At 46.5% G+C, this 72,089-nt stretch overlaps 2 protein-coding genes across 2 annotated transcripts; both read right to left on the reverse strand.

Moving 5' to 3' along the window:
• Nucleotides 1-22,721: 22,721 nt before the first annotated feature.
• LOC120393773 (GTPase IMAP family member 7-like) lies at nt 22,722-23,714 on the reverse strand. The gene has a single exon (XM_039518268.1). It carries the CDS (start codon nt 23,712-23,714, stop codon nt 22,722-22,724), a length of 993 nt encoding a protein of 330 aa, XP_039374202.1.
• A 4,384-nt stretch (nt 23,715-28,098) lies between these two features.
• Nucleotides 28,099-55,570, reverse strand: LOC120393774 (stonustoxin subunit alpha-like). The gene is made up of 2 exons (XM_039518269.1): nt 55,471-55,570; nt 28,099-30,080 (listed from the first exon to the last, which is right to left on the reverse strand). The coding sequence occupies exons 1-2, from the start codon at nt 55,568-55,570 to the stop codon at nt 28,099-28,101; spliced, it is 2,082 nt and encodes a 693-aa protein (XP_039374203.1).
• Between the last annotated feature and the right edge of the window lie 16,519 nt (nt 55,571-72,089).

Raw genomic sequence — 72,089 nt, forward strand, 5'->3', positions numbered from 1 at the left:
TGATTATCTGAAAGACAAAAACAGAGGTCCACCCCTTCTGGGCAGTCAATTACTTAAAATATACAAATACTCTTGTTGATTTTAGGCAAAACAGGGGAATTACCCCATATTTTCTTGTATGTGTTTTATAGGCAGCCCAGGTTACAGCGGCTTCTACCTTATCAGTTAGATAATTTGCATTAACACAGATGCTTTCTGGCTTGCTTTTTACTATTAACTTTTAAACACTGAAAGAAAACATCACCACTTACAGTGCCCTTAGAGCCTAATACAATATTAATTACATAGCACTGTATACGTTCTTTAACTGATTTAACAGAATTGTTCATAGCCAAATGATTGCAATCTAATAATTCCTTTGCCTGAATTTATTTACAAACAATTTAAAGACACCAAAAACTTTTCTCTTTAGCATTTTTACAAAGTTCAACTGCTGTTCCTTCCAGCAACTACAGAGTTAACTTCTCACTTCCTTAAATCACTTGCTTGTCTCCCAACAGTCACTTTTATCAACTCAAATCACCATTTCAAGTATCCTCCTGAGTATTTGAAATCCTCATGCTTATATTCACTTACTCCTTCCTTCCACTACACCCTCAAAAGTTTCCAACCTGTTCTCCAATCTCTCTGTCTGTTGCCTGCCCGCCTGGGCCCAATCCTGCTTTTCTCGCTGAATCGTCCCTATCATGGACACCAACTTGCTCCACTACCAGTTCAGCTAGGAGGGTGGGCTTCTTAACTAGCCCCCACCCTTCTGGTCTTTTCCCTAAAACATTTTTACTTACAAGACTACCCAAGTCCTCCCTAGTGAGGCTTGCCACCTGGGCAGAAATACATGGCCATTGGGTAAAGGCCATTTACTTAACACATAATCCAAACCCCTTTAGGGGGTCTACCCAGAGACCCACCCATTTGTCTGCTGACACTTAAACAGAAAAGAAAATTACACAGAGAGCAGAGAGAATTACAGTCTAAGCCAGATTTTTCTACTTCTATTACATTGTCCGTTACAGGGGGCGGGACAGAAGGATCTCAATACAACCTCAGAGCTTCATCGCACACATGGCTTCCACCCTGAGGAATTACGAACAAGAAGTTCAGTTCCGCCCACACACCTAACGCCCAAATGAACAGAGCAGAAAAACAACAGTAACCGGTTAAACAGAACAGAACCAGATAGTGCACCAAAACCAGATAGTGTTTCCTTATTCTATTAGGGCTCACCTTTAATCACGCAATTCTTAACATATAACACCAACAATACCAAACAAAGCAAACATAAAATAACAAGGGTAAAACAGATAGATGGTGTAAATTCTGCAGGGCTCCCCCATTCTCTATTGCTCACCAAACTGTGACAAATTTCTGTTACCAATTTATCCCTCATGTCAGGTGATCAAACTGACACTGCAGGACGGTGGGGGAGGATAGCGAAAACACACCATATAATCAAATTTTAAAACTTCATTAAAATAATAAAACAATGGAGAGTGTTGGGAACGCTCCCACATCACTCAGAAAAAATATGAATGCCCCAAGCCTTAAGCCACTTTAATACTCACACATGTCCAGACTGGCCACGTCTGTGTATAACGGTAAGAGAAGGGGGAATAGGTGGACGGGAGATTATCCTGTATACAGCTTGTTCAGAATTTCCAACATACTTCTGCTCTTGGGATGGCTGTTCTTTTACACCCTGGAATCTCCTGCGGTGCCTCTTTCAGAGATTCCAGTCCAGGTCAGCTGCCCTGTGGCTTTTCCAGTGTCACCAAGCCATACCAGCTACAGGGTCACAGAAGCACACTGCTGGAGCTCACTGGAAAGTTAAGCTTTGCAAATATAATTTCAATTCTGTAACTTGTATTGCCTCTGGTTTGCCTCTATCTATATTTTCCACAGCCAGCTGGGGCTGAAAGCAGTTTTTCTTTGTACTTTGTACTTAGCATAGTCTGCGTTGATTCTTGACCTTGAACACAAAGCAACTTTCCCTTTATCTCTGGGACAAGCTGAATTTCAAATTAACCCGTTCCTAGACAAATTGCTCACACTGTGTCAGAGGCTTTTCTTTGGTAATTAAAAGCTCCTCTGAGATATATGATCTTATCTAGATTGAAGGTACCTTCTAATGGAAATTGTTTAGATGGATTTTCACAAGTGTGAAGATTCCAATTCTCTAAATACCTGCAGGTTTTAGGACCATAATGTACGTACATGTAATATGCTGGGGTACCCTTAGGGGGTGAGGTGGAATGTTTAGACTGTCCCTTACCCATTTTCCACTTACACACACAGAGAGGGTGCCCTGTCCATGCTAGCGGCTCATAAACTAAGGATCTCTCCCTACAGGGCACTCACACAGGAGAGACTAACGAGGATGACCATGACTCTCCTACACCTCCCTTCAGCAAAGAGCGTCGGCTAGTCTCTGGGAGATGGCGCCGCTTACTCTGATTGCATCCAGTGAGATGATCAGACTGTCAGTAGCCCACACGGAAAGAAAGGGGGGGGAGGGAAGATGGGTTCACACACTCCTAGACCCAGGAAGCTTCCTCGCCGGACGATGCCAGGCCGAGTCAGCCCACCGTGGGTCGGATCTCCTAAAGATCCACTAGTTACCGGGCTTGCGTTAGAGTAGTCCTGATCACTAGCTTTCGCTTCACAGGGTACTCTGGGCATCTTCCGATAACAGTCACTCACACTGGTGTACACACACACACACACACACACCAAGGCCTCTTTTTTTCCTTTTTATCTCTCTTTTTTTTTTTTTTTAACCACGATGCATCTTTACCTGGTCCGGACCAATACCATGAGGCGGTATGACAACCCCTCTTGAGGCGGTAAAAACCCCTCAGCACCGGTGCATTCTAATGCATTTACCTATGCATTACCTTATGCATTTACCTATGCATTTACCTTGTTGGCCAACTCAGCAGTTCCCAATACTGCTATAAACTAACCTTGTTGGGGCCTTTCCCCAATACCACTCTGCATCTGATCTTGCTGCACAGTCAATAAGTTCAGATGGCATGAGCCCAACAGAGACAGACATCCTCACGGACAGTCCTCCTCCGATACCCCAACAGAGATTTCAAAAGGTCTCATACCTCTCATGTGGCGCCATGGGGTTCGAAGGGGAATGATCCGTAGTAGCCGTCTGTGGGTCCGTGGGCGTTGCCATCCCGGACGAGCCCCCAAATTCTCGGAGAAAAACTCAGTTCTCGCTTTTTCATTTGGGTGCAGCAAAATCAAATACTTTATTATTTCTCCAGTAATTACAATGGAGGGAGAGAGTGCCATAGGACACAGGGTCACCCAGTCCCGGACAGGTCTCTCAACTGGTAAACAATTACAGCAAGCCTTTATACTTTTGTTACAGACAATAACTAGCAATAATACAGACAATAGAAAGCAACAACTACATTTTGTTTATACATAAGCCATTCTGCTATCTTATTTGTCTCACTACTAGAAAAAGCAAGCCTGCATATTTGGTTATCAGTGCAAGGTCGTAATAACTTTGTACATAGTTCTTTCCCTCTGTCTCACACTATCCTTGCTTCTAGAAGTCTCACATCATTAGGGTTACAGCTGGGCTAACTCTTGCTAACTAACTGACATGCATTAAGATCCCCTTCAAATCCTTATTAATTCTTTCCCTGCTTCCACAACATTTTCTTTCACATATAATGCCACTCCTCTCCCTGCACGACCTGTTCTGTCCTTCTGATATATTTTGTACCCCGGAATGATTGTGTCCCATTGATTGCTCTGTCCACCAGGTTTCTGTGATGCCTATTATATCAATATCCTCCTTTATCACCAGGCACTCTTGTTCACCCAGCTTATTATTTAGACTTCTAGCATTTGTGTACAAGCACTTTAAAAACTTGTCCCTGTTTATTTGTCTTTTCTGATGTGTCAGATTCTTTTTTATGTGACTGTTTATCATCTGACCCGGCCCTTACATTATCCTCTTCCATCCTCTGCTCCTGACTATAACCTGGAGATTCTCTATCATTAGACTCTCCCCTAAGAGAAGTCTGTGTCTGATCCACATGCTCCTCTGCAGCAGTTGGCTTTCCCCCATCTCCTAGTTTAAAAACTGCTCTACGACCTTCTTAATGTTTAGTGCCAGCAGTCTGGTTCCAGTTTGGTTTAGGTGGAGCCCATCTCTCCTGTATAGGCTCCCGCCATGCGAAAAGTTTTCCCAGTTCCTACTGAATCTAAACCCCTCCTCTCTACACTGTCGTCTCATCCACGCATTGAGACTCTGAAGCTCTGCCTGCCTACCTGGCCCTGCCCGTGGAACTGGGAGCATTTCTGAGAATGCCACCATCGAGGTCCTGGATTTCAGTCTCTTCCCTAGCAGCCTAAATTTGGCCTCCAGGACATCTCTCCTACCCTTCCCTATGTCATTGATCCACGGGTTTTCCATGCCTTTAGGAGGTTTGTGTGGTAAGTCTGGACTTCTGTCTACCCAGCAAGTGCACATCTATGTCATTGTACCACGACCGTCCCAGCACTACACATAAGTCTGTCTAGATGCTTGTACTTTATCCACCAGGGGGCATAGGGTCCCTCAGGCCATGGTGTACCCCTGGTATGTTACCTCTCACTGCCCAAGATGGCATTTGCCTGGGTTGGTTCTGAGTCCAGTTCCCCTCGGGTTTGCCAGATAGCTGTGAAGTATTGAAGATGATCCTCCCATATGAAGCTGTACAGAACTATATCATGTATGTAGGCTGCTGAATATAAGTGGTGGGGTGGCAGCAGCCTGTCCACAAGTCATTGTAATGTGGCTGCGCCCCATGCAGACCAAAAGGCATAGTGAAGAAGTGGTATTCCCCAAATGGGGTAGGGAAGGCCATCTTCTCATGGGCTGCATGCATCTGGGGTATTTGCCAATACGCTTTGTTTGGTCTGACATCAAGATGAAAGCTGTGTTTCCCAGCTGTTCTAGTAGTTCATCTGCTCAGGGCATGAGTATGGGGCTGAGGCACATTTCTTATAAGGAGAGACGGAGGAAATTGGGCATATATAGTCTGCAGAAGAGAAGAATGAGGGGGGATTTGATAGCTGCTTTCAACTACCTGAAGTGGGGTGTCAATGAGGATGGAGCTCAGCTATTCTCAGTGGTGGCAGATGACAGAACAAGGAGTAATGGTCTCAAGTTGCAGAGGGGAGGTCTAGGTTGGATATTAGGAAAAACTTTTTCCCTAGGAGGGTGGTGAAGCACTGGTATAGGTTACCTAGGGAGGTGGTGGACTCTCCTTTCTTAGAGGTTTTTAAGACCCATCTTGAGAAAGTCCTGGCTGGGATGATTGAGTTTGGGGTTGGTCCTCTCTGAGCAGGGGATTGGACTAGATGACCTCCTGAGGTCTCTTCCAACCCTAATCTTCTATTATTCTATGATTCCATGAAGTAGGCATAAAACCATGATATTGGCCATTGACCTTCTGGAAGTCTATGCAGAATCAGGTTTTGGGACCAGTATGATGGGGATCTGCCACTTGCTCCATTATTCCTCTATGACTCCAATGTCCGGCATCATCTGGAGTGCTTTAAAGGTAAAATAAAGGTAGCAATTGGAGATATACCAATCTCCTAGAACTGGAAGGGACCTTGAAAGGTCATCGAGTCCAGCCCCCTGCCTTCACTAGTAGGACCAATTTTTGCCCCAGATCCCTAAGTGGCCCCCTCACAGATTGAACTCACAACCCTGAGTTTAGTAGGCCAATTCTCAAACCACTGAGCTATCCCTCCTTTCTGGACCAAACCCCCCATCTTCCTCAGCAGCATCCGATGGTTATCGTCGACCTTCTGGTCTGGAAGGGTGGTGATGTGGTGGCTCACCAGTTTAGTCTGCTACGGGTGGGTCTACAGCTCAGTGGAAAAGGCTGGGACTAGTTGTCATAGCTCCTCCTGTTGCTCCAGGTCTAGTTCTACTCCAATTGTTATGGGGGTTGGGTCAATGAGTTCCCCAGACAGCAGGCCCAGTTCAAGTTCTGACTGATACAGGGTGATCAGTAAGCCTTGCTGGGTTTTCCATGCCTTTAGGAGGTTTATGTGGTAAGTCTGGACTTCTGTCTACCCAGCAAGTGCACATCTTAATTACTTTTCTCACTACTTCAAACAGCTCTTGCCATATGGTGAGCAGTTTGGACTCAATGGAGGGTAGCAGTAATAGGACACTATCTCTGGGTTCCAAAGTGTGTAGCTTCATAAGAACATATGAACCGCCATAATGAGTCAGATGAAAGGTCCATCTAGCCCAGTATCCTGTCTTTCAACAGTGGCCAATGCCCGGTGCACCAGAGAGAATGAACAGAACAGGTAATCATCAGCTGTTGCCCATTACCAGATTCTGTAAAACAGAGGCTAGAGAAACCATCCCTGCCCATCCTCGCTAATAGCCATTGATCGACTTATCCTCCATAAATTTATCTAGTTCTTTTTTGAACCCTGTTAAAGTTTTGGCCTTCACAACAACTCTGGCAAAGAGTTCCACAGGTTAACTGTGTATTGTGTGTCTCACCCCTTGACTGTATTGGCATGCCTGGATCGGCTGTGCCCATAGGAAGCTCTCTTGAAAATGCCCTGAGCTTCTGGAGTTGGTCCTGGAGCTGCAGTATGTAGGGGACTGAACGCATAGCCCATAACTCCTGCTTCTTTCAGGTTTTCTTCAGGAGATTGAGCATTCCCTGGGGTTGTAGACCACACAGCTGTTCAAAGGGTGAGAAGCCTGTAAGGGCCTGGGAAACTTCCTGCACAGCAAATAACAGGGCTGGCAGTAGTTTGTCCAAGTGGTGTGGGTCGTCTTCTACAAAATTCAAAAGCATGGACCTCAGTGCCCTGTTAAATCTTTCCATGAAGCAGTCAGTCTGCGGGTGATATACGGAAGTCTTTAGTGCCCAGCAATCGACATAGTGCTTGCATCAGTTTAGATGAGATATTAATTACTTAGTATGTCCCTGGGTAGTCCCACCCAGGAGATTTTCAGGAGTTTGGCTGCTATGGTAGGAGCTGTAGCGTTTTGTAGCGGGACCACCTCAGAGTACCAGATTGCGTAATCTACCACCACCAGTATGTATTGACAGCCAGATTCCCTCTTTTCCAAGGGTCCAGGCTCCAGGGAGCACAACCACTAGTGCCTTTAGTATCCACATCAGGCCAGCCCTTTGGCATTCTGGATATGCAGCACAGAAGTCCCACACTTCATGGTGGATGCCAGGCCAGAAGAAACTTCGGGTCACTCATTGCAGGGTTTTCTCCCTCCCCAAGTGCCCTGCCCAGAGTACGGAGTGAACCAGTGATAACACACTGGTCTGGTACCTCTGTAGGACTAATAGCTGCCATAATTCTTCCTGGGTCTGGGGTTCCTGGACCACAAGGTATAGGTGGCCTTTACAGACCTCATATGGGATCCCTACAGAGTTTGTTGCTTGGTGCCCCCCATCAAGGTAGTGTTTTGTCACCTGGTCCCAGGCTTTAGTCAGCATTTGTTCCTCCAATTGTTCCCTCATGAAGTCCCCTCCAGGCACCAGCCAATCATGCTCAGCTGCCCCTGTCAACCAGACTTTGTAGGGGGATCTTCAGGGGGTACTGGGTTTAGGAGAAGAAGGGCCTTCTTCCACACCCTTCAGTCCTTCCTGTGCAATGGGTCTTCTCTTTAATGGACAGACCTTTTCTACCTACAGTGCTCAACAGCTGCACAATTTTGCAGTCCTGCACAATCTTGTAACACCTCTCCCACCGGCAGGGGTGGCTCTAGGCATTTTGCTGCCCCAAACACGGCAGGCAGACTGCCTTCAGTGGCTTGCTTGTGGGAGGTCCCCAGTCCCGCAAATTCGGCGGCAGCCTGAGGGAGGTCCGCCAAAGCCGCGGGACCAGCGGACCCTCTGCAGGCATGCGACTGAAGGCAGCCTCCCTGCTGCCCTCGCAGCAATCGGGAGAACACCTCCCGCGGCTTGCTGCCCCAAGCACGCGCTTGGCGTGCTGGTGCCTGGAGTTGCCCCTGCCCGCCAGCCAAGTCCCATCCTAAGATCATGGTGTAGGCCAGCGTCGGGGCCAGTCTGACCTGGCACACTTCCTCCTGGTATTCAGCTGCCAGCCATACCCATGCAGCTGGACAAGACTGTACATCCCTACAGATGCATTGTGGGCGTATGGGGGCCCTGCTGGGTCAGGGGATGCCACCAAATTGGCCTGGACTACTGTCTTGCTACAGCCCAAGTCAATCAGTCATAGAATCATAGAATATCAGGGTTGGAAGGGACCTCAGGAGGTATCTAGTCCAGCCCCTTGTTCAAAGCAGGACCAACCCCAACTAAATCATCCCAGCCAGGGCTTTGTCAAGCCTGACCTTAAAAACCTCTAAGGAAGGAGATTCCACCACCTCCCTAGGGAACCCATTCCAGTGCTTCACCATCCTACTAGTGAAAAAGTTTTTCCTAATATCCAACCTAAACCTCCCCCACTGCAACTTGAGACCTTCACTCCTTGTTCTGTTACCTGCCACCACTGAGAACAGTCTAGACTCCTCCTCTCTGGAACCTCCTTTCAGGTAGCTGAAAGCAGCTATCAAATCCCCTCTCATTCTTCTCTTCTGCAGGCTAAACAATCCCAATTCCCTCAGCCTCTCCTCATAAGTGATGTGCTCCAGACCCTAATCATTGTTGTTGCCTCCGCTGGACTCTTTCAATTTTTCCACATCCTTCTTGTAGTGTGGGGCCCAAAACTGGACACAGTACTCCAGATGAGGCCTCACCAATGTCGAATAGAGGGGAATGATCACGTCCCTCGATCTGCTGGCAATGCTTCTACTTAAACATCCCAAAATGCCGTTAGCCTTCTTGGCAACAAGGGCGCACTGTGGACTCATATCCAGCTTCTCGTCCACTGTAACCCCTAGGTCCTTTTCTGCAGAACTGCTTCCTAGCCATTCAATCCATAGTCTGTAACAGTGAATGGGATTCTAAGTGCAGGACTCTGCATTTGTCCTTGTTGAACTTCATCAGGTTTCTTTTGGCCCAGTCCTCTAATTTGTCTAGGTCCCTCTGTATCCTATCCCTACCCTCCAGCATATCTCCCACTCCTCCCAGTTTAGTGTTATCTGCAGACTTGATGAGAGTGGAGTCCACACCATTCTCCAGATCATTAATGAAGATATTGAACAAAACTGGCCCCAGGACCGACACTTGGGGCACTCCACTTGAAACCGGCTGCCAACTAAACATGGAGCCGTTGATCACTACCTGCTGAGCCCGACGATCTAGCCAGCTTTCTCTCCACTTTATAGTCCAATCATCCAGCCCATACTTCTTTAACTTAATGGCAAGAATACTGTGGGAGACCGTATCAAAAGCTTTGCTAAAGTCAAGGAATAACACATCCACTGCTTTCCCCTCATCCACAGACCCAGTTATCTCCTCACAGAAGGCAATTAGGTTAGTCAGGCATGACTTGTCCTTGGTGAATCCGTGCTGACTGTTCCTGATCACTTTCCTCTCCTGTAAGTGCTTCAGATTTGATTCCTTGAGGACCTTCTTTATGATTTTTCCAGGGACTGAGGTGAGGCTGACTGGCCTGTAGTTCCACGGATCTTCCTTCTTCCCTTTTTTAAAGATGGGCACTACAGTAGCCTTTTCCAGTCATCTGGGACCTCCCCCATTCACCATGAGTTTTCAAAGATAATGGCCAATGGCTCTGCAATCACATCTGCCAACTCCTTAAGCACCCTTGGATGCAGCACATCCGGCCCCATGGACTTGTGCTCGTCCAACTTTTCTAAATAGTCCTGAACCACTTCTTTCTCCTCAGACAGCTGATCACCTGCTCCCCATACTGTGCTGCCCAGTGCAGCAGTCTGGGAGCTGACCTCGTTTGTGAAGACAGAGGCAAAAAAAGCATTGAGTACATTAGCTTTTTCCACATCCTCTGTCACTAGGTTGCCTCCCTCATTCAGTAAGAGGCCCACACTTTCCTTGACTTTTTTCTTGTTGCTAACATACCTGAAGAAACCCTTCTTGTTACTCTTAACATCTCTCGCTAGCTGCAACTCCAGGTGTGATTTGGCCTTCCTGATTTCAATCCTGCATGCCTGAGCAATATTTTTATACTCCTCCCTGGTCATTTGTCCAATCTTCCACTTCTTGTAAGTTTCTTTTTTGCATTTAAGATCAGCAAGGATTTCACTGTTAAGCCAAGCTGGTCGCGTGCCATATTTACTATTCTTCCTACACATCGGGATGGTTCTTTCCTGCCACCTCAATAAAGATTCAATGCAGTCATAGGGTTAACCGGAGTTTGGCAGGACTTGTCCAGCATGCCTGGGAGCCTGCGCTAATGCTTGACCATAACTGCAATCCATGAAAGGTCAGTGGTGATGGAAATGCCTTTCATGGCCACACTCATAGCACTTCCCCTGTCCCACCCTTCCATGGCTGGGCCAGCTGGTCTCCTCTGTGGACCCATTTTCCCCTTGACTAGGAGGCAGGTCACTCTGCAGTCTTCTGGATGGCACCTCCCCAGTTCTCAGTTTGAGATGGGGGCTTAAACCCCTTGGCTCATGCGGGCGGGTGACTTGCTTCAATGGTAGGCCTAGATGCCCGGCGCTCCAACCACCTTCCCACAAAAACTCCTGAGTTACTTCCTCCATGCTTCTCCACATCTTGTGGTCTTATGGTCCCTCCTCCCTCTGTGGTGCCCACAACCTGGGGGTTGTGGGCTGCTGCCATTTGTCTCGACGCAGCATAGTGAAGTTCTGGTGGTCCTTCAACAGGAGCCTGCAGCACACTTCTTTCCTCTCCGGTGGTCAGACCCAAATGAACTGGGTTACTCCCTTTTATAGCCGGCCTCCAGCCGGAGTATGCCCAGCAGAGAGGAATTAACCCCTGCAGTCCCAGTGTGGACATGCACACCCCATCACAGGACCCAAGTCTGGGATCACAGCACTGTATAAACACAGAGCAGAAAGGAGCCCTGCTCAGAAGACCTCACACTCAAAGATGAAAAAACAGGTGGATGTAGACAGACAGGGGACCGCAAAGTATTACTAATGGTTATGAGCCGAATAATAAGCAGCAGTCCCAGCCCACCTGCTGCTCAATCAGGCAACCCAACAAGTATTTGGAAATGACTAAACCATTCTAGAGAAGAGTTTGCTCCTGCATGATTTTTCCATTCAGTGCTTTCTGCTCCATACAAAGGTCGTTGCTGCTCTCTAAATTGCTTCCTTTCCCCATCCCCCCTCGGCCATCACACTACTCCACACAGTACAAACCCCGTTCTCATCAACAGCCTCTTCAGTCTCTGTTGAGCCCTTAAAATCAGTACTAGTCAGTGACTGGAATAAGGGAAGTGGTCTCCTAATAATGGAGGAACAAAGTGTTACAGAGCACATTTGGGGATATTTTGGGGGCTGTGAATAAGATTCTGAATCACCAGGGTTCCAAAATGTCAGTTTTGCCTTTTCATGAATGTCATAGGTCTCACCCCCACTTTGAACTTTAGCGTTCACAAGATGGGGACCTGCATGGACTCCCCTAAACTAAAATCCTAGTTTAGAGCTGGTTCTCGCTGCCACCACTCAATAATGTACGTGTATTGGGACACAGTCCTGCCCCAAAATCCTTGGGGATCCCAAGAGCCCCAAATCCATGGAGTTCTTACACCCAGGAGAAATAAACCATTCCCCCCTGCTTCCTCCCCCCTCCCTTTTCCTAGGAGAGATACCTGATTCCAACTCCTTGAATCAAACACAAAGGGAAACAAACCATTTCCCCCCTCCCCTCTCCTAGTGCTTAAGAGAGATACACACTGATTCAACTTTGTGAATTAACCTTAGGAGGAACTCACTTTTCCCCCCTCCCCTTCCCCTGAATTTCCACAAGAGAAGGAATTAACCAAGTCCAAAAAAAAGAAAAGAATTTATTAAAGAATAAAAAGCAAAGTAACTTGTCTCTGTAATACCAAGGTGGAACAATACACAGAGTCTAACCTATAAACCTGGAGAGAATTCCCCCTCCCCCTTTCTTTCTCAGTAAAAGCAAAGTAACAGCAAACAGGAACAAAGCATTTCCTTCAGCAAACACACAATTGCAAATGTAGAAATCAAAGTATAAGACTAATCCGCCTTTCTAATTAATACTTACTATTAAATAGTAGGAACTACTCTGGGAGAACTTGGAGCCATGACTGGCCTCTTTTAGATCCAAAAAAAAGAGCTCTAACAAAGAACACAGACAAAGGCTTCCCTCCACAGAGATTTGAAAATCTCTTGTCCCTGATTGGTCCTCTGGTCAGGTGTTCACAGGTACTGCTTGTTAACCCTTTACAGGTAGAAAAAAACCTTAACCCTTAACTAACTGTTTATGACAATGAAAGATTCCTTTGGGGATCTTGCTAACTCTGTGTTCCTGCCCTGTCTCTTACAATCTCAGACAAGTATATAGCCAATAAGGCTGGCTTGCCTTTACTATACTCTCTGCCTTACCTTCATTATATTTAGCTGCTTTAATTGCATTCAGCTATATCCTGTAAAACATAGGCTGAAGCATAAGCTAACATAAGTGTAATTAGGTAGGCTGTAACCCTTGGCATAGATCAACAGTTACCTTTAGATTAGGGATGTAGAAGGTTAACCATGTGACCAGTTAACTGGTAAGCACTAGCCTTACCACTATGCTTGCCGGTTAACCGGTTAACTTCACCTTACCAGTTAACCCAGCCGGTCGGCCAGCTGCGCCAGACCAGATCAGGCCTGGCTATGGCAGGCTGGTCAGCAGGATTCCAGCTGCAGCAGGCCAGCCAGTGGGGCCCTGACTGCAGTGGCCCGTGGAGGCTGGATCAGCCCCAGCCCCAGCGGGCGGGCAGGACCCCAGCCACAGCCACACTGGAGTGGTCACAGCCCAGTCAGTGGCAGGCAGGCTGCTTGGAGCAGCCTCCACCCTGTCTGGCTGATGGGAACCCAGGCCCATAGCCCCAGCAGGAGCCCAGGCCCTGCTGCCCTGCACTGACCCCTTGGAGAGACCTCGGGTAAAACGGTTAACTGGTTAAATGAAACCAAAAAAACCCTGCTGCAAAATGCTTCAGAGTTAGGGACAACAGCCCAGTGAAGCACTGGAATGGGTTACCTAGGGAGGTGGTGGAATCTTAAAGCCCTGGCTGGGATGATTTAGTTGGGGTTGGGCCTTCTTTGAGCAGGAGGTTGGACTAGATGACCTCCTGATGTCTCTTCCAACAACAGCCTGCTTTCTGCTCCTGGACTCAGCTTCTCCCTACTCACACAGGGCATACAGCATTTATAAAGCAGCTGCCCTGACTGGAGGAACAGTCTATAATCTATACAATGGTTAATCAGTTAGCTGACTGGATAGCTTATGGGAATGCTCTATTTCTTCTCACTGTGTTTCTGTGGAGACTGAACTGTTCAGATCTTCAGCCCTGAGGGTCCCTTCCAACCCTGATATTCTATTATTTCAATTCATTCAAATTGGTCAGAAGATCTGACATGTTCTTTACTTATCCCTGTCTGCATCCCTTCCACTTATCTATGGTAACTTCACTAGTTGTCCAGTCACATGTTATTTTTTGTGAGAAGTCTGAAGCAAAGTAGGCAGCGAGCGGCTCTGCTTTTCTATCATCTTCTGTTACCAGCTCACCTTCTCCAGTGTGCAGCAGAACCACTCTGTGCTTGATCTCTCTTTTTTGTCTGACATGTATGTAGAACCTTCTTGTTGTCTCTAACACTCCTTGCCAACTGTAACTCATTCTTTGCCTTGGCTTTCCTGATTTTGTCCCTACACGCTCACGCTGTTCCCATATATACACTTCTTTGGTGCTGTGCCCCTCCTTCCATTTCCTGTATATATCCCTTTTGGATCTGAGATAGCTAAAAAGCTGTTTGTGAAGCCACATTGGCTTCCTGTCACTCTTCTTATCTTTCCTCTGTGTTGGAATAGTTTGATGTTGAGCCTCCAGAAATCAGAATTACATCATTTTAGGAACTGCCTACCCTCTTTGACTCCTTTTCTTCCTAATTGGCCTTTCCATGGGACCTTGCCTTCTATTTCTCTGAGTTGGTGGAAATCTGCTTTTCTGAAGTCTGGTGTCTTTCTTTCGCTCATGTCCTCCTTTCCATCAGATCTTGAATTCTATCAGATCATGAACACTGCCTCCCAATTTCCCGACCACCTTCATGTCCACAACTAATTAATCCCTGTTGGTCAAAACCAGATCCAAAATAGATGACCCGTATTTTTTCCTCAACTCTTTTAATCAGAAGGTTGTTGCCTATGCATGCTAAACTGTTGATCACCAGGCTTTTGATAACAGAAATTAACAATTTGAAAATTGATATCTGGGTCTCTTTGGGGAGAACCTGATAACAGTTTTCAAATACATTAGGAAGCTGTTATGTAAAGCAAGATGATGAATTGTTCTCCAAGTCCACTGTAGGCAGCACAACAAGTAATCAGTTTACTCTCTGGCAAGGAAGATTTAGATTAGATACTAGGAATAACTTTTTAACTATAAGTATAGTTAATAACTGGAATAGGCTTCCGAGGGAGGTTGTAGATCTCCATCTGTAATTGGGTATATAGACCCTTTACTGGCCGGAAGGGGTTTAAGGAACACTTATGGACTAAGTAGGCTCCACTCCTTAGCCCTTGCAGAGCATGCTTGGACAGGAGGTGGGGTTTAAAAGCCAGCCAGGCAGCTCAGTCTGGGGCTGACCAGCCAGAGAGGACATAACCTGGTAACTGCCGGGGAGGACTGGATCTGAACCTGCCTCGGGCTGGTTAGCTAGAGAGATTCAGCACCTGGCAGCAAGAATGAAGACTGGAAGTCCTGAAGGTGATGATCCCAAGGGTCAGGGGGCAACTAGATGGGATGCAGATAGAAGTAGGAGGTGGCCCAGGGAAGCTGATGGGAGGCTGGACACCATAAGGAGCCAGATGAGCAGCTGAGTCAACTTCATAGACTCCTGGGTCAGAATGTGGTGGAATAGGGTGGGCCTGGGTTCCCCTATCCTTGCTTGAGCAGTGACTACTAAGTGGGATTGCCACCACAGAGACGATAGCCATTAGGTGGGATTGCTGCCACATTGAACTGTTGCCGCCAACCAAATTGAGGCACTAGGCAGAACTGTCACAAATTGAACTATGACCAGTTGGCAGGAGCCCCTGCACCAACCCCAGTCACACCTGGTGAAGAATGTGAGCAATGTGACCCAGGTCTGCTGGAAGACCTAGGAAAAGCAAAAACAGAAGAGGGAGAGAAGAAAGAGGGAAAAGCCCACAAAGGTAAAAGTACTTGAGGGCGGGGAAGCAATATGGAGATGGACAAGCTGCTGAAATGGACAAGCTGCATGAAAAACGACACAACAGCAGCTACAACATCAGCTGTTGTTCCAGCAGATGGCCATCCACCACCAACCGCAGGCTGCCCAACAACAGCAGCTCATAGGGGAGTTGGCTGTGCAACAAGACGAACAACAGATGGCCACCCACTCTAACCAAAGGGGGCCAACGTCAGCCCAGGGACAGAAAAACCCTATACCATGGCTACAAGTAATCCCCTGGTGAAGTTGATAAAGATGGGCCCTAGAGATGCCATGGAGGCATTTTTGTTCATCTTTGAGAGAGTAATGAGAGTAGCAGGATGGCCACCAGATCATTGGGCCATCTTTCTGGCCCTATACCTGACAGACCTAACCCAGATCACTTCTCAGGGCATTGACCCCAAAGAGGTGCAGGACTACTCCAGGTTAAAGTTACTATCCTGGATGCATTTGACATCATACCTGAAACCCACCACTAACATTTTCGCCAAGAAAGAAAGATTCCCCATGGGTGCTTGACCCTGGGCCATGGCCCAGTGCCTCAAAGAACATTGTTGGTGGTGGTTGCAACCAGAGAGGCAGATTGGGGAGCAGGTAGCAGAACAGGTGTCTCCGGAATAATACACCCAGATATTCCCCACAGGAAGTAGGGACTGTGTGATCTGACACTGGCTCAGAACGTTAGCATAGGCTGTCAAGCTGACTGATGACTTCTTAGCCACCAAAGGTACCCTGGATGTGGCCACCCACACCAGGAATCTGAAGATCACAGGCATTGAGTTCCAGGGGACAAGACTGCTACGGATGATGTGCACTTTGGGGACTGGTCATAGGACCCAAATCATGACCCAACAGCAGCCTGGATCTGGTCATGGGCATAGGGGTCTGGACATATGAAAATTCCTGGCTGCTGTCCAGTATGAGAATGGAGTCCCCTGAACAAACCCAGATGGCAAGAAGGGAGAGGGGGAGCCCCCTGAAAGGTCTGTTTCTCCAGTGGGCAGTTGGCCATTTCTGCCAAGACCTTCCATTTATGGATTGTTCCTAGGAGCAGGCATGGATGGCAGGCACCAGTGACAGGAAAAAAGGGGGCTGCCAAATTGACTATTCAGCGTGGATAAATGGAGTGTGGGCACCCAGAAACCCCCAAAAGCCCCACTGGTCCCACCCCCAATAATCGGGTTGGGACTGCTGAAAAGAGAACAACTGGCTACAAATATTCTCTCAAAATATCAGTGGTGAGGAACACTCCATTCCATATCTCAACAGGAAGATGTTTCCACAGGATACTTCCTATTCAGCCATCAAGAAGGAAGCCCCAGCCATAAAATGGGTTGTGGATGTGCTGAAGTGTTACCTGTGAAGGAACTCCTTCAAGCTGGTGATGGCCTATGCCCCGCTGTGCTGGCTGAACACTACGAAGGGCACCAACCACAGGATCATGAGATGGTACCTCTCGTTAGAGCTGTATAGTTTTGAATCCTTCACTAGGCCAGGAAGGACAATAAGAAAGTGGATTTCTTTGGGGGAGAAGAATTGCAAAAAGGCACCCCGACCCCCAAAAGGGACCTCAGGGAGAGGGTGTGCGATGGGGTTTATAGACACCTCATTGTCCAGGAGGGGATTAAGGAACAGTTATGGGCTAAGAAGGCCACACCCCTTAGCCCTTGCCGAGCATGCTCAGACTGGAAGTGGGGTTTCAAACCAGCTAGACAGTCAGTCTGGGCCTGATCAGTCAGGAAGGTGAACATACCCTGGGAGCTCCTGGGGAGGACTGGATGTGAGCCTGCCTTCTGTTGGCAAGCCAGAGAGATTCAGCACCTGGTGGCAGGAACAAAGGCTGGGAACCCCAAAGGTGACATTCCCTAGCTGTCGGGTGGCTGTTAGATGGGATGCAGACTGGAGTAGGAAGTGGCCCATTGAAGTTGACAGGAAGCTGTGACAGGAAGCTGTGCCTTTGTTAATGTCTTTAGCCCTATCTCTGGACTAAGTCCTCATACTCTTCTGGGCTACCTTTAAGTCCATGCCTGCCCCGGTATGCAGCAATGCTCCCAGGGCCTTCTCCCTGGAGACTCTTTGCCTTATCAATTCTTATTACCCCAGTTTTCCAGCCAGGTCACTTTGTTACCTGGGGTTCTTTCAACCCAAAGCTCTTGGTAACTTTACTCTGTGCAAGCAGGTGTCAGGAATAAATCAGGAGAGACACGGCCATCCGACCGATAGATGGCTGGCACAACAGGACAACACAAGTGCTTTCACTTAAAGCTAAACTTTATTAGTCTCAAGAACTTACACACGTCCGCAACAAGTTAGTAAAGCATTTTGCAACAAGTTAGTAAAACACCCCCAACCCTTGATAATTACCAAAGCTGAGTGTGGCTCTCGAGTGACACAGCGGCAGGCTTCCGGTGGCCAAATCTTCCGTCTGCCAGTGGGGACCGCAAGATGTATCCAGAGGGAGAGTCGAAAAGAGTCCCCAAACAAGTCCATCTATCTCAAGCTTTTTCCCCTTATTTATACATTAGTCATAGAATGACATGTCCCTTAAAGAAACCTTGTTAAGTAACTTTGTTGCTTGTTAAGTAAACAGTTTCAAGCAAGAGGTTCCTTCTGACTATTGATTAACCAGCTGTGGGTTTTCCAGAGTCTGCAGGTCTGAGACCTCAATAAACATTCCTGCTCTTTTTAAAATGCATGTATCAACAACTTCAACACAATTCTTATCAGGAAGGACACAGGGTCAAGCTTTCCTTTCCATGGCACCCCAAACCTCCTTCCCTCCTGTCTTGGCCGAGCTGAGTTTGCTGAATGATCAATTTACAGCTTGCTGACTAGGTTGCTTTTTAACAATAAGCCATAGTGGTTTTAAGCACTTTACTGGTTTGCCAAAGTCTTCCCACACAACTTCTTCAAGTTCAGTCTCCTTTTGAGGTAACAAAGTCAACCTAATTGTTGGCCCACTTCAGAGTCCTCAGTCCCTGTTAAAATTCCAGCCCTGTGCTTGGGCTCCAAAACAAAACTTGTTCCCTCCTCAGGGCCAGTGGGGGGACTCAGGGCATCCACTACTCTGGATCCCAACCCAGGGATCTTACAAATAGCAGCCACATGTTGCTTTCTTTAACAGCTGCTGCTGCTGCATTCCCTGGACTGCTGCCCATTCTTCCCATCATCTTCACCCATTACCTTGGATTCTGTGTCTGTTCCCAATTTGTACAGAGTTTCTCCCAGTCCTTTGCCTGGATATTCCTTCTATCTGATCCCTTCTGATCCTAGGCAGTTCATTTTAACTGAGCTTGCTGTGTTCTCATAGGCTCCAGGGAAGCAGCTATTCTAGGTAGGTCTGGAGGACTCACGTTCACTGCTCCTTTTCTAGGACAGGGTGTGTTAGGAACCCTGAGGTCTCCAACAGGGGGCCTCAAAGGGCCTGGTACATCCATCACAGTGGGTCTAGGCTTACTTGGTCCTTTCTCAACATGGGGGAATGCACTAGATGATCTCTCCAGATCCCTTCTAGCCCAATGTTTCTAAGACCATATTCAAGAAAGGGCAGATCAATGATAATACAATGAGCATAAATAAGATACTACCACTCACCACCCAATCCACCAAATCTGCATGAGAGTCTATGCTTGCGGACTGCCTCCACCCACTGCCAGATCTCTTGTTTTGCCTTGTCCCTAGTATTCACCTCAGCCCACTGTTTCCTTCTTTGCGCCTGTGCTCAGGGTTTTATGCACTGTGACAGATTTATAGAGGTATTTTGGCATTGCACCATGCAGCATTGCAAGGCCAGAGTGACTTAGATCATAGAATCATAGAAGATGAGGGTTGGAAGGGAACTCAGGAGGTCAGCTAGTCCAATCCCCTGCTCAAAGCAGGACCAATCCCCAACTAAATCATCCCAGCCAGGGCTTTGTCAAGCCAGGCCTGAAAAACCTCTAAGGAAGGAGATTCCACCACCTCCCTAGGTAACCCATTCCAGTGCTTCACCACCCTCCTAGTGAAATAGTGTTTCCTAATATCCAACCTAAACCTCCCCCACTGCAACTTGAGGCCATTGCTCCTTGTGTTCTGTCATCTGCCACCACTGAGAACAGCCGAGTTCCATCCTCTTTGGAACCCCCTTTCAGGTAGTTGAAAGCAGCTATCAAATCCCCTCTCATTCTTCTCTTCTGCAGACTGAATATCCCCAGTTCCCTCAATCTCTCCTTGTAAGTCATGTTCCCCAGCCCCCTAATAATTTTTGTTGCCCTCTACTGGACTGTCTCCAATTTGTCCACATCCTTTCTGCAGTGGGGGGCCCAAAAGTGGATACAATACTCCAGATATGGCCTCACCAGTGCCAAATAGAGGGGAATCACTTCCCTCGATCTGCTGTCAATGCTCCTAATAATACAGCCTAGAAAGCTGTTGCCTTGTTGACAACAAGGGATCACTGCTGACTTATATCTAGCTTCTCATCCACTGTAATCCCATATCCTTTTCTAAAGAACTGCTGCTTAGCCAGTAGGTCCCTAGTCTGTAGCAGTGCATGGGATCCTTACATCCTAAGTGCAGGACTCTGCACTTATCCTTGTTGAATCTCATAAGATTTCTTTTGGCCCAATCTTCCCATTTGCCTAGGTCACTCTGTACCCTATTCCTATCATCCAGCTTATCTACCTTTCCCCGCAGCATAGTGTCATCTGCGAACTTGCTGAGGGTGCAATTCATCCCATCGTCCAGATCATTAATAAAGATGTTGAACTAAACCAGGCCTAGGACCGACCCTTGGGGCACTTCGCTTGATACCAGCTACCAACTTGACATCGATCCATTGATTACTACTTGATGAGCCTGATGATTTAACCAGCTTTCTATCCACCTTATAGTCCATTCATCCAGCCCATACTTCTTTAACTTGCTGGCACAAATACTATGGGAGACGATATCAAAAGGTTTGGTAAAGTTAAGATATATTATACCCACCTCTTTCCCCATATCCACAGAGCCAGTTTTCGCATCATAGAAGGCAATCAGGTTGGTCAGGCATGACTTGCCCTTGGTGAATCCATGTTGACTGTTCCTGATCACCTTCCTCTCCTCCAAGTGCTTCAGAAGTGGAGCACTGGAAGTCTGGAAGTGTCATTTTTCAAAAAGGAAAATCTAGCCACAACGGCCTCAGTCAAAGGTCTTGAGGTGACTATAGATGCAAACAGCTATGTAGATGGATTTTCAAAAGTATCCAGGTGCTTAATTTCTTAACACTCCAAAGCTCTTCTAAGGAGGCTACAGGGAAGCAGTGGTACACTATGGTAACTCAGTCTCACAGCCCCAGGGGGTAGGAAGGAAAGGTTTTTGCACATCCCCAATGGACATGGCTAGTCAAAAGATTCTGGGCTCATGCACATGAGAGACAGACACACACCTACTGGAGTCTATGTGGACAAACACTCAAAGAAAAATTCTCCTTGACCCCACAAAGAGGACTTTATGACCCTGTGCGCTTCCACAAAAGCATCCAGGGGCTGTAGTAGAAGGGAGAATCCCTTCACTCATTTATAAAGGAAAGCAAATACTAATTTTAACTATAAGGAGTCAATAACTGCTCCATAGTAAATGTAGCCTTTTACTTTATTTAAAGTGAATTTAGTGATGCTGTATTATACCACCAGGGATTTGGCTCTGGTTGCTACAGTTTCCACTTCAGAGTAAAATTGTCTCTGGAGCTTTTATCAAATGTGGAGGCTCTCAATTCTCAAGTCCAAGGATAATGGCCACAGACACAATCACAAGTACAAAATGTTATATGTACTACAAGTCTTATTAAAACGATAAGTAAAGTTACAATTACCCATGTGTGATGCATTCAGCCACAGAGACCACCCTTAAGACTGTCACCTGATGTGCTGAAATTACCTCTCAGCCCATTTTCCCTGCCAGTTTGGGACTCCATAACCCTGCCTCATTGAGCCAGATATACTAGCCTGCTGCAACACATCTATGCATGACATTTACCCTGTGGTCAAGAGATACATTCAAAGATGATGCAATCATGTCTTTCATAGTCTCAGACAATACATTGTGATATATTACAATCATCTATTGGCACATCTTTACAGTAATCTTGGGACCTTTGGGGCATAGGGTTATTCACTGGTCAACCACTCATGTCAAGCATTCTTAAGTGTATGGCTTAGTATGGTTAAGATGAAATCTTATGAGTTTCAGCCAGCAGGCCATGCATTTTAGTCATTCTTTATTTATATATCTAGTACACATTCATTACTTGTAAATACATAGTCGTACACTTCTGTAATTCTACCATTTAAATTGATTTAGCATACATTGAGTGTATATGAAATAGCAAATAAATTGACCATAACATTACATAGCACAATCATAAATGGATGAGAAAATTAACTAATTGGCTACATAAATGATATCTGAGTTAATGTGTCTTAAAATTCAGCATAAAACTGTGTAAGGTCCTAAAATTCTATAACCCAAATGCTGACATATGATTAAATATAAATAGAATTTATTTTCATAGCATCAGTCATAATTAATGGAAATTATCACATGACATTTCACAGCAAATCAGAAGCGAAGCTGGAAAATATAGGTGAAGTTCATTACATAATTATAGTTAGGCTATATCTATAGGTAGATGTGGTAGGACTGTGACTATTTCTAAAGCATTTAGTCACAAATAGTTTAGTGAACAGAAGTGCTGATTTGAATGTAGAAAAGTATTTGCAAACCTTGAAGGTTTCACGAATTTTCATATTATTGGTCTGAAAATCCACATCATGCATCATTCATTGTTCTCTTGTTTACAAAATTTTAATCCAGAAGCATAAACAATACCATGTGACTTGGGTGGCCAGTCGTAATTACAAATACTGAATACTGATTAGTCAGAATGAACTGCTTGTGAACAGCCAGCTGTTCATCCAAACTGATCAGTGAATAATTATGAATGGTTATTTTTATGAACAGATTCTGATTTCCATAAATGATTTCTGAACAGAAGTAACTTTGTAATATTGACAACAATATTAGTCACAATTAATATATTACATCAACCCAAGCTTATTCCAACTCATAGTTCAGAAGAGATCAAATAACTGTAGCTGGAATTTTTAATTGTAGCTGGAACCAGCACACAATGTTAATAAAGAACAAAAAATGAATAGCTTCATTTACTCATGTTGTGTATGCATCCGCTGTAGGGTATGAAAGTATAAGCCTGACTAAGAAGCGGATACAAATATAAACTTCAAGACAGAAAAAATTAGGAGGTTAAATTGTTACAAAGCACTGAAACTCCATTTATGACTATTGAGAAACTGGCAAAGTGACAAGAGAAGGGGAAATTATAGTAAGTCAAACCTTATCCAAACCAGCATTTGATTTTTGAAAATATGTGTGTGAATTCTATTAAAATGGCTTCTATTATAGAAGCATCAGCTTGTTCCCTGAGTTTACATAGCTCTTCCTGGTAGCTGTTATTTATTTCCTCTAAATCTTTTTCCAGTTTTTCTCCTAGGGCCTCCTTCTGTTGGGTCTTCTGTTTCAGAGTGGTTTCATCATGTGAGCCTTCCTCCTTTAGTTCCTTATCTATATTTTTACATTCCTCATCATGTTCTCTTTCTTTTCTTTCCATCTTTTCCTTAACGGTTTCTCTGAGTATCTCGATTTTTTCTTGAAGTTTCATGTGAGCGTATTTATACATGTTATTAGTATAATGTGAGCCTCCTTTCTTTTGCACCATCTTATCAGTCATTTCAATCAGCTCTGAAATCTGGGCTTCCTGCTCCTGTCCTTCTGCCTTGTTGTTGAAAGCACAGCATCGATTCCTGCACTTTTCCATCAATCTCTGAAGATCTTTGTCCTTTAAACTTTTAAGATAATCATGTAAAGGCTTACCATCTAAGTCATCTTTTCTGGTGAACAAGAAGATCATGTACTCCAAAGCCTTTTCCCCAAAAATTTCTTGTATTCTTTTAATTGTTTTTTTCTCTTCTTCAGTGAAACGACCCAACTGCATCACCAGAACTATAGCATGGGGTCCTGGGGAGGAGACTACCACACAACGCCCTATTTCTTTCATAGTTTCTTTTAAAGAAATTTCTGTGTCAAAAAGACCAGGAGTATCAATGACTGCAATGTCCGTGCCATTCCAATCTCTTTTCCCTATAGTACATTTCTTTGTTACTGACTGTGCTGCGATTTTAGATGCAAATATTTTCTCACCGAGGATGGTGTTTCCAGTTGCACTTTTCCCAGCTCCAGTTTTACCAACAAGAACAATCCGTAGTTCAGATTTCTCAGTGTACTCTCTGGCAGCTCTTGGGCCTGGAAGAAGTAAGTTTGACAATGTCATGGTAAAGATAATAAAGTAACAATGGGTGCATTGGGGGATTTCCTGTTCTGTAATTATAACTGTTGTATGGCCTTAGTTAACTGGCATGGAAACATTTTGCATGTTGGAGCGGAGCAGCAAAGTGAGGGATTGGCACTGACAGCCTGTCACCTTTGGAGACCTTGGCTCAGATGTGAGTGAGTTCTAAGCACCCAGCAGGCTTTGGGCTGGAGGGGGCCAGCGCAGGGATCAGGTGTTTCTGGGAGGGAAACTGGTCTGGATCCTTATGTTCTATTTTGGAATCACTGCTCACGGTGTGGTGTTGCCACCAGATTTTATTAGCTCCCTGTCCAGCCTTGGCTTTACTACATGCAGAGAGGAGCAGCAGTCACCAGGGGCCAGTCCAGGAAGGTGGGAGCAGCAGAAAGCGCCCAGGGCAGGCCAAAGAATGGGCTCTCTGTTTAGTGGAAGATGCCCAACGGGTTTAATTTGGACCTGACTTCCAGAGAAGTGAAGCACACCCAGATCCCCCTGACTTCAGCTGGAGATTTGGGTGCTCAGCACCACTACAAATAAGCCCCTGCTTTATTTTTTGGGGCGATGAGGTAAAAAGAGAAAGGAAAGAGACTAGGGAGAGAAAGAATGGAATAGAAAAAAGCTGAAAAGGGGAGTGGGACAAATAATTGGGACAGATGGATGAAAGGGAAAAGAGTGAAGCCTGGGGAGCAGGAGAAGGAAAACGGGAGTGAAGAGGGAAAGCAGTGAAGGAAAAGAGGGGAGGAGAGGAAGAAAACACTGCAGGAGAGGGACAGACAGTAGAAGTAGATGGAGAACATGCACCATGCCCACAATGGCAGCTCTTGTCACTCTCAGTTAGGGGAGCTGATGAATTCACCTGGGGGAATAAATGCCATAGACCTGCATTGCCTGGCTTTAGAGCCATCTAGATGGCTTCAGTTGGGAGCCAGGCCACCTCACTTCTTAGGTCCGGTGAGTCGGGGAGTTGGCCTGGTGGGCAGGAAACAGTCCAGGGCTCAGGCTCTCAGGAAGGGGCTGAGCAAACTGTTCAAGAACAAAACCCAGACTTCTGATCATCTAGGAGAGGGGGAGACTACCACCCGTGAGTGGGGTGGCAGGGAGGACACAGGCCCGCCCACTCCACTGCATCCCAGCCGGGGCCCTGACAGCGAAAGGCGACCTGCTGCTGTGTCAGTGGGGATCCTGGCCGCAACACACCGACATCGGCTCTGGGTGTGCCACAGCCAGACTAGAGTCGGCTGCCCCCAAGCTACTTCCGACCTCCCCCTCTAGCAGTACCTGCGTCTGGTCGGCGTCCTCCACAGGGATCTAGCACCATGGGCTCCTCATGGTACTCGGCAAGTGGTAGGCTTGGCAGCTACTCTGGGCCGCTTCCCTGAGGTAGGCTTACCAGCTTCTCTGGGGTCTGACCAGCATCAGGCCTTGACTGATATGGACAGTCCTTGGGGTGGTCACACACTGCAGGAGTCTCCCCAGCGGGAGCAAGGCCACCAGCGTCTGGCTTCTCCGGGGGACCAGCCAGCTTCTGAGCCCTGCCCTGGGGTTGGGCTTTTATACTTCCTGTCCTGTGCTTTGACCTCTGGGGGGCGGGCACAGGCTCCAGTGGCTCCGCCCACTTTGGTATCCAGAGGGGCTTGTCCCTCTCTGGGGCAGCTGGGAGCCAGGCCGCCTCACTACAAGCCAAATCCCACCTTCTCCATGGCATGTAGCCCTTAGGACCTCCATGGGGAGCTGGTCTGCACAGCAGCAGAGGAGCAATGGGATCCCAGAGAGAAGCCCTGTCTCGGCAATGGCCATAGCATCCCCTCGGCTCTTCCCCTCGCATGGAGCCTACCTGGCCCTCAGCTAGGGGGAGTTACACCAGGGGAAATGGTGCCTTCCTGACTGTTCCAGACAGTGAGGCCGTTCAGCAGCTGGGTAACAGCCCAGGACACTGAATGGGTGAGCAGCCCAGGGAAAGCCACTCTGGCTGACCGGTGCTAAGTGGAGCTGCCAGCTGGGGAGGATGGGCCTGTCACGGTGAAGAACAGCCACCGAGGGCACCTGGCCTGGGAGAAGGAGAAAATGGCTCTTGGTGATTTCATTAAAACTCCCCTTCCGGGTCCTCTCTCCCTGTGGTATTGGGCTGCATTGGGTCAGCAGTAACTGCCCTGGCCTCTGCATGGGGGAGAAAAGGGGAGTAGGATCGATGGAAGGCTCATTGGAGGAAGGGAGCTAAGATGCAGGAGATCAGCTGGCTTGCCCACATGTGAGTCCCTCACTCTTGATCAGGGAAGAGCTGCAGAGTCCCACTGAATCTGTGTCCACATCGGCCTGACAGTCCTCAGACCAGCAAGATTGGTGGAGGGATGGAGTATGTCACGACCCATCATTCCTACCATGCCAAGAAGCCGAGATTGTCTGTGGAGCTGGCAGTGCAGCCTGGGAAAAATTGTCTCTTTGCAAAATCAGAAGAAATGCAGGGACAGGATACGGGGAATTAGGAAAACACTGAGAAAACTGGAAAAGAATTATTTAAAATTCGGGGGGAGTTAAAGGCAATTGGGGGACTGACTGCAACCCTCAAAGGCATGGGATTGAGGGAGAAAATGTTTAGCCACGTACAGTGTGAACTATGATCATTTCCAGTGTAAGGACTGCTCTTCAGTGAGCTTACTTTGGTTCCTCCTTGTACACAGAAAACAATTTCCCACATCACAAAACCACTGCATGATTTGGCTTGATTGTTAGTCTTTGTTCAGGAGAGAACTGGGACTGAAACATCAGGGTCTATTGCAGGTCAGGATTGAGGTGCATTGGCAGAGATTTGAAGAGGCAGCTGAACACACACCAACAGTATCAAACCTTTATCTTTCAAACCGTATTGTATCTAAAATGTAAATATATTTCTTTAACCCAAACACCAAAATCCCTTCTGTACTGTCAGAAATAGAGCTGGTCAGAAAATGGGTTTTTTTGGACAGAAAATTTCAAATGCTCATAAAAAAACAAAAGAGTATTCAGCCTAAATCCATTGGCCAAAAGACAACTTTTTGGTTTTCTCGTGAAAAGTCCAAATTTTCCATGGACTTCTCATGAAAAGTTTTGTTTAGTAGAAAACCCATTTTTTTCACCAAGAACCCAGCTTTGATGGAAACTTTTCGACCAATCCTAGTTAGAACCCCACAGCACCCAGCCAGGTGACCTAGCAACAACTTCTCTTGTTTTTAAAGCAATTGCATCTGCCCTGGCTGCTGAGCAAAGAGGCCAACCTGGGGGAGTGGGTACTACTGAAGCCTGTGCAAACCTGCTGAATGAGAGGAAATATTTCTGGAGCATGGATCAAACTCCTAATGCTAGTGACTCTCAATTTCATTTCAGAAAAATCTGAACTGACAATTTGTGCAGAAATACGGACAGCAGAGGAGAAATGTTATTTTCTTACCGGTTTCTCCTTCAGTTTTATTTCCTGGATCACACTTTGATATATTTGGTTTGTTTTTTTTTAAATGCAATTATTGCAAAATGCTTAGAATGCAGACATAAAGAAGGCATAGAATAGCAATTGCTAATATATAGACTTTTCATCAGCCTGAGATAGAATTTTGAGTTTGACTTTTTGATACTCATATATATTATACTAATATGTGTGAACAAAGACACTTTGTATGTTGCTTTGGCCTAGCCTAGGGTTGCTAACTTGGTCAGACCAGATGGACCGGATGCCATTTCCGGCAATGGTGTCCAGTTTGTCTGGTCCGACCGAGTTAGCAACCCTAGCCTGGCCAGATGGGTTTGTTAGTATATTGGGAACAGATAAGAACAGTTAAAGCATTACTGGTCATGGTGGGGGGATAATATACAAGTGGACATTTTAAGACTTCCCCAACTCCTATCTCAAGGCAAGGTAAAGCATCCAGTTATGATGGGCAAGGAGGGCTCGGAGGGCAGGGAGGAGGAGGCATAAGAAACACGAAAAGCCAAAGAAAAGCCTGGCATTGGCCAGAGCACTCATTTCTTACCTCTCCATGGGATACAAAAGAAGTGGGATGAAGACCCCAGACTCATGGCTCTCCAGAGTGGAACATGACCATAAGTAGTTAGGGGTGTGAGTAGGGGCGTGCACTGCATGTATGTTTGGGGCTGCTACAAAGGAGGAAGTGGGAATGGAGACTGGGGAACGGGGAACAGAGACATGGACACTGTATATTTTAGATTCATTCCCATGATAAGGATTCTCTTACCTGATCCAGTAGCTCCAGGCACTAGAGGGCTTTAATTGGGGGAAAAATAGGCAGATTTATTTATGTTTACCTTTCTTTAGGGTTGAGATGCAACTCTCTCCACTTGGGTCACTCACAGTCCCATCCGCACACACAGCCGACACTCAGAATCTGTAGGATGTCTCAGGCCTCAGTTCATCAATGGTACAAGATTCAGTTCTGTCTCCTGTCCTTCGTTCCAGCCATTTGTCTTTCTGTTCATATCTTTCACCTCCAGCCTCCTCTTTATATTCTACCTTATACTCCCTTATACTGACTCCATCTTCAATGACACTTGGACTCTGCCAGCTGAGGGTGATGGAAAAGAATTCTATAGTAGCCATTGCCAGGTTCCCAGGAGGGCTGGTAGGGGGAAGAGTCTTCACAGTATGACTCATGTCACTGCTCTCGCTGAGCCCTGGTTTGCTCACTGCAGCGTATCGGAACTGGTACTCGGTGTTTGCATGTAGCCCTGTTACTGTGAATGTCTCTTGTGTGTTATTTACAGTCACAGCCATCCAGTTCTCCTGCCCTACAATTCTGTACTCTACCAGATAGCCGGATATTGCAGACCTTCCATAGTCCGATGGGTTAAATGTGACCTGCGCACAATTATGTCTGATTCCATCAATCAGAGGAGGGAAAGGTTTTGATGGGGGCTCAAAGTTTGTGCTGACCAGTTCTCCATCTGCATACAGGTAAATTGAAGCTCCTGGATTATCCTCATCCGGAACAGAGGCCACAATGAACTGGGTGTTTCCATGAGATTTATTGACGTTGTTAAAGTCTAAGAAAGACTTTGTGATTTTTTGTGCTTTTCTTCTTATCTCTTCATCCTCAAACCACTGTTTGGTGTTTGATTTCTCATAGGGAGAACTGGCTGAGGCTGAATCATGAATTTTCTCCAGAAATTCTCTTCGAAGCCAAAAGGTCAAATCTGATAAATATGGTTCTTTGTTGTGTAATGAAGTAAGTGTGAAAGACACAATAGAATCATGCTCAGGGCTGAGTACTATTTTTTCTAGTTCACTCCTGGAGGATACGACTTCCACATTCTGTAGCCTAGTAAGGTAGGAATCCACTAAATTCATCTCCTGCTCCTTTGTATCCAGAAATTCATTGAGTCTCTGTGTGTTGAATAGTGATTGATTTTTGCTTATTAAAATGTCCACCAGGGCCCTTTCCTCTGCTCCTCCTCCACGGATAGCAGGTAAGATTCCTGCTAGTTGTTTCTGGAATGTCTGTCTGTGTTGCTGACACAGATCTTTGAATTGTTGGATTTTCTTTTTGATTTCAGGAAAGGTTGTGGCAATTGGATTTTTCATCATGTCATTGCATCGCATGTCCAGTTCTGTCAGTTGCTCCAAGGCTGTTTGAGCATCAAAAATCAGTGTTATGCTGATCTCACGCACCAGCTTAGCAGCTTTGGAATCCAGCAGCTGCAATGGGTACAGCCAGACTCTCACTGGTACGGCCTTCTCCCCCTTGTCACCCAGTAGCTTCGGGAGGATGGAATATATTTCCATGGCATCTTGGTAAGTAACTGGATTGTTCTCAAGAGCAAAATCACCATAGAACGTGCAACTGAAGTTTTCAGCCTTTGATGCTTTCTTGTATTCCATTTTCACAGGCCCCTCTCCTCCTCCTGAAATTTTTGGTAATTTTTCTACCATAAGTTTCATGTTTCCCTGTATCTCTTCTACACTCTCAGATGAAGAAACTTCCCGATCAAACACAAAGAAAGCCTGAGCCCCGTACAGCACAGCTGTGACCACATGGGTTGCTTTCTTTTGGTCATATACAGCAGGATAAGAGATATTCTGGCACTCTGAATGGCTTATAGCCAGCTGATCAAACTTGATTGTTGCTGAATATTGTAAAGTAACTCGGGCTTGATTTTTGGATTTCTTGGTATCATTTAAAAATGCTGCTGATCCACTCACTTCTACGAGGCCCCCCAGGAAACTCGCCTTCAGGGATCCTGAGAGACTGAGAGCAGAGGCCTTAGCTTCCATGGTGTCAGATGCAATGATCTGAAATTCAGTCTTGTGCTGCATCGTTGTCCCCACTTGTTTGTTAAGGGTATCAGTGTTCCATAAAGTGATACCTGGGAAATTCCACACAAACACTCAGTTAGTGACAGATGAATGTGGTATGAAATCCTTCTCATTCAATGTAATTGCCTCATATTAAAGTAACATGCTACCAGTGAGAGGTGTCGAATGACAGTGTTAGCCAAATAGGCTCGTTCCCCCTGGAGCGTTCCCAATTACCCCAAGGAGGCACGGAGAGACAGGGGGACGGTTACCAGATTCTTTATTCGGTCAGCTGAGCGGGTGTCTTTCTCGGCTCGTGCCTGAGAAGGAGCACACTATACAGGCACGAAGCATGTTCTTTTATACCTACGAACAAACGACTTAGCATGTCAAATTCTGCTAACCCATGCATTCTTTACATTTGTGTCTGGTAGAAATTAGGGACCACCTGTTCGCCTCCCCCCTTTCTTAACATCCTCTCCCATGGGCAGGCACATTTGTTTAACTCATTCCCATTTTTGGTATACAATACATATATATCTTGTGTCCATGTAATTTTGGACGGGGGTAGCAAATGGAAAAACAAGCGGGGAAAATGACAAATGCCTGAGGATATATTTGGCTTAAGCATATATCTGGCCTTATTTGGCTTAAGCATATATCTGGCCTTATTTGGCTTAAGCATATATCTGGCCCTTTTGTCTAACAATTCCCCCCTAAAAAGCAATTTGAGAGCCTTACGGCCCCCAGTCTTCAGCTTTTACTGGCTGATACATTGCCATCATCCGTTGATGTATCATTCGATTCACCACTCGTCGGACCAAGGTAACTACACAGGAGAAGCAAGCTAGGGTTAATAGGGTTGTAATAAAGAATACAAAGAGAAGAAAACCTTCTCGGAGCCATCCTAGTTGCGGCAACCAGGATGTAAACCAATCTGTATTCCACCCACCCCAGGTTTGGACCGGGACGTGGGCTAACTTCCTCAATTCCTTTGTTATTTGTTTTACTGCTTTTCCATTGTCATCTATTTGTAAGCAGCAGTTAGACTCGTTTAACTTTGCACAGATTCCTCCTTCCTCTGCCAACAAATAATCAAGAGCTAGATGATGCTGATAGATCACATTTCTCATCTGAGTGGACTGATCGGCTAAGAGATCAAGAGCCTCAGCCGTCTGATTAGTTATTATTTCCAAGATAGCTTGAAGCCTGATTATCCGATTTAAGTTGTAAATGGGCTCTCTTGCCCCTGCGATCCATTCATTTGGATTCCATGTAGCTGGCCCATAATGTTTTATAATTCTCTCAGGGGGCCATTCCTGAGCTCCCCACGTTTGGGAGCTTCCAACGGTCAATGAGGAATCCACAGACCGCCTCCCTAATCAGATCATCGTACACCTTGACTCCCAATTTGCCTCCCTGTACCTGGGGTAGCAGGAAGAACAAGGGCCTAATGTAGCCGACGTAACATATTCCTGACCAATTTGGGGGCAGTCTTCGATAAGCGTATTGCCCACATATCCAATAGTGACCCTTTAGGGCCCAATTTCCTTTTGCAAAGGGGCCCTCCCAAGTCTCGGGGTAGTCCTCGGGGCCCGGCTCTTCATAGTATAAAGAGTTACCCATCTCTAGGGGACCCCCTAGTACGATGGACGTACCTTCGGGATTGCAATATTCACATTTCCACGCCCCAGCCCCTTCCCTCCAACCACAATTACAACCGAATTTAGGGCTATTGGTTGTAGACCAGAAATGGTTAAAATGTGTTACCCGAGTTCCATTAGAGTGTTGCCATGCCCACTGGTACCAGCGTACCACATGGTCCTTACTGATGGTGTTGTCGCTGGCCACTTATAAAGAGGGCATCAAAGAACCCATCCAGTCCTACGGCCTTACAACCCTCGCCAGTATGCTGTTGGTAGGAACATTGTACCCAGCTATGATTAGTGAGTTGTACGTGGGTGTCGTTCCATCGCCCTTGATATTTAGAACAGTCGTACGTGTGGCAACTAGGGTGATCGTGGCAGTCAAACCCTAGAGATAAGGTCCAGTCACATTGGCTTTCTCCCACATACACTCCCTCTTGTCGAGTCCGATTGAGACAGAGGATCCCTATTCCAGAAGAATAGAGGCGCCAAGGACTGCTATCCTCAGTCCAATGTCCCGTTCCATCATGGACTATACTCAAGTTACTGATCCACCATTTAGCTTGTACCGGCTGGGCTACCCAAGGCCACTCATTCCAATCCCCTGGACCCCCACAAACCCAGCAGCTGCTAAGATTAAAGGAATTAGCTATTGTCTCCCCTAGTTGCACAAACCTATTTTCCCAATCAGAGTAACAGTGCGAATATACAAACAATAGTATCAATAGTAAATGCATTCTCGTTTTCTCTTAAACAATCCTTTTAGTCCATCTAGTCCTTGATATTCCCAGACGGTGTCTTCGCCCGTGCCACCCCGGGCCTCCGGAGCCGGGGCGGACAGAGGGCTGATGTCCTCTTCTGTTGAGTCGGTTTCCAGGTTTGGGTTCAGGAACCGCTTAACCCGTGTGTGGTGTGTCCATTTGTCGCTCCGAGGACTTTAACCGCGGCTTGGCTGATGAGCGAAACAGTGTGTGGACCGTCCCACCTCGGCGTGAGAGGGTCACGCTTCCACTTTTTGATAAGGACCTGGTCACCGATCCGGAATGGATGCACGGTCTGGTCAAGGAAGGGCCTGGAAAGGCGCCGCGTATCGATGCAGCTGTAACAAAACAGATTGCAACCCGGAAATCTGTTTCCATAGTAAGTCATTTCCCACTTCCCAGGTTACGTCCTCCCGGAACCCTGGGATGAGTACTCGGGGAGGAAACCCAAAGACCAGCTCAAAGGGTGAAAGTTTAAGACCCTTTCGGGGCCCTCTGAATGCGGGTGAGGGCGAGTGGCAAAGCATCGAGCCACTTTAAGTTAGATTCTGTGCATATTTTAGTAAGAGTATCTTTGAGAGTTCTATTCATCCTTTCCACTTGACCCGAGCTCTGCGGCCTCCAGGGTGTATGTAGTTTCCACTGTATGCCGAGAGCCTGGGACACCTGCTGGACCACTTGTGAAACAAAGTGGCTTCCCCTATCAGACTCAATTACTTCGGGGAGATGGAAACGAGGAAGTATTTCTTGTACCAGGGCCTTGGTGACAGCCCGGGCCTGACAATGCCGGGTGGGGTAACATTCCACCCATCCGGTAAGTTGATCAACAAATACAAGCAGGTATTTATAGCCCCTGCAAGGGGGCACCTCAGCGAAGTCAACTTGCCACCTTTGAAAAGGGAACATAGCCCATGGTCGGCCTCCCATCGGGGCAGGAGGGCCACATCCCTTCTGGTTTGTTTGCTGACAGACGGCACAGTTATTAACAATTCTCTGGGCCTCCATGTGCATACCCAGCCCCTTGAGGGATCTGGCGGCTAAATCAACCATTGCCCCAGACCCCAAATGTCCCTCTTTATGCAAGAGCCGGAAGATTTCCTGGAGTACTGGCCTGGGGACAAAAACCTCTCCCCCAGGCAGTCTCCACCATCCAGAGGAAACCTGCCGGCCTCCCGCAGCCTGGGCTTGACCTATCTCCTCGGCCGTGTATTGGGGAGGAGGGTTTGAGCCTCGGTATCCTGAACCATGAGAAGCCATAAGGCCCCGTCTCGGGCGGCCTCCTTCGCGGCCTGATCAGCTAGCTGGTTATACCTCCGTTGTTCGGCCTCTGGGGCTTTCCCATGGGCACGCACATGTATCACGGCAACCTGGAGAGGGAGCATTAGGGCCTCGAGCAACATTTTAATGAGGCTCCCATGTGCAATCTTTTGGCCTGAGGCCGTAATGAATCCTCTTTCTCTCCACAGGGTCCCATGTGCATGCACTACCATATAGGCATACCGACTGTCAGTATACAAGTTAAGGGTTTTCCCGGCTCCCAAGCGGAGAGCTTCAATGAGAGCCACTAGTTCTGCTGCCTGAGCAGATAAGTTGGGGCTGAGTTTAAATTTGTGTATCCCTTTATCCTTAATCACTACTGCCGCCCCAGTAAATCGCTTGCCATTTACCACATAACTAGACCCGTCAACATATCCCTCAACATCGGGGTTGGGCCAGGGCAGGTCTGAGAGATCAGATCGGGGTTTGGTCTCTTGTTGTAAGACTTCAATACAGTCATGAATAGGACCGGCCTCAGAGGAGGCCTGAGGTCGGGCAGTAGAGTGGCGGGTTAAGGGAACTGACTGTCTTAAAGGTCAGATTGGGGGCCAACAGGAGCCCCACTTCATATCTAGTATGTCGACTGGGGTTTAGATGCTTTTCCCCAGCACCAGTTCCCAGTATCTGAGGCACCCCGTGGGGGACCACAACTTCAGTATCTCCACCCAGGGTTAATTTTTCGGCTTCCTGTACGAGGAGGCGGTTGCCGCTCTGACCCGTAAACAGGCAGGCCATCCCTTGGCGACAGGGTCCAAGACTTTTGAATAGTACCCAATGGGTCGCCAGGTTGGCCCTGACCTCTGGCACAGGACTCCAGCTGCCACCCCTCTCCTTTCATGAACGTATAGGGTGAATGGCTTTCGGGAATCTGGGAGAGCCAGAGCAGGAGGCTGAACCAAGGCTTCTTTAAGCTCTCGAAATGCTTTTTCCATTTCCTTGGTCCATACCCAGTGAAGCAAACCTTCCTTAGTTAGGGACTCATATAATGGTTTAGCTTTTCCCCCATAGTCAGGAATCCAGAGTCGACAAAAGCCGGTCAGTCCCAGAAATGCTCTTAATTCTCGGGGGTTCCGGGGCTGAGGGCTGTCGAGTATAACCTGAATTCTTTCTTTCCCCAAACTGCGACTACCTAGGCAGAGGTGATACCGAGGAAGGTGACCTGTTGCTTAACTAATTGAGCTTTCTCCGTGAAACTTTATATCCTTGTTCCCCAAGGTAATTAAGGAGCTCTATTGTGTGTTCTTTACATGCTGCCTCTGTTTCAGTACTTAAGAGTAGATCATCACAATATTGAACTATGTTACATGCAGGGTGGTTAGCTAGGAATGGGGCCAGGTCCCTTTTTAGCTGGCTACCAAAAATCTCAGGCGCACAGGTAAGCCCCTGTGGGACAACGGTCCAGAGATATTGGGCCTTGTAGTGGGTGTCCGGATCCTCCCATTCAAAAGCAAACAACTTTTGAGATTCTAAATCAAGGGGAATGGAAAAGAAGGCGTCTTTTAAATCTATTACCGAGAACCAGCCGTGGTCTTTAGGTACTTGGCCTAAAATCGTATGGGGATTTGGGACAACTGGGTAGGGGGCTTCTATTAGTTTGTTAATCTGTCTCAGGTCCTGGACCAATCGATACTGTCCATTAGGCTTAGGCACTCCCATTATCGGAGTGTTGTATGGGGATGTGCCTTCTCTTAGCCATCCACACTGCAGGAATTTTTGAATCAGAGGTTTCAGCCCGATTCGAATGGTTAACAAGGGGTATTGTCGAATTCGGGCCGGGCTACTTCCCGCCTTAAGGGAGATTCGCACTGGTGCAGCATTCTTAGCTCGGGCAGTCCCTCCCTCCTCCGCCCAAACCTCAGAGTTAACCCCCGGCAGCTGGCTCTCGTCACTCTCCTGACATTCCGAGGAGTGATTTCCAGCACTTATGAGAGCCATCTGGTAGTTAGAGGCTTGTTGCTTCGGGATTCTAACTTCCATTTTCCCGTTCTCGAACGAGATCTCCGCCTGTAATTTAGTGAGGATGTCTCGTCCGAGCAATGCTATGGGGCAAGAGGGACTGCAAACAAACTGGTGAGAGATTTGTTGATCCCCGACTTTTACTAGGAGAGGGAGAGTTTTTTCCAAAACTGTGATCTGCCCCTCAATCCCTTGAACAATTGCACTTCCCTGTGTTCTACCCCGGGGAGCCTTATTGAGGGGGAGTAGACTAAGGGTAGCCCCAGTATCGATTAGGGCTTCAATTGGGCGGCCCCCCTCCACTTTAATTTTTACCGTGGGATCCAAGCTGGCAGCTTGTGCTGCCAGGAGGGGCCTGGGTCCCCGGCCCCTATGGGAAGATCTCTCTCCTGAAAGTTCTGTACCGTTGTAGTAAAGCGGGGAGGAAAAACCCTGTCCGTGTACTCTTTTCCTTTGGCATGTCGCCGGGGCATTCGTTTTCCAATGTCCCTCCTCCTTACAGATAGCACATTGATTTCGCCTAAACGGGGACCCTTTCCCCTACTCTTACTCAGTGGCCCCGGTTGTCCTTTAGCCTTGCCCCCTTCTCCTCATTTCCCTCCCTTAGGGCCAGTGCCAAAGCGGGCCCCTTTCTTTCGTTCCTCATCGTCTCTGCGATCATAAACCTTTATTGCAATCTCTAAAAGCTCCCTTATATTTTTACCCGATGCCCTCCAATTTTTGCAACTTTTTCCTGATGTCCTCATAAGATTGTCCAATGAAGAGGGAATCAACACCTGCTTTCCATTAGCACTGTCGGATCAATGTCTGTGTATTTCTTACAAGTGTTACACAGACGTTCATAAAACAGCTGGATTCTCACTCTTTTCCTGTCGAACATTATACAGCTTAGCCCAATTTGGTGTTTTTCTAATACAGCGCTTCATGCCCTGTACTACAGCGGCATAGTTGCGGTGCTTATCTAAGTCATTGCTACCATGCCCCAATCAGGAGGGCTTTCTGGCAATAGTTCTGCCAGCTTGGCTGCGTTTTTTTCTGTCTCTTCTAGCTGTTCACGGGCTTTTAAGAAGACTAAACGCCTTTCCTCGGCAGTGAGTAGGGTATTTAGAGCTACTCTCATATCGCCCCAGGTAGGATTATGGGCCGAGATCAAGGTCTCGAATACCGTTGTTAGCGGGGCTGGATCCTCCGAAAATGGGGGATTCTGGTGCTTCCAATTATATAAATCACTGCTAGTGAAGGGGACATAAAGCATAGTAAGTTGACCGTTTGAGGTCAAAGTCTCCCTTAAGGGCATCGTGTACGAGCGAGTAAGGGTTACTTGAGTGTCCCCAGGTGTATAATTGGGTGCCATTTTCCGCACCCTCTTTTTGGGGGTCATTGTGGGACCAGGGTAAACCGTCACCTTGTTTTCAGGGTTACAATCGGGAGCTGAGCTCCCGTCCCTCTTCACCTGGATTTCTCCAGAGTCAGCTCCACTCTTAGGCTTGTTCCTAAGGCGGCTGGCAATTGGGGAGGGCTCCTGATCGGAAAAGTCCTGATCAGAGTTGGTATCCTCTCCTGTGTCTAGGGAATTACTCGCAGGGGATGGGCTGTCTGCTATGACCGGGAGGCCAGGATACAAAGGGGGAGGAGGCATATAATCAGGGGCAGAAGGAATTATAGTTGGCGGACAAGATTTCTTAACGGGGGGACCGGGCTTTTTAACGGGGGCACGGGCCATCAGAGTTTTAAGATTTTGTGTTCTACATTTTTGCAACCATGGGGGAGGGTTGGCCACGAGATCCTGCCAAATATCTATATAAGGATATTGATCCCAATTGCCATTCCGGGTCACAGTGCTATGCACAGCTTGTACGATCTCTGGTTTGAGTGTTCCCCCCTCGGGCCATTCCACCCCAAGTGATGCCCATTCCAGAGTACAGAACTTTATAAGATTGTCCTTACATAATACAATGCCATAATCAGCCTGGCGTCTAAACGCTTTCAATTATTCAACATACACCCTAGGGGTGTCCCAAGAAAGGTGCTTTGAGAGGACCCCATTATATTTTGACCTGATCTATTAGAGGAAAGAAGAAGAGGAGTATCATTCATTCAGGGTTCCACTGGGTCACGAGGTTCGGCTGACCCCCTTGCGATCAAGATTTTCTGGTCATCGAGTTTCCTCTACTTGAAATCTTGGGGCGGCTAGGATCAGCTTAAGTCCCAGACCTGGTCAGCGGCATTCACTCCTTTCATACACACACAGGTTCCCTAACTGCCTACTCAAATGATTATAATTTCGGTTTCCAACAAAACATTAATAGAAAGAACAAGAAAACTGTTGTCAAAAACAGGATCAATCCCTGGGGTTGTTCCAAGTCCCAGTAATTGCCCAGAACAGCCCACAAACTGGTGGAGTTAGTCATTGGCAAGTAATCATTTAACAAGGAACATTACACATTTGATATAACAACATAGCATACTGCAGTCCACTATCCCATGCACGTGCTACCTAGAGGTTCCAGTGTCCAACCTACACTGCAGGGGCGCTCCTGTTAGGTATTATACCTCAAACCCGACAGGCAAACGCACTTACCGCCTGGAGTGGCCGCGTCCGGCAGTTGGACTCCCCTCTGCTTCGTCCGCCCTGCTTCCGTGACCTGTGGAGTTCTCTATAGAGGGGGCGCAGCCGTCCCGGCCGATTGAGGCGACCTGGAGCTCGAGCAAACCACAGCCCGAGGTGGCCACTCTCCTAGGTCGTCCTCGGCCGCCGGTCAAGCGCCCCCTACAGGGAGAGAAGTCCCTTCGTGGTCGCCATTGTTAGCCAAATAGGCTCTTTCCCCCTGGAGCGTTCCCAATTACCCCAAGGAGGCACGGAGAGACAGGGGGACGGTTACCAGATTCTTTATTCGGTCAGCTGAGCGGGTGTCTTTCTCGGCTCGTGCCTGAGAAGGAGCACACTATACAGGCACAAAGCATGTTCTTTTATACCTACGAACAAACGACTTAGCATGTCAAATTCTGCTAACCCATGCATTCTTTACATTTGTGTCTGGTAGAAATTAGGGACCACCTGTTCGCCTCCCCCCTTTCTTAACATCCTCTCCCATGGGCAGGCACATTTGTTTAACTCATTCCCATTTTTGGTATACAATACATATATATCTTGTGTCCATGTAATTTTGGACGGGGGTAGCAAATGGAAAAACAAGCGGGGAAAATGACAAATGCCTGAGGATATATTTGGCTTAAGCATATATCTGGCCTTATTTGGCTTAAGCATATATCTGGCCCTTTTGTCTAACAACAGTGCTCTGTTGAAAGGTCTGTCTGTCTGTCTGAGGCTTTTATTTGACATCTATTTTGTGTCTAAGGGTCAATAATAGAACTCCTTCACAGAACAAGGAGTAATGGTCTCAAGTTGGAGAGGGGAAAGTTTAGGTTGGATATTAGGAAAAACTTTTTCACTAGGAGGATGGTGAAGCACTGGAATGGTGGTGGAATTTCCTTCCTTAGAGGTTTTTAAGGTCAGGCTTGACAAAACCCTGGCTGGGATGATTTAGTTGGGGTTGGTCCTGCTTTGAGCAGGGGGTTGGACTAGATACCTCCTGAGGTCCCTTCCAACCCTGAGATTCTATGATTCTATGAACACAATATCAATACCATATTAGGGTTATAATGAGTTTGGGGTGCTGAGTATAACAGTAGTTAGCACATGAAGGATTCAAACATTATCTGAGGCAATTTAAAAGGAGATTTTATTTCACATAGTCTATAGTACATAACATGAAAGTATTGTAGTTTTTATATTTACTGTATCATCCTTTAAAAACAACAGAGCTCTATGATTTAAATGTCAAATGACTACTTCAGCAAATGAAAAAGAAGACCTGGATTTGTGTGGGAAATATGCAATTTCTTGGTGGGGGAGAATAGCCACAGTTCAAATGAATATTCTGACAAGGATATTTTTTCTTATTTTCAAAATCTTTCATGATTATCCCAGATAAAATCCAAGCAGGAATACAGAGGATGTTGTTAGAATTTATATGGAATAAGAAAAGACCAAAAGTGAGACCAAACACATTATACAGACCTATTAAACAGAGTGGACTAGCTGTCTGATATATTCTGTGGTACTGTCAAGTTAGCCAGCTCAAAGCAGTAATGGACTGGGGGCCTTTAACCTAGCCAAACACTGGGCCTTTATTGAACAAGATAATTGTGGCAGTGTACACATCATTAGGCTACCACAGATTAATAAATACATCACACCTGCCAGAAATGGACATGCATCCTTAGCAAAGGTTACTCCATAGGTCTGGAATAGAACTAGAGATAGGATCAATTATCACCAATGATACCCAATGCAAATAATCCCAATCTGAACCCAAATCAAGAACCAGAGAGCTTCAAAGTTTGGGAAAGCAATGGAATACACAGTTGGCCAGTTATTCAATAAAGAAATGTTCTAATTTATTTAGAGATTAAAACTAACTTTAACTTTCCCACTGTCCCCTGGTACTGGTACTTTTAAGTCAGGCATTATGTTTCTCAACTTTCTAGAAAACCTGTTTGTTACAGAAAGCCCACTTTAATAGAAGCAATAGCGTCTGGTCAGTTAACAAACAAAAAAAATGTATAACTAATGTATCAATCTCTGCAGACAGCTTTCCTGACCAAAAAAAGTGTCCCTACATGACATACAGGGAAAAAAATGTGGATAGACAAATTACCCCAAAGCAATGGGGTTTGATCTGGAAAAGAGGATGAGAAACCGCAGTCTGTAGCACAGCAAAAGAGAAACGAATAAGATACTGCTTCAATGGTGCCTCACACCAGTCAGGTTAAAAAATATAGAGAGACACTAAATGGGGATACATGTTGGAGAAATTGTGGTGAAAGATTTTTATGCATGATCCTTTGGTGATCCTCTTGGGGCTTCCTAGTAGAAATGGTCACATAGAAGGAAATTAATAATCTCTCATCTGCTAATAGCTGCTCAGTTATTGGTATCCTCTCATTGGAAAAAAAACCACCCTTGAGGAATGGCTCTAAAAATATGGGAGGTTGTGGTTATGGAAAAATTAACACACCATGACATAGCCAGCAAAGTAGACAGAGAACAGGTAGATACTTAGATATTTGGTTATCTTTCATTCAGTACTCAGACAAAGTACATTTACTTGCACCCCCCCAATAAAAAGTGCATCTATCTATCTAACCCTTTTTTTAAAATATTAACATTTGATAGATATATCTGATCTGTCAAATGAGTACCTAGAGATTTAACTCAATGTAATAAATCACTAGAAACAATGTACATCTTGTAATGATGCTCATTCTGTAATGTGGTAACACGTGTTAAACAGAACGATGTGATGACTATATTCCTGTATAATGTCTCTTTAAACAAAATATAACTGTTGTAATGATTGTTTTGTTTCTGATATTTACATGGCAAGGATTTCTAAACTTGTTAAAACTTCCTAAATAAATGGTGTAAAAAGTAAAATTTTAGCCTACCAAAACAAACAAAAGTAGACATCCCGCTCCACCCCAAATGATTTTTTACAAAAATGTAAAACAAAACATTTTTCCCCTCAAGTAGGGGTTGAAGTTCCTATTCAACAAAATAAAACAGCTAATGTGCCACACCAAGCTATTGCTCCTACTAAAGAGAAAGAACTGTACCAAGATATCTCCACTGCATTTTAGCATTGAGTTGCTAGGATTATAGATCAATTGAAAAGTGAGCTATAGAAAATCACACTGATTCACCTGGTAAAATCCCAATATAGATTAATTTTATTCTATGCACAAAAACTATACTAAAATGAAAAAGTCACTAAAGCGGGGATCTCAAACTCAAATCACAAGGAGGGCCACATGAGGAATAGTATATTGGCCCAAGGGCCGCATCACTGACCACCCCCCTGCAGCCCCCGGCCCCGCTGCCCACTCCACCCCTTCCATCAGGCCCCGTCCCTTCCCTGCTTCTTCCCACCCTCTTCCCCAACCCTATTCCAACCCCTTCCCCAAACCCCCAGGCCTGCACCACCTCTTCTCCGCCTCCTCCCCTGAGTGGAAAGCGCTAAGCACCACCAAACAGCTGTTTGGTGGCAGGAAGAGCCTTGAAGTAGGCATAGGATCAGGGTCACGGCGTGCTGGGGAGACAGGGAGTGCGGGGACGGGAGCTTGTCAGGCTGCAGGAAATAACTCTGGGGGGAGATGGGGGGAGCTTGGCGGGTCACAGGAAATAACCCCGCAGGCCACATGCGGACCCCATGTTTGAGACCTGTGAACTAAACAAAGTGCAGGTAGACGCAATGCTGAAACAATGACATGATTAACTCAGCTCCTATTATATGTATTACATTATATATAAACCTTTAAGCAAAATGATAAGCTATAATGAAATATTAAGCAGAAGTACTAGCTTCTCCAGATTATACTTATGACTGTATAATGGAAGTGGGATATAAATCTTATTTTAGCACAACTGTAAATTTGGCATGGGAAATTAGATTGGCCAAAAAAATTGACACATTTACAGTAAAGGAGATTTTTTCTGAGGAAAATCTCCCAAACTACTTTTGATCTAGAGACCATAAAAATATTACCTTGTTAGAAAACTGGGTAATGAATTGTGTTAGTCAATATACTAAATACTATATATTAAATAATGTTAGAGAAATGAATAGAGTAGATACTTGTTAGCAGAACATATTGGTGTCATTTTGCTATGTTGCTCCTAAGTGAATTTTGCTGTTATGGGGAGTGTCATCTGACCAAAGGTAGCCTGCTTTTTCTGATACATAAACAGCTACAATACATGCAAGCAATCTAGAATTGTAACACTATGATGCATGTTTATTATTATTGCTCCAGTTTTACATTAGTATACATATTGTACATTTTAAACATCTGTTCTCTTCTGCATTTGAAGCCTACTACCATATTGTATCAAGACCCTGCTATTAACTGAGTTAACATTATGAAAGCATCAAGTTTTATTTTTATGTTTTAAGAACAAACTTCAACCATGACAACAAATGCAACCTCTTGCTCCTACTTGTAAACATTTTTGTACTCACAATCAACTATATAAAGGCTCTTACATATGTTAAGTTGTCATGGGATAAGAGGGAGGATCCTTTCATGAATTAAGAACTGGTTAAAAGACAGGGAACAAAGGGTAGGAATAAATGGTAAATTCTCAGAATGGAGAGAGGTAACTAGTGGTGTTCCCCAAGGGTCAGTCCTAGGACCAATCCTATTTAATTTATTCATAAATGATCTAGAGAAAGGGGTAAACAGTGAGGTGGTAAAGTTTGCAGATGATACTAAACTGCTCAAGATAGTTAAAACCAAAGCAGACTATGAAGAACCTCAAAAAATTTCTTACAAAACTCAGTTATTGGGGAACAAAATGGCAAATGAAATTTAATGTGGATAAATGTAAAGTAATGTACACTGGAAAAAATAACCCCAACTATACATACAATATGATGGGTGCTAATTTAGCTAGAACTAATCAGGAAAGAGATCTTGGAGTCATCATGGATAGTTCTCTGAAGACGGCCACGCAGTGTGCAGAGGTGGTCAAAAAAGCAAACAGGATGTTAGGAATCATTTAAAAAGGAATAGAGAATAAGATGGTTCCTTCCAGTTCTAGGAGATTGGTATATCTCCAATTATTACCTTTATTTCCTTACCTATGGAGAATATCTTATTGCCCTTATATAAATCCATGGTATGCCCACAACTTGAATACTGTGTACAGATATGGTCTCCTCATTTCAAAAAAGATATACTGGCATTAGAAAAGGTGCAGAGAAGGGCAAATAAAATGATTAGCAGTTTGGATCAGTTTCCATACGAGGAGAAATTAAACAGGCTAGGATTTTTCAGCTTAGAAAAGAGGAGAATAATGGGTGGTATGATAGAGGTGTATAAAATTATGAGTGGTGTGGAGAAAGCAAATAAGGAAAAAGTTATTTACTTGGTCATAATATAAGAACTAGAGGCCACCAAATGAAGTTAATGGGCAGCAGGTTTAAAAAAAAAAAGGAAGTTCTTCTTCACACAGCACATAGTCAACCTGTGGAATTCCTTACCTGAGAAGGTTGTGAAGGCTAGGACTGTAACAGTGTTTAAAAGAGAACTGGATAAATTCATGGAGGTTAAGTCCATTAATGGCTATTAGCCAGGATGGGTAAGGAATGGTGTTCCTACCCTCTGTATGTCAGAGGGTGGAGAAGGATGGCAGGAGAGAGATCACTTGATCATTGCCTGTTAGGTTCACTCCCTCTGGGGCACCTGGCATTGGCCACTGTCGGTAGACAGGATACTGGGCTGGATGGACCTTTGGTCAGACCTAGTATAGGCATTCTCATGTTCTTATGTAACAGTGGTTTGTAACCTAGCCTTTAAATCAGATTCTGAACCAGATGACTGTAGGATAGCTAAAATGATGCCCGTTTTTTAAAAAAGGCTCCAGTGATGATCTCAGCAATTACAGGCCAATAAGCCTAGCTTCAGTAATGGGCAAATTGTTTGAAACTTTATTAAAGAGCAGAATTATCAGACACATAGATTTGTTGGGGAAGAGTCAACATGTTTTTGGTAAAGGGAATTCATGCCTTATCAATCTACTAGAATTCTTTGAGGGGGTCAACAAACATGCGGATAAGGGTGATCCACCTCACCAAAGGCTCTAAAGCAAAATAAGTTGTCATGGGATAGGAGAGAAGGTCCTTGCATAGATCAGTAACTGGTTAAAAGATAGAAAACAAAAGTTAGGAATAAAAGGTTAGTTTTCAGAATGGGGAGAGGTAAACAGTGGTGTCCTCCAAGAGTCTGTACTGCAACCAGGGCTGTTCAACATATTCATAGACAATCTGGAAAATCTGACACGTCAGAGTCACCAGTGTTGTCAGAGTGTTACCGGTATGGTGCTCTGCTCTCTCCAATGTTAATATCACTCGGCTGCGTGCGTGTGTTCCCTCTGTGTGCTGCCCCAGCTCTGCGCAGATAGCTGACACAGCAGACCCGACGAGAACCCCCAATAACCACAGAGTCCAGTAAGATGCAAAGTCACGTCGACTAGGTTTATTGCGACCTCGGACACAATGGCACTTCCCTGTAGGTTTCTTAGCCTAACTCAGGGCATACTATGAGAAAGTGCCTCTTGGCAATGGACCCGGCTCAGTCAGTGGCGGGACTTTCCACTGCCCCCTAGGCCGGACAAAGGGGGCATGGATGTGTAGAAGGGGATGGATGTGTAGAAGGACAGAGCGGGTTATGGGGATAAAGGAAAGGATGGATAGACAAGGGTTATGGGGATAGAAGGATGGATAGATGGATGAAAGGAGTTATGGGAATAGATGAATGGATGGAGGGGTACTGGATGGATGGAGGGGTATTGGATAGATGGATGGACGGATAGAAGGGGTGTATGGGGACGGATGGGTAGAAGGATAGAGAAGGTATATGGGGATAGATAGATGGATGGATAAAGGGGGTATGGGGATACATGGATGGATAGAGGGGATTACGGGGATAGATGAATAGATGGATAGAGGGGGTGTATGGGGGCAGATGGATGGATAGATGGGGTATATGGGGATAGACGGATTGATAGAGGGGGAATGGGGATAGATGGATGGATATATAGTGGGGGTGTATGAGAATAGATGGATGTATGGATAAAGGGTGTGTATGGGGATAGATATATGAATAGAGGGGGGGGTGGGGACGGCTGGGAAGAAGGATAGAGTGGGTGTATGGGGACAGATGGATAGATGGGGGTATGAGTTAGATGGATGGAAAGAGGGGGTGTATGGGGATTGATGAGTAGAAGGATAGATGGGGTGTATGGGGTCAGATGTGTAGAAGGATTGAGGGGGTCATGGGGATAGAGGGAAGGATGGATAGAGGCAGTGTATAAGGGTGGCTAGATGGAGAGAGGGTTGTATGTGGATGGAAGGTAGAGGGATGGATGGATGGATGGATGGATGGATGAAGTGGGTTTTTGGGGACAGATGGATGGATGAATCGAGGGATGTATAAAGAGGGTGTATGGTGACAGACGGGCAGAAGGATAGAGAGGGTGTATGGTGACAGAGGCATGGATAGAAGGTGTGTATGGAGACGGATGAATGGATGCATAGAGGGATAGAAGGGGTGTATTGGGACAGATGGATACATGGATGGATGGATGGGTAGAGGGGGTGTTTGGGGATGGATGGGTAAAGGAAAGTATGGGAACACATGGATGGATAGAGGAGTTTCATAGATTCATATATTCTAGGACTGGAAGGCACCTTGAGAGGTCATTGAGTCCCATCCCCTGCCCTCATGGCAGAACCAAATACTGTCTAGACCATCCCTGACAGACATTTATCTAACCTACTCTTAAATATCTCCAGAGATGGAGATTCCACAACCTCCCTATGCAATTTATTCCAGTGTTTAACCACTCTGACAGTTAGGAACTTTTTCCTAATGTCCAACCTAAACCTCCTTTGCTGCAGTTTAAGCCCATTGCTTCTTGTTCTAGCCTTAGAGGCTAAGGTGAACAAGTTTTCTCCCTCCTCCTGATGACACCCTTTTAGATACCTGAAAACTGCTATCATGTCCCCTTTCAGTCTTCTCTTTTCCAAACTAAACAAACCCAATTCTTTCAGCCTTCCTTCATAGGTCATGTTCTCAAGACCTTTAATCATTCTTGTTGCTCTTCTCTGGACCCTCTCCAATTTCTCCACATCTTTCTTGAAATGCGGTGCCCAGAACTGGACACAATACTCCAGTTGAGGCCTAACCAGCGCAGAGTAGAGCAGAAGAATGACTTCATGTCTTGCTCACAACACACCTGTTAATGCATCCCAGAATCACGTTTGCTTTTTTTGCTACAGCATCACTTTGTTTACTCATATTTGTGGTCCACTATAACCCCTAGATCCCTTTCTGCCATACTCCTTCCTAGACAGTCTCTTCCCATTCTGTATGTGTGAAACTGATTGTTCCTTTCTAAGTGGAGCACTTTGCATTTGTCTTTGTTAAACTTCAGCCTGTTTACCTCAGACCATTTCTCCAATTTGTCCAGATCATTTTGAATTATGACCCTGTCCTCCAAAGCAGTTGCAATCCCTCCCAGTTTGGTATCATCTGCAAACTTAATAAGCATACTTTCTATGCCAACATCTAAGTCATTGATGAAGATATTGAACAGACCCGGTCTCAAAACAGACCCCTGCAGAACCCCACTTGTTATACCTTTCCAGCAGGATTGGGAACCATTAATAACTACTCTCTGAGTACGGTTATCCAGCCAGTTATGCATCCACCTTATAATAACCCCATCTAAATTGTATTTGCCTAGTTTATTGATAAGAATATCATGCGAGACCGTATCGAATGCCTTACTAAAGTCTAGGTATATCACATCCACAGCTTCTCCCTTATCCACAAGACTCGTTATCCTATCAAAGAAAGCTATCAGATTGGTTTGACATGATTTTTCTTTACAAATCCATGCTGGCTATTCCCTATCACCTTACCACCTTCCAAGTGTTTGCAGATGATTTCCTTAGTTACTTGTTCCATTATCTCCCCTGGCACAGAAGTTAAACTAACTGGTCTGTAGTTTCCTGGGTTGTTTTTATTTCCCTTTTTATAGATGGGCGCTATATTTGCCCTTTTCCAGTCTTCTGGAATCTCTCCCATCTCCCATGATTTTCCAAAGATTATAGCTAGAGGCTCAGATACCTCCTCTATTAGCTCGTTGAGTATTCTAGGATGCATTTCATCAGGCCCTGGTGACTTGCAGGCATCTAACTTTTCTAAGTGATTTTTAACTTGTTCTTTTTTTTATCTTCTAAACCTACCCCCTTCCAATTAGCATTCACTATGTTAATCATTCCTTCAGACTTCTTGGTGAAGACTAAAACAAAGAAGTCATTAAGCATCTCTGCCATTTCCAAGTTTCCTGTTACTGTTTCTCCCTCCTCACTGAGCAGTGGGCCGACTCTGTCCTTGGTCTTCCTCTTCCTTTAAAGATAGGGTAGAGGGATAGAGGGGGTGTATGGGGACAGATGGATAGATGAAGAGATGTGTTGTATAGGGACAGAGGGGGTGTATGGGGAAAGATGAATAAATGCATAGACGGGGTGCCTGGGGATAGATGGATGGATAGAAGAGCTGTATGGGGATGGATGGATGGAGTAAGTGTATGGGGATGGATGGATGGATGGAGGGAGGGAGGCATAGAGGAATAAATGAGTTGTAGGGAATTGGATAGATAAATGGATAGAGGGGGTGTAGGGGGATGGATGGACAGAAGGGGAGAAGGGGGATGGATGAATGGACGGATGGATGGATGGATGGATAGAGGGGGGTGTATGGGGATAGATGGATAGAAGGGGAGTATGGGGATGGATGGATAGAGGGAGGGACAGAGAGGGTGTAGGGGGGTGTATTGACAGAGGGACAGAGGGGGGAATATGGGGACGGATAGATAGAGGGGGAGAATAGAGATAGAGGGAGGGACAGAAGGGGGAAGGGGGTGTGACGTGATGAGTGTAATATAATATCTCATTGAAAGGTGACAGGGCCAGAAAGAGTTAATTGACTCACAGACTGACCTGACCCAGGGCTGAACTTTAGAGACCGGTTAGGAAGATCTGTAAATGACTAGAGCTTTGAAATGCAGCTGGCATTGTTAGAGGTAGAAGGGGAAGTGTTTGCTCAGATCTTGGGATGTGAGCAAATAAGTCTTGTCTATACCTATAGCTTTGATTCAAAGATCAAAAAAGGAGTATTAGTATTTAGGAAGACATTTGAGGGAAATAGTATTATTGTCTATATGTCTCTGTGAAAGTTGTGGTAACCTGTATCTGAACTGTTTAATGGATAAATTACCCTGTGCTAATTGCCAGGATGTCTGAGAGAAGGAGAGTTAAGCCTATTGTTTTCTCAGGCCAAACTGGAAATGTATAGGAACCCTGGGACATGATCCTGCTTCATCTCAGATCTGCTTTGGGTTTCAGGAGGGGGCAAACCTTAAGCCACAAGGATTGAAAACCCCAGTCACTGACTGAATATGGACATTGGACTAAAACCTACGGACTATTCCTAAGTAACTACAAGCTCAGCTCTGCTGTGTATCTGAACCTCAAGAATTGAATTCAAGTCGGTCAGTAGATTGATCTTTTAACCAACACTCTCTCTCTTTTCTTTTTAAATAAATTTTAGCTTAGTTAATAAGAATTGGCTAAATGTGTGTATTTTGGGTAAGATATAAGTTATAATTGGACCTGGGTGTGTGGCTGATCCTTTGGGGTTGGAAGAACCTTCCCCCCACCATGATGAGATAAGGTTTTCAGGAATCATCATAAAATCTGCCAGGTGTGTCTGGATGAAGGCCTGAGGCTGGATACTTTAAGGGAACTGCATTGTTTGGACTTCTGAGTAACCAGTGAGGTACTATAGAAGCTGTTTTCTGATGGCTTGGTAAATCTAATTATTGGAATATCCACCAGCATTTGGGGTTTGTCTGCCCCATTTTGTTTGCAGTTCACCTGATTGAGTGACCTCAGCTGGCTCCCACGGGCAGCACCTTCATAGGGGGATGGATGGATAGAGGGGGAGTATGGGGATAGAGGGATGGACAGAGGGTCAGAGGGGTGAAGGGGGATGGATGGCTGGATAGAGAGGGTGTATGTGGATGGATGGATGGATGGATGGATGGATGGATGGATGGATGGATGGATGGAGAGGCTGTATGGGGTCGAGGGATGGATGGATAGAGGTGGTGTATGGGGTGGATAGATGGACTGATAGAGGAATAAAGGGGGTGTAGGGGGTTAGATAGGTAAATGGACAGAGGGGGTGTATTGTATCGATGGATGGCTAGATATTGGGAGTACATGGATGGATACAGGGGGTGCATTGGGATGGCAAGATTGTTTGATAGAGGGAGATAGATGAATAGAGGGGGTGTATGTGGATGGAAGGGGGTATAGGGGGATATAGGAATAGAGGGTGTGTATGGGGATGAATGGATGGATACAGGGGGTGCATTGGGATGGCAAGATTGTTTGATAGAGAGAGATAGATGAATAGAGGGGGTGTATGTGGATGGAAGGGGGTATGGGGGATATAGGAATAGAGGGTGTATATGGGGATGAATGGCTGGATAGATAGAGGGGGTGTAGTATTGGATGAATATTGGAGTTCATTGGGATGGATGGATGGATGGATGGAGAGGGGGTGTATGGGGATAGAGAGATGCATAGATATAGGGGGTGTTTGGGGATGGATGGATAGAAGAGGTGTAGGGGATAGATGGATAAAGGGGGTGTATGGGGATAGATGGATGGATAGATAGATACAGGGAGTGTAGGGGGGATGGATGGATGGATAGATACAGGGGGTATATTGTGATGAATGGATGGATAGATAGAGGAGGTGTATGGGGATGGATGGATGGATGGATGGATATTGGGGTATATGGGGATGGATGGATGAATGGACAGATAGATAGAGGGGGGTAGGGAGATATATGGATGGATGGATACAGGGGGTGTATGGAGATGGACGTGTGGATGGATAGAGGGAGTGTTGGGGGATAGATGGATATAGGGGAATAGGGGTATAGACGGATGATGGATAGAGGGGGTGTATGGGGATAGGTAGACAGTGGGGGTGTATTGGGATAGATGGATAGATAAAGGGGATATATGGGGATAGATGGATAGATAGAGAGGGGTGTATGGTGATAGGTAGATAGATGGCTAGAGGGGGTGTATGGGGATAGGTAGATAGCGAGGGTGTATTGGGATAGATAGATGGATGGCTAAAGGGTGTGTATGGGGATAGATGGATAGATAGATGGATAGAGGGGTGTATGGGGATGGATGGATAGATGCAGTGTATTGGGGAAGTTGTATATATGGGGAGTATGGCAATAGATAGAAGAGGGGGTATATGGGAAGAGATGCATGGATAGATAGAGGGGGTATATAGGGATAGACATATGGAGGGGTTTATCGGTATAGATGGATGGATAGAGAGAGGTGTATAGGGAGAGATGGATAGAGAGGGAGTATGGGGATAGGTAGAAAGATGGATAGAGGTGTATATGGGTACAGATAGGTGGCTAAAGGGGGTATTTGGGGAAATATGTATATATGGGAAGTATGTGGATAGATAGAAGAGGGGTGTATGTGGATAGCTGGATAGATGGGGTTTACAGGAATAAACAGATAGATGAGGTGTATAAGAACATAAGAACATAAGAACATAAGAGAGCAATCAATGGGACACAATCATTCCGGGGTACAAAATATATCGGAAGGACAGAACAGGCCGTGCAAGGGGAGGAGTGGCACTATATGTTAAAGAAAGTGTAGATTCAAATGAAGTAAAAATCTTAAGCGAATCCACAGGTTTCATAGAGTCTCTATGGATAGAAATTTCATGCTCTAGTAAAAATATAACATTAGGGATCTATTATCGACCACCTGACCAGGACAGTAATAGTGATGATGAAATGCTAAGGGAAATTAGAGAGGCTATCAAAATTAAGAACCCAATAATAGTGGGGGATTTCAATTATCCCCATATTGACTGGGAACATTTCACTTCAGGACGAAATGCAGAGATAAAATTTCTCGATACTTTAAATGACTGCTTCATGGAGCAGCTGGTACGGGAACCCACAAGGGGCGAGGCGACTCTAGATTTAATCCTGAGTGGAGCGCGGGAGCTGGTCCAAGAGGTAACTATAGCAGGACCACTTGGAAATAGTGACCATAATACAATAGCATTCAACATCCCTGTGGTGGGAAGAACATCCCAACTGCCCAACACTGTGGCCTTTAATTTCAAAAGGGGGAACTATACAAAAATGAGGGGGTTAGTTAGACAAAAGTTAAAAGGTACATTGACTAAGGTGAAATCCCTGCAAGTTGCGTGGGCCCTTTTTAAAGACACCATAATAGAGGCCCAACTTCAATGTATAAATTAAGAAAAACTGTAAAAGAACTAAAAAAGAGCCACCGTGGCTTAACCACCATGTAAAAGAAGCAGTGAAAGATAAAAAGACTTCCTTTAAAAAGTGGAAGTCAAATCCTAGTGAGGCAAATAGAAAGGAGCACAAATGCTGCCAACTTAAGTGCAAGAGTGTAATAAGAAAAGCCAAAGAGGAGTTTGAAGAACGGCTAGCCAAAAACTCCAAAGGTAATAACAAAATGTTTTTTAAGTACATCAGAAGCAGGAAGCCTGCTAAACAACCAGTGGGGCCCCTTGACGATGAAAATACAAAAGGAGCGCTTAAAGATGATAAAGTCATTGCGGAGAAACTAAATGGATTCTTTGCCTCAGTCTTCACAGCTGAGGATGTTAGGGAGATTCCCAAACCTGAGTTGGCTTTTGTAGGTGACAAATCTGAGGAACTGTCACAGATTGAAGTATCACTAGAGGAGGTTTTGGAATTAATTGATAAACTCAACATTAACAAGTCACCGGGACCAGATGGCATTCACCCAAGAGTTCTGAAAGAACTCAAATGTGAAGTTGCGGAATTATTAACTAAGGTTTGTAACCTGTCCTTTAAATCGGCTTCGGTACCCAATGACTGGAAGTTAGCTAATGTAACGCCAATATTTAAAAAGGGCTCTAGGGGTGATCCCGGCAATTACAGACCGGTAAGTCTAACGTCGGTACCGGGCAAATTAGTTGAAACAATAGTAAAGAATAAAATTGTCAAACACATAGAAAAACATAAACTCTTGAGCAATAGTCAACATGGTTTCTGTAAAGGGAAATCGTGTCTTACTAATCTATTAGAGTTCTTTGAAGGGGTCAACAAACATGTGGACAAGGGGATCCAGTGGACATAGTGTACTTAGATTTCCAGAAAGCCTTTGACAAGGTCCTCACCAAAGGCTCTTACGTAAATTAAGCTGTCATGGGATAAAAGGAAAGGTCCTTTCATGGATTGAGAACTGGTTAAAGGACAGGGAACAAAGGGTAGGAATTAATGGTAAATTCTCAGAATGGAGAGGGTAACTAGTGGTGTTCCCCAAGGGTCAGTCCTAGGACCAATCCTATTCAATTTATTCATAAATGATCTGGAGAAAGGGGTAAACAGTGAGGTGGCAAAGTTTGCAGATGATACTAAACTACTCAAGATAGTTAAGACCAAAGCAGATTGTGAAGAACTTCAAAAAGATCTCACAAAACTAAGTGATTGGGCAACAAATTGGCAAATGAAATTTAATGTGGATAAATGTAAAGTAATGCACATTGGAAAAAATAACCCCAACTATACATACAACATGATGGGGGCTAATTTAGCTACAACGAATCAGGAAAAAGATCTTGGAGTTATCGTGGATAGTTCTCTGAAGATGTCTACGCAGTGTGCAGAGGCGGTCAAAAAAGCAAACAGGATGTTAGGAATCATTAAAAAGGGGATAGAGAATAAGACTGAGAATATATTATTGCCCTTATATAAATCCATGGTACGCCCACATCTCGAATACTGTGTACAGATGTGGTCTCCTCACCTCAAAATAGATATTCTAGCACTAGAAAAGGTTCAGAAAAGAGCAACTAAAATGATTAGGGGTTTAGAGAAGGTCCCATATGAGGAAAGATTAAAGAGGCTAGGACTCTTCAGTTTGGAAAAGAGAAGACTAAGGGGGGAAATGATAGAGGTATATAAAATCATGAGTGATGTTGAGAAAGTGGATAAGGAAAAGTTATTTACTTATTCCCATAATACAAGAACTAGGGGTCACCAAATGAAATTAATAGGCAGCAGGTTTAAAACAAATAAAAGGAAGTTCTTCTTCACGCAGCGCACAGTCAACTTGTGGAACTCCTTACCTGAGGAGGTTGCGAAGGCTAGGACTATAACAATGTTTAAAAGGGGACTGGATAAATTCATGGTGGCTAAGTCCATAAATGGCTATTAGCCAGGATGGGTAAGAATGGTGTCCCTAGCCTCTGTTCGTCAGAGGATGGAGATGGATGGCAGGAGAGAGATCATTTGATCATTGCCTGTTAGGTTCACTCCCTTAGGGTCACCTGGCATTGGCCACTGTCGGTAGACAGATACTGGGCTAGATGGACCTTTGGTCTGACCCGGTACGGCCTTTCTTATGTTCTTATGTTCTTATAGTTAGAGGGGGTGTATTGGCACTGATGGATACATAGATAGATGGGGTGTATGGGGATAGGGTCAGATAGACAGATGGGATTGTGAGACAAGAGGAAAAAAATTGGGTGCTCCATCCCCTGTTGCTCATTCTCAACTTCTTGCAAACAAGGGCTTGGGACACCATCCCTGCCCATGCTCAGTAATAGCCATTGTTGGACCTGTCCTCCATGAATTTATCTAGTTCTTTTTTGAACCCTGTTGTTGTCTTGGCCTTCACAACATCCTCTGGCAAGGAGTTCCACAGGTTGACTGTGCATTGTGTGAATCCATTAGAGCACCTTCCCTCTTATCCTGTTTTAGCTTACTTTGCATAAAAGCCTTTAGTGAGGGACCTTGTCAAAGGCTTTCTGAAAATCTAAATACACTATGTTCTCTGGATCCCCTTTGTTCACATGCTTGTTGACACCCTCAAAGAATTCTAGTAGATTGGTGAGGCATAATTTCCCTTTACTAAAACCATGTTGACTCTTCCTCAATAAATTATTTTCATTTATATGTCTGAGAATATTATTCTTTATTATAATTTCAAACATTTTGCCCAGTACTGGAGTCAATCTTACAGGCCTGTAATTGCTGGGATCACCTCTGAAGCCCTTTTTAAAAAATGGCATCACATTAGCTATCCTCCAGTCATCTGTTACAGAAGCTGATTTAAATGATAGGTTACAGACTACAGTTAGTAGTTCTGCAATTTCACATTTGAATTCCCATCTGGTCCTGGTGACTTATTGCTGTTTAGTTTATCGATTTGTTCCAAAACCTCCTTTAATGATACCTCAATTAGGGACAGTTCCTCAGATCTGTCACCTAAAAAGAATGGCTCAGGTTTTGGAAACTCCCTCACATCCTCAGCCATGAAGACAATGCAAAGAATTCATCCTTATTTTAAAATAACCAGTGATGGAGAACACAGCATGAAACTCTTTCAATAGTTAATCACTCTCACTGTTAAAAAGGTATACCTTAATATAAAATAATAATAATACATAAAATAATAATAAATAATAATAATAATCTGGACAAAACAGATGGAAGGAGATCAAAGTAATAATATAAGCATGTATTATGAATATGAAGAGATTGCTGGGTGGGTCAGAGCTGGTCCATGGGACAGTGATGAAGCTGAGGCAGGGAGTTGGGAGCTGGTTCAGGATGGATGCCTGAGCTGGTGTGGACCCTGAAAGACCAGAGCTGAAGGTGAAGGTCAGAGTGATCACAGTTTGGCCAGGCCAGAGATAGGTATAAGAACTGGGATTGGGAGATCTGAGCTGGTTGGGGATGCACAGAGGAAAGTGGGTTTGCACAGGGGCCGTTAAGGATGGATATAGGGCTGTGCTGGGGAGGCAGCAGAGAGAACCTCAGCCCCTACTGTCCTGCCTACTTGCTTCCTTCTCTTCTAACACAAGAGATGGATGTTAATGGGAACATATTAGAATTTACTTTGAGTTGCACTAACAAGTGACCTGGGATCTTCTGTTATAAAGATCCTGCAATGTGGGTAAGTTGGTAAGATAGATTGATGGGAGCTAAAATAAAGAGATGTTTGGTGCAGCTCTAACCATACCTGGTATGAGCGTGTCACTGCGGCAGTCGTACAGCATCCCCGGCCGGAGAGGGCGGCCCAGGGCTGGCATCTCAATTGCTGCAGTTTCAGAACAAGCCATGGTGGTAACAGAAGTTCAGACAACCCTAAAACACAACAGTAACATTGTTACACTAAGGATGTGATATATCCTTATTCACCTTCTCCCTGTTTGACTTTTATCCCCTATTCATTTTCTACTTGCTACACATTAATTATAGAAACAAAAGAAGTGCTGTTCTCTAATCAGCAAATAATTGTACTGATACTGAGGCAGCTACACAATATACGTGTGGCAATGTGATTTATTTATTTTAAGCGTATTTTAAAAATGCACTTTTAAATCAAATCACAGAGCAAACATACTGAACAAAATCTAAATGAGTACGGATGCCCAGAAAACAGCAACTGTGTTTTGTGAAAAATGTTGAGGGTTTGAAAGTAAGCTGGAGCTACAGTTGTTGCAGAACAGTGCTTTTTGCTCCTCACATCCTTCTTCAATGAAGAGAGGAAGCAGAGCTGGGAAACTGTAATGAGAGCACTCTACCTGTCAGTGCTTCTCCCTGGGCAAGTGACTTCAACTTTGCCCGACAGACTCTGCTGGGCTCAGAACTGGCAAAGCAGTTTTTTAAAGCTACATCTGTTGACCAAAGGGAGGAGTGACAATTCGGATTTCAACAGTAATTATGTTATAACCTTAAATATGGTGTGAATATTCACCACCCCATAAAAATGTATGATTGGTCTGTAATGGTCTAGGTGATCTATGGCTGACTCTAGGCTGACCCCTTCTATACTGTACACAACTGAAAATAATTTATCTGGTACCAGGGGATGGTGCAATAAAATCCTGCTAAGATACAGAAGTGGGGATAGAGTGAAATTGCTGGCAATGCTACATTAAATAACCCCATATGAACTATCAACCATTTCCTAAAGCTGTATCTAGAGGGCGAATTATTTTAATAGCTACACAAAGGGATTTCTGATCTAAAACACAGCGAAGACAGAGGACTCATCACATACAAAGAGAAACCAGCCAGGGAAAAACTAAACAAACTCAACACTTAACTGAAGACACATCAAAGCAAATGAGCTGGAGTAAATAATATCCTTATGGCAGAGGAGCAGACGCAGACACATGACTTGCTTATTGAATCCGGAGACAGTCGAAGTAATACAATGGGATTGGCAGGGTGCTGGTCTCTCGACAGTGTCCCTTGGTGTGTTGTGGGGGTGTAAACCCATTCTGGGACTGGCCTCTCTAGCAGGGAAAAACAGTGCTCACCCTGTCCAGATTCCCAGGACATATACAAATTAGCAGCAGGAAAATGAAGGCAAAGGTAATATCCAGACACTCCCAGCTGGGCCACTGGCCTCTTTTCCAGAAGGGCCTTGGACTGGCTACAGTCCAGCTCAGTGTCTGCTGCTTCACCAGCAGAGGAATATGGTTACAATCCCCTTCACTGCAGGAGACTTGGACGTACTTTCAGGCCAGGGCATAGGCTCTGCTCTCTGCCAGGTCTCTCACTTAGAGCTCAGCACCCAACTCTCCTCCCAGAGCAGCCCACTGCTGAGCTTGGCTTCCCCCATCTTCAACTCCCACTCCACTCCCGACATGGCTCATGGGTGCGCTGGGTTTGCCCCACCCCAGAGCAGCTCCTTGACCACTTCCTGCCTGGTGAGGGGATTACATGCCCCCTCACAGAGCTCAGCCTAACACACAAAGGGAATCAGGATGATACACACACTCACACAATAGATAGGATTTTAATGGGCTATAGAAAAAAATCCTGTGCCTGGAGGAATCCAAACCCTTCCTGCCAGTGGTGCAGCCAGGTGTAGCGAACAGGGGGAGCAATCACAAAAAAAGGCGCCACCCGCTGCAGCGCTTTTACTCACCAGGCGGTGCTTTTGCTGACGGGGTAGCACCCCGGGTCTTTGGCGGCGGGTCCTTTACTCGCTCCATGGGTCTTTGGAGGCATTTCGGCAGTGGGTCCTTTGGTGGTGCCAAACACACCATGAGTGAGTGAAGTACCTGCCGCCGAACTGCCACCAAAGACCCAGAGCACTGCCCCATCAGTAAAAGCACCACCAGGTGAGTAAAAATTAAAAAGGTGCCAAAAAATTGAAAAGACACCACTTGTGCTCAGCGGCAGAGCGGCCACTGCCCCGCTCTCCCCAGCTACACTGACCCCACACAGAGAAGCTTCCAGAATGATGTATCCCATCCAGCACTAAATACACACCCTCCGGCTCAGTTAAATAATATCATTTTTACAATTGAGAGAAAAAGCACTTTGGCAGCACCTGACACTTACCCTGTAGATTTCTATTCAAAATTCAGACCCAGTTGCTTGCTCTCTAGTCCTTGAGACTACATTTAACAGCCCAGCTCCAAGGCTGACAGGCTCAGACACAGCCCTGGAGACAAAAGTGTCACCAAAAAAAGAACAAATAAAGAATTCTGAAGTTTGTACAGGCCAATATCATTCCATTCCGACAGAGAGATTTGCTTAAATTCTTACCTGGAGGATAAATTAAACAGGAGAATTCAGGAAATCTTACTGCTTTATCCAACAGCTTCACACAGAATCTCCTCAGAGAACGAGGTGCAACCTGAAAGTGAAATCAGCTCTGATTGCTGCATTTCTTAAATGCACTCAGCAATAGGCCACTCCCATCCCAGAGACCAGGGGCCCATCTACACCAAACCAGGCACGTTTGCAGGGACCCAGACTCTAGTGAGATAAAAGCAAATCTAGAGACAAAAATCCTGTTTGAAGAGGGCCACACTGCAGAATGTGTCTAGATACAAACCCCAAATCATCATTTTACACATAATCTAGTAGGGTTACACATCCAGCTTCCCAGCAGAAAGAGGAGATTCACTGAACAATGTTGGCAGAGATCAAAGACACAATCTTCTACCTGAGCACTGACTGACACTGGAGTGTAGGAAGAGCTTCAGTACAAAGCTGTGTCTGCTGTCAAGGGGCAGAGACAGAAGCAATTGTTTAATTGCCTGTATAGCACAGGCAGGAGCCTGGGTAGTAACCGAGGCTTTGTGAAGGCATGAGGGTTGGCCGCGATTAGCTGGCTGACTGATTAACCCTCCCACTGCACCTGAGAAACAGCTGGAATTTCATTAGCTCACTTTTATAAAAGAGGGTAGTGGGAAATGGAGGTAGTGGAGTGGACTATTCTCCAGAAAATGCATGCACTAGGGGTTATGCACTCAATGGACTACTACTAGAGCTACTACACCTAGGAATTGCTCCAGAAACCAAGTGGTTATAAGGTGTGTGTGTGTGTGTGTGTGTGTGTGTGTGTAATGTCCTTTATTGCTAAGACTCTGAGGCCTGGTCTACACTAAGAAGGGGGTTCGAATTAGGGTACGCAAATTCAGCTACGTGACTAGCGTAGCTGAATTCGAAGTACCCTAGTTCGAACTACTCACCCGTCCAGACGCCGCGGAACCGAACTCCGCGGCTCCAAGGTCGACTCCGCCAACTCCTTTTGCCGAGGTGGAGTACCGGAGTCGACCGCGGCGCTTCCGGAGTTCGAACTATCGCGTCTAGATCAGACACGATAGTTCGAACTCCGAAAAGTCGAACTCTCCGCGTCGAACTGGCAGGTAAGTGTAGACGTACCCTATGATAAAAGCCAGAGAACTTTGGTTACTGCGGTTACTGTTGTGAGGGAAAGACTTGGGAAAGGGACTGCTGGGCTTGCACAGACCGGGAGGGCAGAGTCCACCAGGCTTTTTATTTGTTTCTTAAGAAGCTTTAAAATAAAATGTAATGTTGATGTAGCTATGTCAGTCAGACGTGTAGGTTTTCTACTCCTCTGACCAACGTAGTTATGCCAATATAATTTTCAAGTTTAGATCAAGTCTAACAGACATATTCATAGAATCATAGAATATCAGGGCTGGACAGGACCTCAGGACATAGGCACCAACTTTACCTGGCGCCGGCGGGAGCTTGCGCCCCCCCCCTTTCCCCAAGCCCTGCCCCAACTCCACCCCTTCCCCGCCCCAATTCCAACCCGTTCTCCAAATCCTCAGCTAAGCCTCCTTCCCTCGGCATGGTGCATTTCCCTTCCATTCCTCTCCCTCCCAGGTTGCCACGTGAAACAGCTGTTTGGCGCAGTAAGCCTGGGAGGAAGGGGGGAGAAGCAGATCAGCGGCACGCTAAGGGGAGGAGGTGGAGGCGGAGCAGAGATGAGCTGGGGCGGGGTGGGGAGCTGCCAGTGGGTGCTCTGCACCCATTAATTTTTCTGTGTCGGTATTACAGCCCTGGAGCACCCACGGAATCAGCGCCTATGCCTCAGGAGGTCATCTAGTCCTACCCCCTGCTCAAAGCATGACCAACTCCAACTAAATCATCCCAGCCTGGGCTTTGTCATGGGAATCTTCCGTCCTAAGTGCAGAACTCTGCACTTGTCTTTGTTGAACCTCATCAGGTTTCTTTTGGCCCAATCTTCTAATTTGTCTAGGTCCCTCTGTATCCTATCCCTACCCTCCAGCGTATCTACCACTCCTCCCAGTTTAGTGCCATCTGCAAACTTGCTGACGGTGCAGTCCACACCATCCCCCAGATCATTAATGAAGATATTGAACAAAACTGGCCCCAGGACCTACCCTTGGTGCACTCTGCTTGACACCAGCTGCCAACTAGACATGGAGTCATTGATCACCACCCGTTGAGCCCGACGATCTAGCCAGCTTTCTATCCACTTCTATTTTCTCTGAAATCTAAAATGGCAGAACTCAAGTCCCATGTATACTTTATTAAAATGGGCAGCATGTGTCTCTAGCATTTGGGGAGGCTCTGCTCTGAGGCCCATGCCTGCTTGACCCCCTCCCTCCAGGCCCCAATCCTTCTTGGTCCTCTACATGCTTGACCCCCACCAGTCACTTTGGCTACCACAGCTTGCTCCTCTCCTCTGTCATGGCAGGGAGAAGCGAGTGATGAGCGATGGGTGGTGGGCCCTCAAGGGAAGAGGCAGAGCCAGTCAGCCCTCTTTCCACTCAGCCCACCTGACTACCACTCGCCATCGCTGCTCACTCCTCTCATCTGTGCCAATGAGCAGTGGGGGCCTCGGGGAAAGGGGCATGCATAGAATGCCCGGCTTCAAACACAGCTCCACTGGATCCATGAGGGGGGTGCTGTCCTCTGTCAAGAGGCAGGGTATGTGCTTTTTAGCCCCCTCTTTTTTTCCAGGGCATAGAAGAAGCAGGAGCCACAATCCATCTCCCGCAAGAGACGGATGTAGGATCGAACAAAGGAAGCCAGGACTGGGGGGGTCACCAAGAACCCAGAGCTCCTTCCTGCTTATCCCAGTATGCCTCACAGAGGAGTGGATCCCTGAGGCTGGAGGCTAGATGCCTCTCCAGCTCTAAGACCTCCCACTCCAACTGCCCTATCACCACATCCCTACTCTAGTTGGTGTCCCGGGTGTAGTCACGGCAGAAGATCTGGCCGTGCACCTTCCCCACATCCCACCACTGCTGCACAGAGGGAAAGGTGCACCTCGGTCCCCACCAGGCCAGCCAGAACTCCCGGAAGAATGCCACAAAGCCCACATCCTCCAGCATACTGTTGTTAAAATGCCAATAGGTCAACCCCGGCCTCTTCGACACAAAAGAGGTGGTCTGAGAATGGGGCTAGATGAACACTGGAGAAGTGGACTCACAAAATATGATGTAGTAAAAATAAATGCAGTCCAACTGGGAGTGGCACAACTGTTGTTCCTCCACCCAGACAAAAATGAATGTAGAGTCATTGTCCGGGTGGTGGTCACACCAGACGTCCACTAGGGAGTGGTGATCTATGATCCCCCTGAGGACATCTGCAGTGGCTGGGCACTACTCAGTCCCCATGAAGTCCCTCTCATCAATGGTGCAGTTGAAATCCCTGCCCAGGACCAGACACTCATGAGGATCTAAAGAACCAAGGAAGGCAAACACCTGCTGAAAGAAGTGCATCTGCTCCGGGCTGGATTTTGTGGGAGAGACATTGACAAGGTGCAACATCAGCCCCTCCACCTGATTTCAGAGATGCAGCATGTGACGCATCACAACCTCGGTGGTCCCCAGCACCTCACACTGTAGGTTTGAGGAGAACAGGGTCACCAACCCGGCCTGACGAGCCAAGAGGTGGCTAAAGTAGACCACTTCCTCCCACTCCAGCTGCCAACTGGCTTTGGGGGCCACATCTGTGTGGGTCTCCTGCAGGAAAATAACCGAGTACTCTTCTTCCGAAAGGAAAGAGAGCACCTGGCACCTGCAGAGACACACTTTACAGCCCTGGGTGTTAAATGTGGCAAAGATGGATGGCCGCATAAGGAGGGCTGGGGAATATCCTTGTGGGAAGGAATGCTAGCAGTCCCCATTGGACCCTACAGCAAACTGTGACTCACCCCAAAGGTCATCAGGGCATCTCTGAAGCAGCAGGTCTGCTGGTAGGCTGCAGCACCCTACTTCCTGGTCCCTTTGCCTTCCCCAAAAATGGCCCTCATGTTCTGGAGGACAAGGTAAATATCTTCCTAGCACTGAAGAGCGAGATTCACTCTATTCTTGAAGCCACAGGTATCCTCCAAGAAACAGCACAGCTCATCTATCTGCATGGTGGGGGTTGGGGTCACAGACCCCCAAGAGTCCCCTGGTTGGGAGGTGGCAGAAGACTCAGCACCAGCAGCCCCTTCATAGTTTTACAGGGGATCTCCTCCTTATTTCCACACTCCCCACTTATGGTGTCTCCCCAACACAAGGTTCTAGCTCCCTGTAGAGGGGGACTGGATGCAGGGGCAGAGCCAGGGAGTGAGGGCAATGCCAGTAGGGTAAAGAAAGACCAGGGCAGGGCAGCATGGGAAAGACTGAACTCCCCCTGAGGCAATTCTTGTTCAATGCGCACCACAGGTTCTGCCACCATCTCCTCCAACTGGCCCTGCCCTACTGACCACAACAGCGGCAGGGCTTGCATGCTCATATGGGCATGACAAGTGGGCCTCCCCCAGGACCTGAGCAGAGTTGATAACAATCACAGATGGAGGAGGGGCAACCCCAGGAATCAGGTGATCAGGGCTGCTGGCGATGGTAGGGCTGACACCCTCCCGGACATTGGGGGTCCCAGATGCCCCTCCAAGACAGGCCAGGGGGCAGTCCCTCCCAACATATCCCACCACCCTGCAGAGAAAGCACTGGGCCAAAGAATAGTAAACCCATTACTAGGCCCCAGAAAGGACCCCTCAAGAGCCTTCGTGTAACGTGCCATCGGAGGTCCCTGGATCCTGGATTTGTGCCTGAATGTGGAATGATAGAACATGGCAGAGGGCAGGATCCTTGCAGCACAAAGGAATGGGGCTGAGGACAGACAGAGGCTTCCCCAGGGTGGAGAGGAATGACAAAAGGTCAGCATTAGCAAGGAAGGGAGGAACACAGAAAAATGTCACCCTTATGCCTATGTCCTCCAAAGGCTAAAGGCACCATCACCCGTGCATAGGTCTATGTGGGGCGAGGCCAATATGAGGAAGCAACACACCCTATGCGTCCTGGTAAGGGTGTGAAAGGGGCCCCACCTGCCAGGAATGGTATTCCTGGAGGCAGCTGGATCAGACAGCAAGATGGTGAGTGGAGGGATCTCAGATAGTGAGGCATAAACTCTGGGGGCCAGAGGACCGACACCCCCAGGGATGGTGGAGGGAACAATGGGTCGGGGAGGAAGGGAGGCCACAGCTGATAGCAGGGCTGCAGCAGGAGGAAGAGCCACCACCGCAGGAGGTCTGCCCTTCTGGGAGGACCCCTTGTCTTTCTTTGTCCGCTGACCCTTCCTGCCGGCCAAGGTGTGGTGTTGGAGGTGGAAGCAGCAGAAGTAGTGGCAGCAGCCATAGCGGAGTCTCTGGAGTCCCTATCTGTGCCCATTGCTGTTAGTGCTGCGATAGCAGCGATGGCAGTTAACCAGCAGCAATGGTCAAGGCAGCCATTGCTGGGAGGGGCAGAAGGGGAGGTTAGGAGGGAGCAGCATGGACGTCCAGGAAGGTCCCACCCTCTGAGTCATCCGCCATGGGAGAGGAGGGATAGGGACAGTCACATGAAACAAAAGATGTAAAGGAAAGGGAGAAAAGAGCTACCACTCCCACCCACTAGCCTGAAAAAAGGGCGTGAGGTTGCCAACAAAAGGGGACACAGGAGGCCAAGGGACACAACCCCCAGTCCAGGATGATAAATCCAGCTCCCCTGCTTCACTGCACTAGTAAAGTGGAGGAGAACTAAGCTAGCAAAGAGGAATGTGCCCCAGTGAGGGCAGTAACTGAAGAAGGAAGGGGAATCTCAAGTGCCTGAAAAGGGAGCGTGGGTGTGCAGGCATATGGGGTCAGACTGGGAGGGGAGGCAAACAGCAAGGGACTGAATGAGGGAGAGCAAATGTGATACAGGCAGAAGGGCAGAAAACAGAGAAGACTCAAACGCAACAAAGCTGGAAGGGATAGATGAGGCTGGCAACAATGCCTGCACCCTGGGCCAAGGGTGGGGCAAACAAACTAACCAAGGTGCTATGAAGAAAAATGGCCCCCAGAACATAGGGCAGGGCAAAAGGGAGCAAACAGGGTGGCCAGAGGGGGGTAGGCAGGGCCGGCATAAAAAGGAAACCTGATAGCTTTTTTGACAGGGTAACAAGCCTTGTGGATCAGGGGAATGCTGTAGATGTGGTATATCTGGACTTTAGTAAGGCTTTTAATACTGTCCCGCATGACCTTCTCATTAAGAAACTAGGGAAATACAATCTAGATGGAGCAAAGAATCCTGTGGCACCTTATAGACTAACAGAAGTTTTGGAGCATGAGCTTTTGTGGGTGAATACCCACATTGTCAGATGCATGGTTGGAAAACCTTTCCCAGAGAGTAGTTATCAATGGTTCATAGTCAGGCTGGAAGGCATAATGAGTGGGGTTCTGCAGGGATCAGCTCTGGGTCCAGTTCTTTTAAATGTCTTCATCAACGATTTAGATCATGACATAGAGAGTACACTTAGGTCTGGTCTACACTATGCAGTTATACCGAATTTAGCAGCATTAAACCAAATGAACCCTGCACCCATCCACACAAGGAAGCCCTTTATATCGCTATAAAGGGCTCTTAATACCGATATCTGTACTCCTCCCCGACGAGGGGAGTAGCGCTGAAATCGGTATTGTCATTTCAGATTAGGGTTAGTGTGGACGCAATTTGACGGTATTGGTCTCCGGGCGCTAACCCACAGTGCACCATTGTGACCGCTCTGGACAGCAATCTGGACTTGGATGCACTGGTCAGGTAGACAGGAAAAGCCCCACGAACTTTTGAATTTAATTTCCTGTTTGCCCAGCGTGGAGAGCTCACCAGCACAGGTAACAGTGCAGTCTCCTGAGAATCGAAAAAGAGCTCCAGCATGGACCGCACGGGAGGTACTGGATCTGATCGCTGTATGAGGAGAGGATTCCGTGCTAACAGAACTCTGTTCCAAAAGACAAAATGAAAAAACATTTTAAAAAATCTCCAAGTCCATGATGCAGAGAGGCCACCCCAGGGACTCAGTACAGTGTGTGTGAAAGTTAAGGAGCTCAGACAAGCCTACCAGAAAACCAAAGAAGCAAACGGAAGGTCCAGGGCAGGGCCACAAACATGCTGCTTCTACGCTGAGCTGCATGCAATTCTAGGGGGGTCCGCCGCCACTACCCCACCCCTGTCCGTGGATTCCGAGGTGGGGGTAATCTCAGCCATGGCTGAGGATTCTGCGGACGGAGAAGATGAGGAGGAGGAGGAGGAAGAGGAGGACGATCTTGAAGAGAGCACACAGCACTCCGTTCTCCCCAACAACCAGGAGCTTTTTCTCACCCTGACGGAATTACCCTCCCAGCCCTCCCAAGCCACTATCCCACACAATGAAGCCATGGAAGGGACCTCTGGTGAGTGTACCTTTGTAAACATAAAACATGGTTTAAAAGCAAGCGTTTTTTAATGATTAATTTGCCCTGAGGGCTTGGGATGCATTCGTGGCCAGAACATTTACTGGAAAAGTCTATTAACATATCTGGGGATGGAGCGGAAATCCTCCAGGGACATCTCCATGAAGCGCTCCTGGAGGTACTCCAAAAGCCTTTGCAGAAGGTTTCTGGGCAGGGCAGCCTTATTCCGTCCTCCATGGTAGGACACTTGACCACGCCTTGCATGTAGCAAGTAATCTGGTATAATTGCATGACAAAGCCTAGCTACGTATGATCCCGGTGTTTGCTGGCATTCAAGCAACATCTGTTCTTTATCTCCCTGTGTTATCCTCAGGAGAGTGATATCGTTCATGATATGCTGGTTGAAATACGGGAATTTAATTAAGGGGACAGAGATGGGCATTCCTACTGGGCTGTTTGCCTGTGGCTGAAAAGAAATCCTTCCCTGCAGTTAGCCAAGCAAGGGGGGGCGATTGGCACTGAGCTTTTTCGCGTTTGGCTAGCAGGGATCTTCCCTGCTAGCAGCCGTGCGGTGGGGGGCAGATGGCTAGCAGGGATCTTCCATGATACCAGCCATGTGGTGGGGGGAGGGGTAAAGTGATCATCCCAGAGAATTGGATGGGGGCTGTGGTTTCTGCTGCTGTACATTAACAGGAAAGAAGCAGCTGTCAACAGGCTTTGTTTCGTATTTGGGAAAAGAGAATGCTGGATATATGAAGGCTGCAGAATCCGAAAGACAATGGCTTACCATGGACGCATGCAAGCCGAATTCTGCTGCCCGGACCTGCGAATGTGAGATCTCTAACACCAAAGCTGCAGGCACTCAATATTAAGATGCAAAATGCGACCTTGTACTGAAATCACATGTGCTATGTAAGGTAAATAGTGTTGTTCATTGTGAAAGAGTATAATCATTGTTCTGTAAAATGTATCTTTTTAAATACTTCTCTCCCTTTTTTCCCTCCCTCCTGCAGCTGCAAATTTTTCAAGCCTCCCTCCTCCGTCCCGAAGGCTATCTCAGATAAGGCGGCGAAAAAAAAAGACGCGAGACGAAATGTTCTCGGAAATCATGGAAGAGACCTGCAATGAAAGAGCTCATCTGAATGAGGGGAAGGACGTGGTATCAAATTACAGGAAAGATGCCAGTGACCGTGAGGACAGGAGGGACAAACGTGAGGAGAGGAGGGACGCTCGAGATGAGAGGAGAGACGCTTGAGATGAGAGGTGGCGGCAGGAAGATCAGTGGTGGCGAGATGCAATTCTGGGGCTGCTGCGTGATCAAACTGACATGCTCTGGCATCTGATGGAGTTTCAGGAACGGCAGCAGGATCACAGAGTGCCGCTACAGCCGCTGTATAACCACCCTCCCCACTCACCATGTTCCTTAGCCTTCTCACCGAGATGTGTAAGAACGCGTGGGGGAAGGCTCCGTGCACCCACCCACTCCACCTCAGTGGACAGCCCAACCAAAAGGCTGTCATTATTTTGAAATTTTTAATGGCCTTTTCCTTCCCTCCTATCCTCCTCCCAAACCGCACCTGGGCTACCTTGTCAGTTCTCTCTCTTTTTATAATTAATTAATAAAGAATCATGATTTTTAAACAAGTATGACTTTATTTCCTTAGAAAGCAAGCTGTAATCGAAGGGGGAGGGTGGGTTGCCTACAGGGAATGATTCAAGCAAGGGAGCGGGTTTTCATCAAGGAGAAACAAACACAACAGTCACACTGTTCCCTGGCCAGTGATGAAACTGGTTTTCAAAACTTCTCTGGTGCGCAGCGCTTCCTGGTGTGCTCTTCTAGTCGCCCTGGTGTCTGGCTGTGCGTAATCAGCGGCCAGGTGATTTGCCTCAGCCTCCCACCCCGCCATAAAAGTCTCCCACTTACTCTCAGGGAGATTGTGGAGCACACAGCAAGCAGCAATAACAATGGGGATATTGGTTTGGCTGAAGTCTGAGCGAGTCAGAAATGTGCGCCAGCATGCCTTTCAACGGCCAAATTCACATTCTACCACCATTATGCACTTGCTCACCTGTAGTTGAACAGATCCTGACTACTGTCCAGGCTGCATGAGCCATGGCATTAAGGGGTAGGCTGGGTCCCCAAGGATAACTACAGGCATTTCAACATCCCCAACTGTTATTTTCTGCTCTGGGAAGTAATTCCCTTGCTGCAGCTGTTTAAACAGAGTAGTGTTCCTGAAGACATGAGCGTCATGAACCCTTCCCGGCCATCTCACGTGGATGTTGGTGAAACGTCCCTTGTGATCCACCAGTGCTTGCAGCACCATTGAAAAGTACCACTTGCGGTTTATGTACTGGCTGCCCTGGTGCTCTGGTGCCAAGATAGGGATATGGGTTCCATCTATCGCCCCACCACAGTTAAGGAATCCCATTGCAGCAATGCCATCCAATATGACCTGCACATTTCCCCGGGTCACAACCTTTCGTAGCAGCAGCTTAATCATTGCTTTGGCTACTTGCATCACAGCAGCCCCCACAGTAGATTTGCCCACTCCAAATTGATTCCCGACTGACCGGTAGCTGTCTGGCATTGCAAGCTTCCAGAGTGCTATTGCCACTCGCTTCTCAACTGTGAGGGCTGCTCTCACCTTGGTATTCTGGCGCTTCAGGGCAGGGGAAACCAAGTCACAAAGTTCCATGAAAGTGCCCTTATGCATACGAAATTTTTGCAGCCACTGTGAATCGTCCCACGCCTGCAACATTATGCTGTCCCACCAGTCTGTGCTTGTTTCCCGGGCCCCAAATCGGCGTTCAATGGCTAGAACCGGCCCCATTACCAGCATGATCTCCAATGCGCCGGGGCCCGCAGTTTGAGAGAATTCTGTGTCCATGTCCTCATCACTCTTGTCGCCGCTCTGCCGTAGTCACCACCTCCTCCTCGCCTGGTTTTGCAGGTCCTGGTTCACCATAGACTGCACAAGAATGTGTGAAGTGTTTAAAATGTCCATGATTGCTGTCTTGAGCTGAGCAGGGTCCATGCTTGCTGTGATATGGTGTCTACACAGTTCACCCAGGAAAAAAGGCGTGAAACGGTTGTCTGCCGCTGCTTTCATGGAAGGAGGGGTGAGGCTGTACCCAGAACCACCAACGACAATGTTTTTTGCCCCATCAGGCACTGGGATCTCAACCCATAATTCCAATGGGTGGGGGAGACTGCAGGAACTATGGGATAGCTATGGGATAGCTACCCACAGTGCAACGCTCCAGAAGTCGACGCTAGCCAGCCTCAGTACATGGATGCACACTGCCGATTTAATGTGCTTAGTGTGGCCGGTGCACTCGACTTTATACAATCTGTTTTAAAAAAAATGGTTTCTGTAAAATCAGTATAATCCCGTAGTGTAGACATACCCTTATAAAGTTTGCAGATGCTACCAAGCTGGGAGGGGTTGCAAGTGCTTTGGAGGATAGGATGAAAATTCAAAATGGTTTGGACGAACTAGAGAAATGATATGAAGTAAATAGGATGAAATTCAATGAGGACAAATGCAAATTGCTCCACTTAGTCAGGAACAATCAGTTGCACACACACACAATGGGAAATGACTGCCTAGAAAGGAGTACTACGGAAAGGGTTCTGGGGATCATAGTGGATCACAAGCTAAATATGAGTCAACAGTGTAACACTTGCAAAAAAAGCAAACATCATTCTGGGCTGTATTGTGTTGTGAGCAAGACACAAGAAGTAATTCTTCCGCTCTACTCCACGCTGATTAGCCTCACTGGAGTATTGTGTCCAGATCTGGGCACCACATTTTAGGAAAGATGTGGACAAATTGGAGAGAGTCCAGAGATGAAAAAAAGGATGATTACGGGTCTGGAAATCATGACCTATGAGGGAAGATTGAAATAATTGGGTTTGTTTAGTCTGGGAAAGAGAAGACAGAGAGGGAACATGATAACCCTTTCCAAATACCTAAAAAGTTGTTACAAGGAGGATGTAGAAAAATTGTTCTCCTTAACCTCTGATGATAGGAAAAGAAGCAATGGACTTAAATTGCAGCAAGGGAGGTTTAGATTAGACATTAGAACAACTTCCTAACTGTCAGAGTGGATAACCACTGGAATACATTGCCCAGGGAAGTTGTGGAATTTCCATCATTGGGGATTTTTAAGAGCAGGTTAGACAGACATCTGTCAGGGATGTTATAGATGGTGCTGCTCCTGCCGTGAGTGAAGAGAACTGGACTTGATGACTTCTAGAGGTCCCTTCCAGGCCTATGATTCTATAATTCTATGAAAGGGGACAAACAGCTGCAAAGACAGGGCAGTGGATGAAGCAGAGGGAAAGGGAGCCCACTGGCCAAATGCAGCTAGGGGAGGGAGGGCAAAACCAAGGGAGGGAAGGAAAGGCATGCCCACGGGCACTTGGATTGCAAACTTCACCTGCTGCTGCAAAATCCTGCGTGAGTAAAAAGAGGAGGCAAGCAGCTGAGACAAGAATAGAAAAGGCCCTAGCAGTGAATGTGGTGGGAGAAGGTGGGGAGTCTCTTAGGCCTGGTCTACACTAGGAGTTTATGTCGAATTTAGCAGCGTTAATTCGACTTAACCGTGCGACCGTCCACACCAGGAAGCTAATTAGGTCAACCTAGAGGGCTCTTTAGTTCGAAATCGGTACTCCACCCCGACGAGGGGAGTAGCGCTAAATTCGACATGGCCAGGTCGAGTTAGCCTATGTGTGGATGGAAATCGACCTTACTAGCTCCGGGAGCTATCCCACAGTGCACCACTCTGTTGACGCTCTGGACAGCAGTCCGAGCTCGGATGTTATGACCAGACACACAGGAAAAGTCCCGGGAAAATTGGAATTCCTTTTCCTGTCTGGCCAGTTTGAATCTCAATTCCTGGTTGGACATCGGGGCGAGCTCAGCAGCACCGGCAACGATGCAGAGCTCTCCAGCAGAGGAGTCCAGGCAATCTCAGAGTACAAAGAGGACCCCAGCATGGACTGACCGGGAAGTCTTGGATCTGATCGCTGTGTGGGGCAAGGAGTCTGTGCTTTCGGAGCTGCGCTCCAAAAAACGGAATGCAAAGACCTACGAGAAGGTCTCCAAAGCCATGACAGAGAGAGGATACAGCCGGGATGCAACGCAGTGCCGCGTGAAAATCAAGGACCTGAGTCAAGGCTACCACAAGACCAAAGCGGCAACCGGACGCTCCGGAGCCCAGCCCCAGACATGCCGCTTCTACGAGGCACTGCATGCCATTCTCGGTGGGTCTGCCACCAGTGCCCCACCAGTGACTGTGGACTCTGAGAACGGGATAGTGTCGACGGCCAGTTCCTCACCGATGTTCGCAGACGGGGAAGATGAGGAAGGAGATGAGGAGGAGGAGGCAGTCGACACCGCTTACAACGCTGGTTTCCCGACAGCCAGGATCCCTTCATCACCCTCACGGAGATCCCCTACCAACCCTCCCCGGCCGTTAACCCGGACCCTGAATCAGGGGAAGGATCAGTCGGTAAGCGCTTTAAACATGTAAACTTTTATTATTAATGTAACAGGAATCTGAACTATGTGAAAAGGAGGTCTATATATATGGGGACAGAACAGAAATCCTCCTGGGAGATCGCCACGAAGCTCTCCTGGAGGTAATCAAAAAGCCTCCGCAGGAGGTTCCTGGGGAGAGCTGCCTTATTGGGCTCTCTGTGGTAGCACACTTTTCCGCGCCAGGCTTTCATGAGGTATTCTGGGAGCATTGCCTCCACGAGCATGGCAGCATAGGCAACTCCTGCATCTAATTAGGGGATTTACTGTAATGTTACGCCTGGTCCAAAGTATTTGTAAAAAATCTCCAGACAGACGGCGTAGCGGGAACTCAGCATGCTGCTGCATGACAAGCGTAACGGAAAGCCAAAGAATCAAATGGACGCTCATGGAGGGAGGGAGGGGGGAGTGAGGACGCAAGGTATCCCAGAGTTCCTGCAGTCTCCGAAAAACATTTGCATTCTTGGCTTAGCTCCCAATACCTGTACGGTCAAACACATTGTCCGCGGCGGTTCAGGGCATAGCTCGTCAATGTACCCCCCTCCCCCACCCGCAGAAGGAAAAGGAAAAAAAATCATCTCTTGACTCTTTTAAATGTCACCCTATGTGTACTGAATGCTGCTGGTAGACGCGATGCCGCGGCACTCTACTGTAGCATCATCTCCCTCCCCCCCCTGCCTCATGGGTGGTTGATGGTACAATAAGACTGGTACCCGTCCTCATCATCAGCCTTGCGGCAGATGGTGTAGTACAATACGACTGGTACCCATCCTCATCATCAGCCCATAAGTAGACGGCCTGCTAACCATCTGCATCATAGCAACAGGGGGCTGAGCTCCATCAGCCCCCACCCTTCATGTGTAAAGAAAAGATTCTGTACTGCCTGGACTGTCATAGCAGCAGGATGCTGTTCTATGCTCTCCCCCACACTACTTAATGTCCTGTCTGGACAATCATAGCAGCTGGAGGCTGCCTTCCCCTCATTTCATTTCACTAACAAGTCGCTGTTTCTTATTCCTGCATTCTTTATTACTTCAGCACACAAATCAGGGGACACTGCAACGGTAGCCTGGGAAGGCTGGGGGAGGAGGGAAGCAACAGGTGGGG

The sequence above is a fragment of the Mauremys reevesii genome, unplaced genomic scaffold (genome assembly GCF_016161935.1).
Source record: "Mauremys reevesii isolate NIE-2019 unplaced genomic scaffold, ASM1616193v1 Contig3, whole genome shotgun sequence".
NCBI classification, from domain to species: Eukaryota; Metazoa; Chordata; order Testudines; family Geoemydidae; genus Mauremys; species Mauremys reevesii.

Excerpts from the sequence above, each read along its gene's own strand:
- LOC120393774 (XM_039518269.1), bottom strand. The coding sequence starts at position 55,570 with ATGGCTTGTTCTGAAACTGCAGCAATTGAGATGCCAGCCCTGGGCCGC. Across the intron at positions 30,081-55,470 it reads CAGTGACACGCTCATACCAG|GTATCACTTTATGGAACACT; the intron begins GTATGGTTAGAG and ends GGAATTTCCCAG.
- LOC120393773 (XM_039518268.1), bottom strand. The coding sequence starts at position 23,714 with ATGACATTGTCAAACTTACTTCTTCCAGGCCCAAGAGCTGCCAGAGAG.